Below are 72089 nucleotides of genomic sequence, written 5' to 3' on the forward strand. Positions count from 1 at the left end.
CAAGCGAATTTATGACGATTGTATCGTTTTGGGCTCTGCCATTGCGAAAGGTGCATAAGTTATTATTGTGAACTTCAGCGTTGGACGTAAAGGGGTGGTTGGGATGGCAGTCTGACAATCTTGTAATCGCTGCCCAGTGACTCTTCCAGATTTTGCCACTCTGTCTGCGGGGCGTTTTTGATCAGCGTGAGGTCGGGACTAGTATCCCACGTAACACTGTTCCCGATACGAGTTGAATACGTTGAGTCAGTGTGAACTGTAAGGCAGTGTTGCTGGATGGTATTGTGGAGCTTGTTCCCGAACTCTATGTTCCCGAGCTCTATGGAGCTAGGTTCCCGAGCTCTATACAGTCAAATCTCGATAGAACGAATTTCACGGGACCACTCAAAATAGTTCGTTATTTTGAATAACCGTTATAGTGAAAAAAATGCGCGGTAAAAATTGTGAACGTAACAAAAGCCTGCACCTACCTTTACTGGGAACACGTGCGCAATTGCGTTAGCCTGTAACGCGGGTCTGCATGCACGTTTATTTGAAGAAATCGGTGATCTTTGCCTGACATGTGCCACTCAACTGCTGCAAGACGAACGATTCGAAGCTGTCTACACTCTTGCGCACTGCCTCGGTGGCATTGGTGCACCTGCTAAGAAAAGCGCGCAATTTTGCTACGCACTGCTACGATGTTTTGCTACGCAAAACTTTGGCGTTAGACACGGTTTCTTCGCCTTGGCTTGCGGGCGCTGTCTCAGCGTCGTCGTCGTCGCTCTCGGCGTCCTCGTCGCTGGTTCCATCGTCGCGAGGAACGGTGCTGACGATGTCATCAGTCGTCAGTTCAGAAGACGTGCATGCTTCACCGTCGCACTGCACGTAATCTTCAAAGGTGACTGCAGCGTCCACGGCGAGCTTTTCTGCGACTTCTTTCCATGCATCGCATTCTTCACTGTCTGGCACCATGTGTTCGGTTTCAGGTGGCGTCGTAAGTAGGCCAACCTTCCTCCAGAATTTCCCGATGGTTGTCGCTGTCACGCTCCACCAGAATCCGGTAATCATTTCCGCGTTCTGTCACACATTGATGCGGTCGCGACCTCCATTCGAAAGTTAATCAGGACACGCTTGACGAGATGCCTCCAGTAATGAGCATTCACGCTCTTTATGAACCCTTGGCCCAGCGGCTGCAGCAGGGACGTGCAGTACGGAGGGAAAACTCCAGCCGAACGTTTGTGAGGCGAACGTTAACAAGGTGTGCCGAGCAGTTGTCCACGATAATGAGGACCTTTCTGCCCGCCCTCCTCATCTCATCGTCCACCTTGAGCAGACATTCGGAAAACAGCTCTGGCGTCATCCACGCGCGTAAATTGGATCGGTAATCGCACGGCAACGAGACCAAATTTTTCATGCAGCGAGGCTTTTGTATTAAATGCGAATGCATTTATTAGCCGGGGGTTGTCTTGCTCCATTGGCCGGCGTGCGCCTGCATTCCTCCAGCGCGAGCGCACGTAAGCGCGCGCCTCGTAGTTCTGCCTTCGTCGTCGTCGTCGTCGTAAATGCGAATGCATTTCTTAGTCGGGGGTTGTCGTGCTCCGTCGGCGTGCGCCCGCAGGTGTTATCTCTCCGCGCTCCTCCTCGCCCCTAGCAACAGCTGTGGCGCGCCTAGCAACCGGAGCAGGTGGTAGCTCGGGCGGGAGTAGCGGAGGGCAAGGGGAGAGGACACGCCCGAGGGAACTTGATATCGCACGCCGTTGCCACGTCTCCCGTTCGAGACACGTCTCCGTACAAGGACTTGTACACCCTTGCCTACACCGGAGACGGAGTCTTTGTGGTGACCGTGTACCTCGCGCCCAACCTCGCTCGAGACGCCGTTGCCGCGCAGCTGGACGCGGCTATGGAAAGTGTGCGCGTGCGCTCCAAACCCTCTGACCCCATAGTCTTGGTTGGCGACTTCAACGTTGACGTGCGCAAGAAGAGTGGCGAGTGGTTGGTCGAGTACATGCAGACCAGGCACTCTATGCATTGTCTCTCTGCCGGCTTCGACACGTGCCCCACTACCATTCACGGGAGTTGCATTGATCTGGTCTTTATGTGAAACTGTGACGCGCGTATGCTTCTCAAAGACCCTTTGACCGTGCACTTTAGCGATCACAAGGCAGTGATTGTGGCCGTCAGGTACAACGATAACACAAACAGGTGCTGATGAATAAATGATTACGTTCACACTCCCGTCATTAATTACGCCATTACTCGCAAAACACTCATCGGTGCACCCAATGCATTCGCATTTCTGCACGATTCCCTTCGGGGAGGTGCGGGGGAATTTTTTTCCGATTACCAAGGGCGTGAGCTTTTTAGTGCCTGTGGCATTGCAGCACAGCAATACAGAAACTCGTACTTTCGACTTCTCGCCACCTTTGCAGCTGCTTCCCTTAAAATGTATGGTCTTGCAAGGAAGCGAGACCGCCCAAGCGAAGGCGATGGCGATAAAGCTAACGCGCTTTTAGTATGTTGATGATGATAGTTGTACATGCCGACCATTAGTCGTCGTTCACACCAACACGAGAAATTTCGTACACTCAGAATTCGTTATTTTGAAGTGTTGTTTTATATGAAGATGACAAAATTCGATACGTTATTCTGAAATATTCGGTGTTCTGAAAGTCGTAGTAGTGAAATATTTTTACATAGAAATTCATCGGGATTTGTTAGGGGATTTCCAAAATGTTCGTTAATCAGAAAAAATCGGTAATCTGAGGTTCGTAATAACGGTATTTGACTGTACTACGAGACATTGCGATTGGTGGAGTGAATACACCTCCTCGCGCAATCCTCTCAGCTTGCATCTGTGCTCGCGAGTGGATGTCTTGGTTTTATCTTTCTCTTTATTTTGGGGTGTCGGCGGTGGTCTTTGCGAAAAGAAAAACCGTTCGTAACGGGTAGGAACAGTGGATGCCCCTTTCTGTGCCCATGGTGATTGTGCTGATATTTAAATTGCTTGCCTTTTTACCTTGTGAAACCCTTTCACATCTTTACGTGGCTGCCGAGCACGTGAGACTAACCATGAGATATGAGCGTAAAGCTGTTTTTACGACAAAACGGCCATGAGATCTTGAGATAGGCTGCGCGCTCTGTGAATCCTTGAATCATGCCTCCTTTCCGACTCGCCCAGCTTCGCACACTTGTTCAATACGTCACCGCCCGTCCTTGTCAGTTTCCTCGCTAGACATTTCCTCGTCGTCGTCGGTGGTAAGTCAGCACGGCGGTATGTGGCATTTTCGGCTTCCGTGTGTTGAGGCAATTCTGACAGTGCCGTCCTATTGAAGAACGCCGAAAGATTATTCGCGACTTTTCCCTGTAAAAGTATTCGCTTAGGGCCTTCCCAATTTCTTTGGCGCTAATGAGCGTGTGTTGAACCACTACTACAACAGTTAGCTCAAGTCCTCGTCCATGTACCTCAGAAAGACCTTGGGTCGTGGTTCGAATGAAGACAGTGCGCGAGTTTCTAATGCTTCTATGGTAAAGTTGCGGTTGTCACTGAGATAGATGCGCCCATGGCTGTGCCAGATCGCCCCCCGGAAAAGAAAATAAGTGTTCCGAGGCAGAACGGCAACAGCTTCAGGAGACCTGATGCTTCGATACGGGTTGTATCACACAAACCGTCGTCATGTTGCAGGGCAGTCCGACAAACCTCCACCACCAAGTCCACTTGTCGTCCACCGGGACGTCGCGCACCTGTTAAATAAAATCTGAGGAGTTGCGTATGAAAGTCGAACCCTCTGCAACGAGTGGTGCAAAAACTGGTGCAAAAAAAAAGGGTGAACGTGTGAAGTCTACTATCGGTCGCATCGGGACGTTCGGCTTGCGGATCTTCGGGAGATCGTATAAAGCAGGTTCTGAGCCATTGTATCAGAGGAGCTTGAAGTACAGCTACTTGTGTCTCACTGCCGTGCACCAACGGTGCAGCGGTGACGGAGCTGATGGCAGAGTAACGTAACTGCTCTGTTCGTCTAGGTTCGCGTTACTCGTAATGGTTTCTCGAATGTCTTTTAGTGCGCAACCCTTAAGTGCCCGCTCCTGTGGTTTCACGGCACCGCCGTCTCTCGTTGTAACCGAGCGAACGAAGGGGACACCGAAGACGAGCAAGATAGAAGGTGCAGGAAGCGGAGGAGGGAAGTATGGTGAAAGTGTGAGGGGAGAGAGAGTTGCTTTATTGGAAGAGAAACGAAAGTCGAATAAGCTGATGACTGCCCCTCGAGCTGAGGGTTCCTGAATCAAGACTGAGTCTAGGAGGAGGACAGACAGAAAAGAGGGCGGATAGAAACAAGACAGAAAGGGAGAATCAGATGACGCGTCACAAGCGAACGCACGGACAGCACTGGTGGCATCAATGCCGGTCCGAGAGTCCCGTGTCCTTTAAAAAGTCCAGCAGGGCACAGAACGCTTTTTCGAGATTTGATGTGTGACAGTCCCGGAACAACAGCTTTGATTAGATGCATGAAGGCAGTCCCAGTTTCGCATACGACGCTCTCAGCGCCGATCGATCCTGGGAATGTTGTGGACACTCGCACAGTGCATGCGCGAGTGTCTATTGCAAGACAGTGTGGGCAGGCGGGTGAAGTAACGATGCCAAGCCTGTGTCTTCTTTCCGCGCAGCGTTGACAGCCGATTCGCAAACGAAGAAGGCGAGCACGGTCAGCTCGGGTCAGTCCCCTCGAAGGAAGCGGCTGCGGTGGCTTGCGGGATGCAACTCGGGAGTCAGGGTGCATGGCTTAGAGGTCCTTTCGGTTAAGGTACCGCGCGACGTCCAGGGGGCTGATTGCCTCACTCATCCAAGTGGATGGATGATGCGCTTCTTTTGCCAGGCGATCAGCCTCCTCATTTCCCTTGATTCCTACGTGAGCGGGTAGCCATTGCAAATGTATGCCAAGGCCTTTGGCGCTGAGGCTGTGCAGTTTGCTGGCAAGAAGTCGTACAGCGAGACAGCTGAGGTGGGCCCGGTCGAGCCTCAGGATGGCAGCCTTCGAATCTCACAGGATGGCTACTTTCCGGTTGATGAGGTTCTGCTCGCACTCCTTGATGATGTCCGCAGCCAAATGAAGGCCCGCGATTTCGGCCGTTGTGGAGCTGCTGGACACTGGCAGGCGGCATTGCCTGTCCGAAGCGAAGGCAGGCGCGATGGATGCTGCAGCCGCCGCCCCCTTGTCTGGAAGCACGGACCCATCGGTGAATATCAGCACGTGCCCTCAAGGTTCTTCCAGCAGGCCGCTGCTTCATGCCTTATTTCACACAGTGGAGTTATCCTTTTTGAGGCCACGGGCGGTAGAGTTGCACTTATGGGGATCTCATTCGTCACGTGGGGTGGAGGAGGTATGAAGTGTCGGGGGATGGCCTATCACCGTTTCGAAGTTACGGACAATCATACCCATTCGAGAGTGAGGTCTTTCTCGTAGCCGTGCAAGGAGGGCGCCTCCGTCTGGAGCCATATGGAGCCGCTCGACGTGATTGAGGGCTCGCTGTAGGGCGCGGAGTGCGAGGGGCCAGGCACCGGCTTCAACAAGAGTGCCCGCGCATTGCGACGAGCGTGGCAAGCCTAGAGCGGTCCGAAGTGCATTCCTATGCTCGGCCTCGAGCTTCCTCCACCGTGTTGGCTTGACGGTGACAAGGGGCATAGCGTAGAGGACTGCGGGGCACACCATAGCATCGTAAACTCGAAGTGCCCAAGTGTGTGAGCACCCACGCCTCTTGGCCAAGAGTTGACGGATGGCTTTCAGGACACGACTGGACTGGCCGAGCAGCTGGTTGCCGAGACGGCGTGAGACACTCTCCCCGGCGGCGACGCGCTACGGGATAACCGAGAGAACGAAGAGGCCACTGAAGGTAGAGGGAACAGGAAAGCGGAGGGTGAAATTATGGCGAAAGCCGCGAGATATGGTCTCCTACGGTGATGCGTGACGACGCGAGAGTATATCGCGCGCCTTCGTGCGTTCGCTGATCCAGCAATCAATCCCTTCGTGAGAGGGAACAGCTATGCGCCGTCACTTATAAGACTGCAGTTCTCTCTGCGCACACATTTCACATTAGGGAGTATTTCAATCATCAGCCACATCTTCGTAAAATTCAGCTAAATAGCCCCTTACCCATTCATTGGCCTTTTGCGCTTACTACAATAACGATTATCATCATCATAAGCAGCAACAGCAGCCTGTCTCCGCCCACTGGAGGGCAAAAGCGTCTCCCATAGATCTCCAATTATCCCGGTCCTGTGCTAAGTGCGACCGCTTTATCCCCGAAAACTTCTAGATCTCAGCTACCAACCAACCTTTCTAGCGCCCCCTGCCACGCTTACCTTCTCTGGGGATCCACTCTGTTACCCTTAATGACCAACTGTTACCTTGCCTTCGCATTACATGCTTTGCCCACGTCCATTTCTGCTTCTTAATTTTCACTAATATGTCTTAACACGCGTTTGTTACCTGACCAACTCCGCTCTCTTCTGGTCCCTTTATCATCCTCCGTTCCATCGCTCGCTGAGTCATTCTCAATTTAAGTTGAACTCTCTTAGTCAGCCTCCTAGTTTCTGCGTCGTAGGTGAGTACCGCTAAAATGCAGCTGTATACACTTTCCTCTTCAGGGACAATGGTAGGCTGCCATTCTTAGGCCAGTTACTTAGGCCACGTAGTGACCCCTGATCCCAACCATGAGGCCGCGATAATTAGAAGGATAAGAATGGGGCGAAGTGCATTCGGCAGGCATTCTCAGACGATAGCGATGTCACCGTACAATTAGGAGCCACATCAGGTTTCACCATTCCACCTGGCAGAGGATGCCACTTCCCAAGATGGCAACACCCAAGAATAGACGCATTCCTACGTAGGGGTCTAAACTCACCATATGACAGTGGAACTGTAGGGGCTACAAGAACAAGGCCAGCTCATTGGCTCAGTACATTGCGTCGGCTCAGGAGTCACCAGATGTCGTTACTCTTCAGGAAACAAACTCCCCGGCAAAACATCCCGGCTTTATCTCATATGAATACGGACCCTCAAGTTCTCTCGCCACGCTAGTAAGCAAACGAATCACAGCTATACAGCACCCGCTCCAGCAGTCGGAAAAAATTGGAATACTAACGGAAATTGTCCCGAGGAAAGTTAAAGTGGCGCAGAGCCTTTTACTAAACATATATTGCCGTCTAAGAGGCCAAGATGCCTCTCTTTCGTCATCAAGCAAGCAAAAGGCATTGCACTGTCTAATCCGCTCATCATCGTGGGAGATTTTAACGCGGCACACCCTTTGTGGGGATACAGCTACACCAACAAGAGAGGAACCGCTTTGCATTCCAGTCCTTGAAGAGGAAAACTTCATCCTGCTGTCGGACCCGCATACTCCCTCGCGTATGGAAAACAGCGTCTCCAAAGACACGTCCCCTGATCTCTCCATCACTTCGGGGAACGTCACGGCTATGTGGTCTCACACCGGGGAAAACCTGGGAAGTGACCATTCGATCCTAGCCACGACAATACTTGGAGAAGAATGGGTTATTCCTCTGGGCAGGGCGAGCCTCACGGACTGGCCTAAGTTTCGTGAGCGAAGGGAACAAGCCCGATTCGACAGTGCAACCAACCCACCGCTCACTCTACAGGAATGGGCTACCCAACTCCGCAATGATATGAATTCTTTCACAAAAATAATTAGGACAACCACTACAACCCCCTGTGTAGACCCTCACCTCCTCCACTTCTGGGAAGCGAGAAGAAGCATCATCAAATGCTGGAAACGACAGCGCCTTAATCGTCGTTTGAAAAGGAGAATAGCCCTGCTAACAGAAGAAGCAGCCCGCTATGCGGCTCACCTGTGCAAAGAAAGCTGGCTATCCCTTTGCGACAGTCTCCGGAGCAAACTCAGTACATCAACGACCTACAGACTGCTCAGATATTTTATGGACCCTTCAAAAAGCAAGACCGATTCAAACCAAACCATGCAAAAAATAATTCAGTCGCACCCAGGAGATTCCAGTGCCCTCATGAAGTCCCTCCTGGACAAGTACCTCCCCGTCCATCCGAAAACGCCACTACCGCCGTACTCGGGACAGCCAAATCTCAAACTGGATGAAGACATCAACATCTATGAAGTACAAGCGGCACTGCAGACCATCAGACGCAACACAGCCCCAGGGGTGGACTGCATCACCAACAAGCTTCTAGCGAACTTGGATGATGATTTCATCATTGAACTCACCGCCCACCTGAACACGGTATGGAGGTCGGGCCAACTTCCGGAAGACTGGAAGACGGCAGAGGGGCGCCTTATTCCGAAGCCCGGAAGACCACAGAGCACCGAGAACCTGCGCCCGATATCCCTAACCTCGTGTTTGGGAAAGCTTCTAGAGCACGTCATCCACAAAAGGCTACAGCAGTACCTTGAACAAAATAACATGTTCCCACATACCATGTGTGAATTTCGCAATCACCTCTCCACGCGGGACATCCTTCTTCAACTGAAGGAAGAGGTTATGCTGAAATGCTCGAGGGACAGCCCGAAAGCCATCTTAGTCTTGGATTTAAAAGGTGCGTTTGACAATGTCAGTCATACGGCCATACTTAAACAACTGAATGGCCTTAACTGCTGGGAACGTACCTACAAATACATTCGAGACTTCCTCGACGGCCGAAAAGCCATTCTGATGGTGGCAGGTTTAAAGTCCAATACAATTTCTCTCGGCAACAAGGGCACACCCCACGGTGCGGTCCTTTCCCCCTTGTTGTTTAATGTAGCCCTCGTAGGCCTCCCTCCGCTCCTGGATGCCATACCAGGCATACGCCATGGATTATATGCGGATGACATCACCATATGGGCCACTCATGGGTCACTGAGGGAATGGAGACCCACCTACAACAGGCAGCCGACATTGTCTGTGAATACGCACGACAATGTGGCCTAGCGTGTGCGCCGCAAAAATCTGAGCTGCTTATCGTGTCACCAGGTAAAAAACTCCCTCCCGGGTCGCCAATCACCTTCCTAGAAGTGGATGGCCACCCAATTGTTCCAACTCAGCAGGTGAGAATCTTAGGCATGCTTCTACAAGCGGATCGCTCCAATACCAAACTGCTGGCCCGACTTAAGCACACCACGGAGCAAGTCTCCCACATGATCCGCAGGGTCAGCACAAAAACGAGAGGTATGCGAGAGGCGGGTGTGCCAAGGCTAGTCGAAGCCTTTGTCATCTCTAGGATTACTTACGCATCCCCTACGCTGTGCTCTCGAAGGCTGAAAAGGACAAGGTAGAGACTATCATACGCAAGGCATACAAGCTGGCGTTGGGACTACCTGTCAGCACCTCGACACAGAAACTACTACACTTGGGAGTTTGTAATACCTTGGATGAATTCCTCGAAGCTCATCACATGAACCAATTATTACGTCTGAGTTCCACCTCCACCGGCAGAACAATTCTGAACCAGCTATGCCTGCGCTCACCGATTCAACACCCACAGGCCGATGCGACTCAGCTTCCGCATGTGATTCGCCAATTTATTGATGTGGCCCCACTGCCCCGGAACATGCATCCAACACACCACCAGGATCGCAGCGATGCCAGAGCGAAAGCAATCTTCAAACGGTACGGCCAAAACTCCACCACAGTATACACGGACGCAGCATCCTATCCCGGGGGGAGAGCTACGACCGCTGTTGTGACTAAAGCCAGAGTCCTTCAATAAAAAATTGAAGGACTCTGCTACAGCTCAAGCCCTCCTCACAAGTGCATCAATTCCTACCACCCATGCACTACAGGCAGAAGAAGTGGCCATAGCCCTAGCAATTGTTAAAACCCCTGCACAGCTCATCATTACGGATTGGCAACAAGCATGCAGAACATTCTCGAGCGGCTTCCTCTTACCCTGCGCCACACAAATTCTACTGCAGCATCCTCCACAACCCCGTGTAAGGATTATTTGGGCTCCCGCCCATGCCGACGTCTCCGGCAACGAAGCTGCCCACCAGCATGCCCGAGATTTGACACACCGGGCTAGTCAGGAGTTCGGCGAGCAGTGGCGTGTCTGTCCCCTTTTGTCATAGACAGAAATCACGCAGCACTACCGCCTGCAGCGAACAATGTACCCTCCTCCACACAAAAACCTCACAAAAGAGCAAGAACACCACCTTCGATGCATCCAAACCAACACCTTTCCCCACCCAACTAGAGCCCACATTCTGGCCCCCACCCTCTACTCCTCGGAATGCCGCTTCTGTGAGGATCCGGGCACGCTTTACCGCATTGTGTGTGGCTGCGAGAAGAACCACAACCTACACCCCTGCCCTTCTCCTCCCCGGAGCACTGGTAGAGAGCACTGTCCAGCTCGGACCCTGATGACCAGCTTTGGCTGGTGAAGAGGGCTCAAGAAGCCGGCCGGTCTCAAGGGGTCCTGGAATAAGGACTCTTCCCGAACGCGAACTGCTTTATAGGGACGTTTATTCCTCCTCCTCCTCCTGTCAGATGTGAATATACGGTGAGGTGGTAACTTTTATCAAGCAGTATCGGAGGAACGATTCGAATGGTGGATATAAATAAAATGCATTAACTTAAAATTGCAGAACTAGGCATAGTACCTTAGCACTGCCTTCGCCACGAGGGCGCATAGAAGGTCGCGATATTTCTTTTACACTAATTGCTGTCAATGTCGTGCAGCCGGTGTTTCCCCTTCAACCAAATCTTTAGGCTAACCCAGACTGCTGATTTGATTGATTGATTGATTGATTGATTGATTGATTGATTGATTGATTGATTGATTGATTGATTGATTGATTGATTGATTGATTGTAGGGCTTAACGCGCCGACGCAACTCAGGCGATCAGGCGCGCCGTAGTGGAGGGCTCCGGATTAATTCAGACCATTTAGGGATTATTAACATGCGCCGAAATCTCGTACACACGGGCGTTTTAGACTGCTGATTCGCCTGGTTCGGTTCACATGCCGCAGAGAATTTCAGGAGCGTCATATTTCAGACTGTGTGATTGGCTTTTATTTGAAAGTTGTTAATAGTGCAGCCATCACCATCATGAAGTGTTCGACATTGACTTGAATACCGTTACTGGCAGCGAGATTTATTTCAAAAACGTTTGAGCAGCTTTTCCAACGACACTGTTGCCGTTTTCAAGATCGTTGTACGCAGCAACGCTGAAGCTGCATGAACTCGCTGCTCTGGTGAGATCTGCAAAAAATACCCCGAAAGGCTATAAATATTCAGGGAGCCGAAATAGGGGCATACTGCGCAGTGCGAGCGAAAACTCAAGGGTTCTGGCAAAACGAAATTTTACGCAATACTTACGCACATATATAAAGTCCCCCTCTCCCTGATAGAGGGGAGCGGGCATCGAGATGGACATCACATTTACCAGGACCTGTCAGTAACTATGAGGTCGAAGAGTAATTAAAACCCTGGAATCATGTCTGCTTCACTGCCCCTCAAGCATAATTTTGTGCTCAAAATGCTACGCAGCGCAAGTGTTCTAAACGTTTGGAACCACGTTGCAGTTTGAACACATACAGGAAATTTGATCTTGGCGTTTAAGTGTGTTGGAGCGCCAATATACTTATCCGCAAACCCTGTCAAGGATCATTTGTACTGAAATGCAGATTTTTGAGGAGTAGGAGAAGTCGTCAATATTGGCGCTTTTGCAATTTCATAAAGCCTAAATGCGGCCTACAATCAGAGAAAAGTTTATCATTTTTGCTGCGGAGCAGTATAGCTCTATCATCCAAGTAAATGTCCATGGCGATGTCAGCACAAACCTATCATCATTAAGACGGCAGGAACATGCCTACTCAGGGGGACTGGCCATACCGATAAAGATTACGGTTGCGTATGCTACTCCGAGTGCAAAAGTACCCAATAGAATTGAAACCACGTAGTGACGTCACCGCACTTTGATATATTGCTGTTTTTTCTGACAGCCCTCTAACTATACGAAGCAAAAATACAAAATATGTTATTCTGAAGCCATACATAAAAATACATAACTTGTCAAACGATACACATACTGACAGTGGAATAATTACAAGCACAGTTTTGTAACGAAAGATATATTCAAACCAATTGTACCCTCGCCCACGTATCCTCGTCTATATAATCTTGGGGAGCGCATTTAACCCAACCCTCCAATCTTTACCCACTCCCCTTTGCCTCCATGAGCTGTGGGGGAACCTGACCACCAGTGTTGCCTTAGATGCCCAGCAAATACTGCTCTCCAGGACTGAGACAGCACGGCCTTCCCGTGGTCTCCTCAACTGAGGGACCACTCCCACATCACCAGGCTGGAGAAAGTCATTCAACAACAAAAACAACTCTTCCCAACTTAAACAGAAGTGATTCTCGCGTCTTCTCATCTGGGGAACTTTCGAGCAACGTATATTTCGTACCAGTTATCACGATCGTGGTGCTGGGCACCGCAGTGGTGGTGTTGCCTTGTCCAGGGCATGCCCACGTCACCATGTAGCCAGTGAGCGGACCGGCAGGAAGGCGAGGCTTGTTCCACTCGAGATAAATCTCTCCGTTGCCGGCTCGCTCGGCCCTCAACCCCACGGGCTCACTCGGCTCTGCAAACAGGTCACGGACAGCGCCCGGGCTGCTTCTCGATTTCGCCACCACGCACAGAGGTCAGCCGAGCACCTAACTCTGGAAAATGTTGCTGGGCTGGGCCTTCCATTCAAGGGGTCAGTAATGCCGCACAATATCAAGAGCTAGCTCGCTCGAACACACAATTGGGCCCTAACTAACGAGCACCAAGTATTTAAAAAAAAAAGATAGGCTGCAGGAAACGAAGTTGAAGTGGGTTATGCCAGTTTCCATGAGAAGCAACGCCAGTCTTTATTTCATGGCCAAAATTGTAACACATAAATTAAACTATGGAACTTAATTTTTTGTACTATTCCGAGCACTGAGGTGCGCAACAACCACATGCGCTTCAATTAGAAAGTAGATTCTCACTTCTATAGCAAAGACCACGCTTAACTCACAAAAGCTACTGCTTCAGGCCTGCTTCTGCCGAAAAGGCGTTCCGAACTGCTTCTCGCCCTAGTGAAGAGCTCATCACGGGGTCGGCAGCTCCTTCCACCACTTTTCAAACGTCAATAACCGCCATATCACGGTTGAGAAGTTTTCTCACAACAAATCGCAGGAATGCGACGCCTAGTAACCAGGGTACTTAAAATGCACAATAAACAGGCTACTCTTAGATGTTAATGGGGAGCTCAAAAAGGCAACAACGTGAAAAAAAACACTAAGGATTAATATAATCCTTAATGAGAAATTTTCGCCCAGCGCGAACTGCAGTCTTCACAGCAAATAGCTCCTGCGTCTCAGGAACTGATCTTGTGATCAGCGAACTCACGGCGGCGCGCGCTGCTCTACCGTTATCTCGCAGCGGGCCGCCGCGGCGGAGTATCTTGTTGCTAATCGTGTTGGAACCTCCCGCGCAAATGTCAGGCGTTTAAGTGGGCAAGTATAAGAGGAAACGATGTGGAAGCGTGCCTAAAAAGCCCACCCTGGCGATTTATGCGCAGTAAAAGGCTTCGATCGGCGGCTTCCAGCTGTGTGAAAACAGCTTGAGAAGCACGGTACTCTTTGAGGCCCGCGCGTAAGCATTCTGTACGCTTGCTCGCCCGAAAACTTTCGATGGCAAAGTGTGCGGTTTGGTCTGTAATGCGTAATGCTTGTACTGAGTGGGACGAGAGCTGCAAACATTCGGGTTAAGTGGTTACGCGGGCTTCGTTTTTGTGCATTTTTGTACGCCTGCTACCGAGTCACATAGAATATAAAAAATACCTCGAACAAACGTACTAATAAAAAGAATTAAAATTCATCTGGGAGCATTAAAATTTACCCGGAGCACGTTCAGTGCATAGCATATCTGCCCACAAACTCATCCTCTGCCAACATTTACATACGGACTTCGCTCGAATCTCCTGGTGGCAACTCTACTACTCCAGATAATATTAGGTGAGATGAGTAGGCAACCTAGCCACGAAGCCTAAATGTCCAGTAGGAAACAGAAATGACTTTTAACGCGAATTGTTAGCGTAAATTCCCCAAGTGAACACTAAAAAATCCCGGGCCATCTCCACTAACGTGAAACTTGGTGAGGGGCGAAGCATGCAGTGTGTTAGTGCATTCAAAGATTGCAAGTCTCGCTCTGGCCGCACGGCGCGCACTGATTGGGCGCCGGTGGAAGGAGAATTCGTGCGCTTGCTGAGGCTGTGGTGCCCTCTGTTGCGTTAAACCGGACTTAAGCAGTTTGATGCCCCATCTGCCCTAGTTTGCGGTAGTGGCAGGGGTCAACGCGAGCGCAGTGCATTGCCTGCGCCTCGCCTTGGGGGCTCGTGCTCAACAATTACCGAGGCCCCAACCTAGGTAAGTATGCCTTTTCTTGCTTCGACCAACAACCCGACCCGATCAGGCCTAGCGTCAAGATCCGATGGATACCTGAGCGTAACACAAATTATAATCAGTATACAAATAGCTCCTGCTTGTGCTTGATGATAGTTCAAGCTGTTAGGGAGCGCTCGACAAATATTTAAATTATGTTAGTTTATTTTGAACCGGTTTTATCTATGTTGCACTTTTCTTTTAGCACGCGTTACGTTCAAGCGCGAGGCGTTGGAAAACGAGTGTCCCGGTGTTTTAGTACCGTAACTACATGAGACGACGACGACAGGAGACTCCGACAAGCAGAGTTCCTAATGGGGTTCGCCCCTAAAACGTTCCATGGAAGTTACAGAGGCAGGCACTTTCCCTGCACACATTTTATATGGATTAAAGCAACCCCTGTTCCAACCGACGGCTCGAATCTGACGCCAAAATCTCTTTGGGGAGATCACTCTACAAATGGAAATGTATGCAAAGTGATCTATTCTTTTACTCTAAAAACAGGGGTGCGTTTATCACCAATCATTGTATAGAAATTCACCAAGCTGGAGTCACTTTCACAGTAGAGGGCAGCGCAATAAGCGAAGACGAGACAAACACAAGCGCTTTTTTTGTCTCGCCTTCGCTTTGTCCCGTTCATTGTGCTGCCCTCTGCTATGAAAGTTATATACCAACCGGCTCAAGCTTCGACTCTTCGGTGGAGTCACAATTCAGGCAAAAGGAACACCAATTCCAACCAAAATGCAGCCGAATACCACATACTCCCTCGCTTGCTGCCACCCGTACTGCAGGAATGGAAACCGACTGCAGTTTGAAACCGGCGAAATATACCTGAGACCTCGGTGCGGACGTAAGCCCAGGCCTCCGGGCCGCATCCATGTTTACTGCAGCCACGCACAGCCACGTCGTAGTTTGTGAATGGCTCTAAGTCGTGCAGTCTCAGAAAGACCCGGTTCTCATGCGGCGAGGCGGAGTGGAATGTCACGTCGCAGGCCACGGGGCCCGTCGTACACGTGCCCCATGCTTGGTTGTCCATATTTACCTGCGTGCATTGGAAGACGCCGAACAATGCGCAGAATCGCTTTCGACGCGCCTCGCTCCCAAAGACCATCACTACGTTCAAGAAGTAATTGTTAACCCCAGCAAGACTGCCGTGACCCCCGGGCAGGGACTAGTGCGTCTACGGCCTATCATGAGCAGTCAACTGACGGGGAACCCTCTTATACTACCTTTTCCAATCAAGGCTGTCAGAACAGAGGCCCTCGCTAAAAAGGGGGTCCCCTTCACCCCGTGCGGTCAGATTAATGCTGGCTACCACCCTCAAGCGTCAGATACAGTTGTAGTAAATATAAATACCCCAGAAGGTGAAGGAGAACACAGTCGCCCAATAAGCCTAAGTGATAAGGCATCCGAGATCTAATCGGAAAGCGTGGGCTTGGTCCCCACTCCGGACGCATGTTTTTCTTCACTTTCTTTCCTTTACAAACCATTAACAAAAATGTCGCTTCACTAATCGTAGAAAAAAAAGTCTAATACTTCCCCTGTACCTCCTTTGGCGTTATAGACTGCCGGCCTAATAGAAACCGGATATGTTGCTTTAAAAAAAAACGATGTTTTGGCCATTTTCCCCGAAGTTGAAAGCCGCGTCCCCCCATTAAACTAATCAATCGAAATATTCGAGAATAGCCGATTATTCAACCCATTTCGAATATTCCAAATCTTTGATTGATTGTGGGGTTTAACGCGCCGACGCAGCGCAGGCGATGAGGGGCTGCCGTAGTGGAGAGCTCCGCATTAATTCTGACCACCTGGGGATCTTTAACGTGCGCCGAAATCTCGTACACACGGGCGTTTCTGCTCTTTACCTCCATCAGAAAAGTGGCCGCCGCGGCCGGGAATCGAACCCGCGACCTCGTGCTCAGCAGCGCAACGCCTTAGCCACTGAGCCACCGCGGCGGGTTCCAAATCTTTCGAATACATAGTTTGCGAAGTGAATACGAATATAACATAATTAATATTCGAGTAATATTCGAATTTTTCGAATATTCGCACACCCCTACATTATTTAGTTTTTCGGTTCAGTTCCGGTTCGGGTTCAGCGGGCTAAAAAAACCCTGTTCGGTTCCGGTTTTCGGTGCGGTTCGGTTCCGGTTCGACACCTTGATCAAACTGCAACTATGACATGCATCCTTACGGAATCCCTCGTCCCGTATATACTACCGTATTCATTCGATTCTAAGCCTCCCTTTTTTTCCACGAACGCAATGCCCAAAGTGAGGAGGGGTGCTTAGATTCGAAAAATCCAAAATGACCTCCCCCCACATACACGCACACTTTTCGCGACCGTAGCAAGACGAGACAGGTGCACGGAACGATGTTATATGCAGCAAAAATTTTTAAAAAGTAGGCAGAGACAGCGAACTCACCTCTTCCGTCTGATACTCAGTCAGTCTCACTACCACTCGAGTGTGTAGCACCGCTTGAGTCGCTGCTCTGAGTATCTCACAGCAGGTTGTATTTTGTTTTATGAAACATTTCTTTTAAATCACTCAAGTGCAGTGAAAAGCAAAAGAACAGGGCGAGAAGGCGCGGTTGGCGGCGCGTTCCCTCGCATAAAAGGGGATGCATAGATTCGCGTGTAAACTTTTTTTTTCCAATTTCTTCTTTCTGAAACTAGGAGTGGGGGTGCTTAGAATCGCGAAAATACTGTATATAGTTACGCCCCGATGGACGCAGGCGCAAAGCGTAGAGCGATGACCGGAGAGCGGCACCTATTTATTACTCGAAGAGCCTGATTGAAGAAACCATGCAGAGCGGGCGTTTCTAGGGCGGCTTCCGAAGATGGCGGACCGATCCTGAGTCGCAAGCACAGGGGCGAGAGCTCTTACGGCGTCGTCTCCAAGCTATAAGGCTGTCCACCGCACATGGTGCGTACCCCCAATAGGGAGATTGTCCAGCAATATTTGTTGACGGGCTAGTTGGTCTGATACTCGAAAAGCTATGAGGTTTGCGCGGATGTGTGCGAGAGTGCCTATGCTATTTCGGCAAAATGGACAAGTGTCCTCTTCGGTTTCTGGGTAGAATTTTTTCATCAGGACTGGGTGTGTAAGGGAACCCGCCTGAATGCGCCTGATGATTGTTTGTTGTTCCCTGCTCAGAGTGCGGTGCGGCTCGGGGAAGGTGCGCCGATCCTCCCTATACTCGGAGGTAATCTATCTGTACGTGAGCAATACGAGCTCTACGGCTCGCTCCGGCGCCCTGTTCTTCGTTAATATCGCGGCTGCCTCTGAGGAGATCACCCCTTTCCTGTAGCCGCCGTATGCTCTTTTGGAGTCGGTGACCACCACCCTGGCACCCGGTTGGACGAGCGCCAGGGCTATGGCCACTTCCTCTGCTGTCGCTGACTCTCTGGTGTTGACTGCAGCGCTGTTTATCAACCGTTCCCCGTCGGTTACCACCGCTGCTGCTTTGATGCTGCCCTTGACGAGGGACGCATCCACGTATAGGACTCCCTCAATCCGCTGCATTTTGGAATTAACCGCCTGAGCTCTGGCTTCTCTCCTGCCACTCTCGCACACATCCTGACGGAGTGCAATTCACTCAAGTCCCCTATCCCCCCCACCCCCCCTCCACCCTCCACTATCCCACCCCATGAGCGATGGGAGACCTTACGGTCCAGCCCCGCCCTGCCGATCCAGCTCGCGCTGGCGACCAGGGGCCAGGAGCTGCTGGCCGTATATGGGTCCCGAAACCAGGGAACCACCCCGTCCGACGTCTGAGAAGACACCGTCATTTTATTTGAGCTAAACATTTTTTTTAATATACAGAAGAAAGAAAGAAAAACACGCGCCCAGAGTGGGGACCTTTTTCTTTCTTTCTTCTGTATATTAAAAAAAATGTTTAGTTCATTAACCGTAATAAAAAAGAAAAGAGCCTAACCACACCCCTATGCCTCCTTTGGCGTTGTAGACTGCTGACCTATCTTTCTGCATTTCCTCAACGAGCCCCTCATTTCCTTACTATATTATTCTGCGAAAGCCTAGCGAGGGTCTCGGTTCTGGCACCCTTGATGCCTAGGTAGCATAAGAGGGCTTCCCGCCAGTTACCCGCTCATGACAGGCTGTAGACGTTGGAGTCACGCCCCGGGGGTTGAAAAGAAGGTCCCCTTCTCCCCGTGTAGTCAGAGTGGCGCTGGCTACCACCCTCAAGTGTCAGATACACTTCTAGTAAATATAAATAGCCCAGAAAGCGAAGGACAACACAGTCGCCCAGATAGCCGAATTGGTAAGGCATTCGACATGTAATCGAAAGGCGTGGGTTCGATCCCCACTCTGGGCGCGTGTTTTTCTTTCTTCTGTATATTAAAAAAAATGTTTAGTTCATTAACCGTAATAAAAAGAAAAGAGCCTAACCACACCCCTATGCCTCCTTTGGCGTTGTAGACTGCTGACCTATCTTTCTGCATTTCCTCAACGAGCCCCTCATTTCCTTACTATATATATATATATATATATATATATATATATATATATATATATATATATATATAGAGAGAGAGAGAGAGAGAGAGAGAGAGGCGTGTATTCATCAAGAAATAGCGGGAGTTCAGAAAAAACGGGCTAAAGAGATAGTAGGCAGCCGAAGTGAGAAACCGAAGTGTAGGGCCCCAGATACGGCAGCTCCTACCAGTACTTCCCCACTCCATGAACTCAAGGGGATCTTGAGCCTTTGGAGTGGGCAAAGAGTGGGCTGCCGGTGATATCTCTGTGGAAGTGGAAAATTTGACATTTTATTTGTTCTTCCTTGAGCATAGTTGTTAATATCACGAGGCTGCGTGGAAAACATGTATTTAAAATATGGCAAATAAATTCACTTCTTTTCTTATTGGCCTGGTAAAATATGAATAATAATTTCACTCACCTGGAATTCATCGACGTAGCTAGTGTTAAAATCCCATCCGAGGAAGATGACGTGGGGTCCCTTCGCAGAGTAGGTTTCGTTCAGCTGGGGCATGTGGGGGACTGTTTTTTGTTGTAGCGGGGACACAAGGAGGAGAAAAATAAAAGGTGATAAACAAGCAAGGTAAAATTTTGAACATGGCTTCGAGATGAGGAATATCCCACATAGAGTCACAGCCAGAAATGTGGCACAGTCCACACTGCTGCGGAAACAGTTTTACGAACCAAATTAGTCGTTCTAAAAATTACTAAGCAATTGAAGTGCGGTCTTTTCAAACTTTTACCCCCCCCCCCAACACTTTGTGATGTGCTAGCACGCAGTGGCGGGGGAAATACACTAGTTGCATAAAATAGCTGGCTCGGGCACTTTGGTATCTAGCGTGCTTAAAAGTAGTTGGCGATGGTTTACTGTTCGGGTTCGGACGTTTGACCAGGCGAGAGTGAAGCATACCTTCAGTAACATCATACCAGTACGCGAGAAAAGTCAATCTTCAGTAATGTGGTACCAGGACATTCCTCAGAAAATCTCACAGTGGAATTTGCTATGAGATGGTCGGCGCTTACGTTTGGCCGTGTGGAATGAGAAATAGACACGGGGGAGCAGGATATTTGTTGATAGCACGCACTTGAGATTTAGAACTGCTAGATTAGGAGGTGCATTAGTGGGTTGTAATAACACCGTAACACTCCCCTCCCCCAACAGTTACTTGTAACAATCCGGAGCTACGGCTGACTGAATTCTCTCCATTTTAATCTCCTTCGTTGTCCCTCTGCGTAACCTACCTGTACTTCCGCTTAATCGATTATTCACTTCAAAGTAATCTACATTGATGTACGGGCTTATATATCCCAATTTATGCATTGAAGGGCCATCTCCAAGACATACTGTCAACAAAAATATCAGTCGGCTTTCATCTCGTCACAACTCTCTTCTCCATAAAGTGCGCACCTATTACGGGATACTAACTGTAAAATATACGGGTGAATGCGTCTGGAACAACATTCCCGTTGAAATAAAGTAAAGTAGTGTTCCGCATTACATTTCTTTCGCAAATTTTTAAGCGGTACTTACTTCCCGAGCTTTATGTTTACTAAACTCTTTTATCGCGTTGTGTTTCTTATTTTACCACGTTATATTTCCTGTCTTGTTCTCACTACGCCGTGTGATGCTATGAGTGAATTTTTTGCCTTGTTTTCAGACATTTGTAACCATGTTTTGTTTACTTCGTACTAAGTGCATGTTTTCACTGCCTGTTGTGTTATTGTTGTACTAAAGCTATTTATTCGTGGAGGTTCCCTCGACAGTTGCTAACTTCGGGACCTCCTCTGTGCTCTAACTTCGTTTATCCATGTTGCTGTATTCATTCATGAAAAAAAAGTTGGTTTGCCTAGAATAGCCGTCAAGGATCCTCAAGTGGCCCATATACGTACCCTCGCTACGTGTCCACGCCGTGACACTCGCCGGAGGACCGAAGACGACCGCACTGCCGACCTTGAACACCGTCCTCACTTCGACAAAGTACGAAGTGTCCTGCTTCAGGTTTTTCACCGCCACCTCCCGGTCACTGACGAAAATCTGACGGCAAACGAGGTCCCCGTCGCAGTAGCGAACTTGAAAGCCGTCGAAGTAAGGAAGTCCTTCGGAATGGGGAACATTGACGCGAATCGCAAGGGAGTCGCTCCCTGTTGGAACGGCGCTGAGTATTTCCGGCACAGGTGGGCCTAAATGCAGAGAAAAATAGATACAAACATGAGCACAGTTGCCGCTTGCAGGGACTTGGACGGGAAGTGAAATTTTCGTTCATGACTGATGACAGTTCACCATCATGGTTCGCGTTCTCTTGCTACCGTAAAAGTCCGCCCCCAACTCAGGGCTGACCTACTAATACAAAAGTGTTACTATGCGCGCTTTTTCGTGAGAAATCCATATGCCAGATAGCCCCGTTCTAGCAACACGCTGGAGTGTGCCGTGCAAACGCACTGTATCCATAACACACTCTACGGAAATGTGGTGTGTTTGTGAGCAGACAACTTTCTCAAGTACTGAAACCGGTGGCACAGTCCCAACGTGTAAACATTATTTAGCGCAGTCAAAACCTTCGGCACATTCACGGCTGAACACAATTGTATAATTGAGGGTAGTAGCGTCCGGTTAATTAAAAATACGCAACGAGTTGGTTGTTGTGGGAAAAAAAAGCAGGCAACCTGCTATTATCGCTGAAAATCTCTTAAAAAGAGGTGAGATAGTACGCAAGCATTCCGGTCGCATCTATCCTCATTATCTGACTGGTGGAGAAATCGCACGATTTTCTCCCTGTTTCTACCCTTTTTCATAGAGTGATGGGCTGTGCATCAAAAACACCTTCCTGACATTTTTATACTCTTGCCTCGTTCCCCAGTTATTCCCGGGAGGGCCTTAGTTAAGGAATACCTTTGCGGTTTGTTTACTTAATTTTCAGTTTTTTTTAATAGTCATACTTTTTTATTCTTTTCGCTTCGACGAACCATTGTTGCCGGGTTTGGCTATCGATAGCCGCCCAATCGGTCGCGTTTTCCCTACGTTTCATTGCAGCTGTCCATCTTTGGTTTTCCTCGGTTTCTTTATCCAGCAATAACTGCATTACGCTGTTATGTTCTATCTTATCCAAATTACGCAGTTTTGTGCAGGTGCAAAGCATTTCCCTGTTGGCGTTCGGGTACTGGGCAAAGTATGCTTGCGTATTAGAAGTGATTCCCTACTCTATCTATTGCCGCATATAAAGTACAGCAACGGCTCCCACGTAAGGCTTTCTACGAGGAGCGGAGACGACGCGGTGACGCCGAGAGGAAACTTCGATGAAAGGAGGCGGTCGGCGATCGCCGCGGTAGTTATAATCTAGGGAGAAATGATTGTCACAGTAGTGACGTCTAGTGGCGGTTGCAGAATCATCAACGATATGATGTAAACGCGACCAGCTGGACCGCACAGACGCCTTGCCTAGAAGAACTGCATTTACGCGAAACAAACCGGAAGTGGTAGAGCTGCATGTTTATTATAGAATTTTCGAAGACACAACGGAGACGATACGCCACGTTTTATGCGAGTGCCCACGCTACTCGGCTGAAAGAAAAAAGCTGTCGTCAGCGCTGAAGAACCTGGACTCTCGGCGGCCATTTTCGGAGGAGAAGATTGTGTGCCACTGGCCTTCTCAGTCATCCGCTCAGAAGGCGACTAAGGAACTATTACGTTTTCTACGGGCGACGAACTTGAACACTAGGCTATAGACTGAGAGCCTCCAGTGTCAATCACTGTCAGTGCCTCAGTGCTGGGCATACGTGTCTGGTCCAACTTTTCCTCTTTTTTCCCTCTCTCTTTTTGCCCATTTCCCCTTTCCCACGCGCAGGATAGCAAACTAGGCTCTAGACAGGTTAACTTTCCTGCCTTTCTTCTACATTCTTCCTTCCTTCCTTCCTTCGAAGACATGCATTTTTCTTAACACCACATAATTGCATTCGCAGAAAAATACATCTCAAAATTTCTAGCATTCATACCACCACGTGTGTCACTATTGGTGATGACAAGTTCTCATTCAGCCCAAGTTTCGAATAGCTTCCCAAAATGAGTGAAAACCTCTCGCAGCACGCCCTCACCGTATACGCCTGCATTTGAATCTGCAGAAAGAAGGTGGTGACTATCTTACGCTAGACGAAAGAGGGCGCTTGTGGGGGGGATTGTGTGTTGGCAGCACTTGCACTTGTACCTGGATTTTGTACTCAAACGTAATTATAGTGATCGATGTGTCATTACGGAACACGCAGCAAGGTCTATAAAGCTCCGCAACAAACGTAAGCCGAGCAGCAGTGCTCACTTGATGCCGCCGTGGAGAAGGCCGTTGTAGCGGCGCTGCCGCATCCTGTGTTTGAGCACGCCTGGACGCTGACGTTGTAGTTTTGGAGGGGAGAAAGGTCTTTCAACAGGAAACTGTAGCTTGGGGAATAGCGATGCGACACGCCCACCTTGAACGTGCTATTAGCACCACTGCCGAGCTGGTCGCTGACATTGTAGGCGTCCCAAGCGACTAGGGAAATCTGTAGAACGGGAAAAAAAGGGCCGACCCTTGGAGTGCCTCCTTTCTTGCGCAGTGAAAAAAATTAACTCGCCTTTCCGGCCCTGCGTAAACGTGTGACCAGCAAAGCTTTTTTAGCGAACGCCATAGAAACGGCACAGAATTTAGGCGAAAGGAAATTTAATTCCTCTAGAATGTTGTCGGCGGTCACCTCTTAAAAAAGCCGCCCGCATCTTCCCACGGGGGGAACTCGAGTAAATGCGTCGCATCTACTGGAGTCAAGCAAAGCGTCACGTCAAGCGAAAGCCAAGCAAAGACGCCCTTGACTGTATTCCGAACGCGCTCCGCCGCTTATATACGTTGAGGGGACTGCGTAAGCCGGTCCCAGTCGATGACGACGTTGGCGTACTTGTAAAGCGGCGTGGACTCTAGGTGTTTGAGCCAAGCGCGGATGTTGCTTCGCCGGAGAACGGCACACCGGTTATATGCGCAGCGCGCCCGAAGGAGAGGAAACCGCGGAAGAGAGAGTACTGCACATGCGCCGGCCCCAGCGCGTCTGCCGCGGCTATGACGCAACGTGCCGCGGCTATGACGCAACACAATCCAACACAATCCACTTTAATCCAATCCAAATCCAATCCAATACAAGCCAAGCCAAGCCAAGCCAATCCAATCGAATCCAATCCAATGCCCCTCGCGAGAGAGTGTTCGCTATCGCCTCGACTCGACGCGCATGCGCAGTGAGCGTGTGGATGGCGCCGACGCCGACGCCGGACATCGTGCGACTAACAAATGCTTTGTATTTAATGTATCAGCAGCTTCTTGACGTAGTTTGAATGAGTCAAGGATATAAGGCGCGTTCGTAGCCTCCCATTCTGTGTCGGCTTTGTGGCGCAGTGGGTAGAGCACCATGTACATTGCGTTCCGCCCGCAGGGTCGAGGGATCGAAACCAGGCGCCGGATAGTATTTTTTTATATAGTGTAGGGGGAGGGGTGCGGACTACGACTACGGACGTCAACGCGGGTGACATCGTGAGTTACTGAAATGCTCTGCATTTAAAAACACACGTGCAGGCACTTTTATTTTCACTTGTCGCGGCCCTGCATGGCGAGACCTGCGGCGGCAAGCCAGAGTGTCAGCGGCAGCTGCGTGACGTCGGACAACGAGCGTGCTCGCCCGCCGGAAGGCTCGCGCGCCCCTGGGATCAGCAGAAGAGACCCCACTGCGTGCGGAATAAACCTCCTTGACTCTGCATTCTGGTCCCAAAAGCCTTCGTGGCACGCGCTGTACTGATCTCGAAAAATGGGTGCCTATTAATGGTAGCTAACCCCCTCTGCCTCCAAATACGAGTGATGAGACGTGCAAGCGCCAGGTCGAAATAATGCTTGAAACGGCATGCAATTTTGTCGGCGACCGCGTTGAAATGCCACATACACCGGTGCGTTCGTTTTTTATAGCAGTGCGCTCGGCCCCCTTATTAGGTATTACGCGCAACTCGGGTCGACGCGCAACACAGCGTCGACCCGAGCGGTATGCGCTGGCTTTGGCGACAAGCTTTGTCTTCGTACACACTAAACTTTTTTACACCCTTTTAGCCAAAAAGGGCGTAGCATAGGTGGAAAAAGGGTGTTGGGAGGCCTTTACACCCTTTTTCTTGGGTCTCAACACCCTTTCTCTAGCTCTACGCCCTTTTTGTTTGAAAATAAGGGTGTTGATCAACTTCAACACCCTTGGTTTTTCTTAGGGTGTTGAAAGGGTGTGGAGAAGGTGTTCAGCTGTTGATTGAATAAGGCCATGTTCGGATGCATAATAGCACTGTAAAGAAGAAGACATCCCCTCATAGACTCCTCTACTCGCAAGAAATTTCCAAACGCAAAAAAAATAATTGCTCTTATGCAATGATCGCTCGTTTCCTTATTGGGTGCACCTCATGCCCCAAGTTTAGCTTTGGCACGTGAAACACCAATTTGAACCTTCAAAATTAAGAAGACTGTAGTCGTGTGGCGAAAAGGATGTTTACGAACTGCAACACGCTTCGCTTTCTGTAGGTTGTTGAAACGGTGTGAAATAGGTGTTCAGTTGCAAAAAAAGAACAGCGGAGCTGGGGGTCGACGTAGTTTCTTCCGGTGTTGCTAGGTTTTGTTATGTTTGCTAAGGTTTACAATGTATGACCGCACAGGGATGAGGCCAAATTTAACCGGATTTTACAAGGCTGTTCCAGTGTGCCCGCCTTCCCCCCCCCCTCCCCATTTCCAGGAGATCCAAGAGGAAAACAAGGTAGGTCGGCCCTCAGCGTTGCTGTTTCTCCAGCCTTGCACCACTATTGCAAGCTGCCGGAATTTTTTTTACCTTTTAGAATCCAAAAAGACTAGTACCTTTGAAATGGTACAGTAAGAGGTGCGGATACGCATACGCCCCTTGTGCTCACACTCTAACAAGCTCGAAAGCCGACTTCACTGTCATAATACCCTATCTGCGGTGGTACACCCTTTACAGGCGCCCCAGTTTTTTCTTTGTATTTTTTGCTAATGCTGCCGAAACTACCTCCTGAAGCTTAAAGAGCTTCACTTGTAATAAATTATGCCAATTCATATTGCTGTTAACATCGTGAGGCACAACCCCCCCACCCCCCGCCCGCTTGTAGAGAATGTTCAGTCCACCCGTGTAAACAGGTACAAAATGCCTCCAAAATTGGAGGTCCCTCCACCTTTTTTCTTCGCTGCCGGTCTTTTCTTACACCCTTTTTTTCTTTACGCCCTGTTTCTTAGTTTCGAACACCCTAATTTGTAGCTTTACACCCTTCTGGGAAAAAGGGTGTTGAAATAATGAACACCCTTTTTGAAGGGTGTTGAGGTGGCAGGGAAGATTTGTATGGTATTTAATAAAATTCTTTAAGTTACGGATCAAAAAAACTACTGCGTAATTAAAAAGGTTTTGCAAATCCACGTGTCGATTTGTATATTCTCGTAGTAAAATTCATACTTCCAAAATTAGCGCTAAAATATCAGTTTTTTGCGACAAGCCCACCGACTCCATCTGAGGGCTTTCCTCTGCTGGGTATAAAAGCAAGAACAGCACATGTATTGCTAAGTAAGTATGCACTCCCTGTACCGCTTGCATCCCTTGTTCCAACTGTAACTTGTACGTATTGGCTGTTTGTGTTGAATGCCGCGCGCTCCGCCGTTTGACATTGCCTCTGCGCATGCCATCACCTCAAAACAAGGGTGTGAGACTCAATACCCTTTTTTTAGGGTGTTGAGCATCCTCAACACCCTTTTTTCATCCATACACCCTTTTTTTGCCAAAACACCTTTTAAGGGTGTTGGCCATGGGACAAGATTTTTACACCCTTTTCGGCCCAAAAGGGTGTAAAAAAGTTTAGTGTGTAAGCCGGTTTTCCCACACTACGTTTTTCAATGCGCGCGCAGACGCCATGAAATCCCGTATCCTAGCCATAGCCGCTTCGCTTACAAAATTTGTCTGATGCACAATTAAAGAGGAGCAGCTCAACGCAGAAGCCGAACCTGAGCCGAATTCCGGTTTTTTTTGGGTGCAGTTGTTACAGAGGTGGCAGTGCACACAATGAACTGTTTTACAACCGTTTGGCCGAAAAAGGTCTAAAAATCTTGTCCCATGGTGCACACCTTTAAAAGGTGTTGCCGGTAAAAAAGGGTGTAAGGATGAAAAAAAGGTGTTCTTGTGAACACCCTAAAAAAGGGTGTAAGGTTGCTTAACACCGTAAAACAAGGGTGTAGGCAGCGCAGCCACGCGTGGCAATGTGGATCGGCTACGCGCGCAGGTTGACGCAAAGACATATTCAACACGCACAAGTCATACTTGGTGAGTTTGTGTGGTGAGAGTAAGATTGACCCAGGACCATGCCAGGGGAAAGTGCCCCCGAGATGCCATGGCGAGGCCGTGTCTCGTTGTTTGAGACTACGTGTTGTGGCGATACAACTATAGGGCGCGGCGGCAACATAGGCGCCTGTGTCTTCTGTGGCCACTTTTATTCCGCTTCAGGCAAGACCTTAGGTACGACCTGTCAGCCCAGTTGTTTTGGCTGGGAGAGTTGCGGTTCCCACGGCGCGCTGTTTATGTGAGATGTGAGTTTAAGTCGTAGAGGGGCGGGTCTGTTTGCAATTGATTTCCTAAATTCATTGGTGTGAAAGGTGTAACTGCATAAATGTCCTGCCCTCTCTATGTTTAGCGATTTTTTTGTCACCCTAGAATGTTGAGCTTGTGAATACTGTAACGATCACTGGTGTATACGCCATGTTTTGTGCCATTGTGAACGTCCACGGCTGGTGGTCGTAAAGTTGCCCCAGTGGTGTGCGGGAGCAAGCGAGGCTAGAGTTAGTTTACGCACTTCTTATTTAATTTTTCCTTCTCTTCTCTTCTTCCTCTCTTTTTTGCTGTGTAGTCAAACAGTGTACGTAGTTATACTTTTTTCAGGAAGCGCAGAGTGCTTAGTTGTCGTAAAGCGAACATTGTTCTCCCCATGCGGGTGTCTGGACGGATGGCGCCGCCCCTCGGCACTCCTCTTGTTAGTGGAATGGGCCAGCGCATTGGAGTGCCCAGCATTCCGTTTGTTTTCGCCGTGTTTGCCCCGGAACTTTTAATGCTTATGTGCTGTTGTGAGCGGATATGTCTGGCGAAACGACGTCTGTAAAAATGTGTTATGTTGTTGGCTGCACTAACAACTATGAAAATTTGTTTGGCGAATCTAAGGTTAGGTACACGCGTACCTCGTTGTCGTGGGCAGCGGCATTGTATGGCTGGCTCCACCCGCCCTGAATAGGAATATCGGTATTAGCATTCATGTCCAACGGTGGAATTTGAACCGTTTCCTCACCAGCTTGAATGGCGGGATATAAGGATACGGTTTGTAGGAAGACAGATGCACTTACGTAATGTTCGATTACGTAAGTTCGATTACTGCGTGGTCGGAGAATCGCTGTGGAAGTTTACAAAAAAAAATGACCAAACGAAACAGAAGTCACCCGATTTGGATAATGAGCTTGAACCGGTTCGCGAACCGGTTCGATGATTTGAATTGTCACTGAAATTAGAAAAAAAAAAACATTTAGTAGTTTAAAGCGACAGTAAAGTCAAAACACAAACAAAAATTCAAAATGCTGCTGTTCCCCAAGGGCAGTGGCGCAATTGCAAAGCAAACTTTAAAAAATCACGAGATATTAGAAAAACAGATGGAGTGGTGACGATTTACTACCTACTTTCTCGTCCAGACTTTATGTTGTCCTAGCGACTATTCATAAAGCCACCGCCAAGAGATATGACGGTGGGATATATATTCTGCCCTTTCATTTTTTGGTGAAATCGCAATCGTCGCTATGGAATCGCCTATCACGCTTACCTTGAAGCCTTAAATTTAGGTCTGCGTACTGGCGTGTTGAAATATCAGCGCTTAATACCAATGGCGCACATTTTTTTTATATTTGTAACAAAACAGAAAAACCCTACTACAGGCACATAAATACTACCAATGAATTAGATCATTTGGTCACCCTGAATAATTTCTTAGCTGTCACCCTATCGAATGTGTTAGCCACACTTTTGTTAAAAGTAAGCTTTAGTTAACGCTCAGTCACTGCATTATTGCTCTGACCACTGCAATTCCTTTTGCGAAAGCTATACTGGATGTGTGCATTACAATCAGTATGTCATCGTACCGCCTGACCCCCGGCCATCATTCCGTGTGCTACATTGCGTAATCTTATAACAGATTATGCTGTTACAAAATGAAAGGGAAATTTTACGCGCGGAGCATGAGAAGAACTTTTTTGGGTAGGCGCTCTTTAATTCGTCCACAGCAGTACTCCCCTCTGACCTGCCTCGGTGGCTCAGTGGCTAAGGCACTGCTGCGCGCGAGGTCGCGGGTTCGATTCCCGGCCGAAGCGGCCGCTTTTCTGATGGAGGCGAAAAGCAAAAACGCCCGTGTGTACAAAATTTCGGCGCATGTTAAAGATCCCCAGGTGGTCAAAATTAATTCGAAGCCCTCCACTACGGCGCGCCTCATCGCCTGTGCTGGGTCGGCGCGTTAAACCCCACAATCAAATCAAATCAGTACTCCCATCCGGATCGAGTAGCAGTAGAAGTAATGTAGCGAGTTGGGCAGTCAGTACAAGTGCACCTTCGAAAAAAAAAACAGATCTGAAAGAGAAAAAACTGCAGAACAAGCAGAAAAGATGATCGCTCGGCGAATGGGACAGTGTGAGGTACCGGCCGTCCTTTCTGCACGTGTCATCTGCTTTATTACTGTTGCTGCTTCCAAGACAAGGTCGAGGACTGCAGTTTCTTGCCAAGAGATTAAGTGCGCACCTTAACAGTTTTCCCTGACATATCTGTTGTTATTTGTACTTGTAAAAAACGGAGCTTGTCCACGGTACTGTCCTCAAAAATGGTCGTGGGTAAGGGACATCGAAGCCACTTTTGGTCAGCATCAAGCGGTTTAGCCACTGAGCAGCTCCTGCGGTCAAATTTGTCAAATATTACAATTTGCAGGTGTCGGACCTTTTAAAGAAATTATGAAATGGAAAAGGTTTGCACACATCGGGCTTTCGCTGCTGCACACTGGAGCACTCCTGCAGCCATTAAAGTTGCAGCTAGGGAAGGGCAAAATCGTTTTATATCCCCTGCAAGCTGCGGAGAATGACATTTCCTTTGGTCAGCTTCCACTACGCTCGCGCTTCCAGCAGCAACAGACCATTGCTACATTGGTGCTCATTCATTTCCCTTGTTGTTACATAGAGCGTGATAGTGTTCAATTGTCTGGAGGGGGAAGTGAGCGAGCAGGTACGAAGTTGATGGTACGTGAAAGAAAAAAAAAGCCTGAATTGCATTGACTGTGCAATGTCAACAACAGAGGGTCGAACCGTTTCGGCATGAACCGGTAACCGTTATTTCTTTTTTCGGTTCAGTTCCGGTTCGGGTTCAGCGTGATCAAAAAATAACGGTTCGGGTTCGGGTTCAGTTCCGGCAAAAATACCGGTTCAGTTCCGGTTTTCGGTTCGGTTCGGTTCCGGTTCGACACCCTGATAAATACACAAAAAAACACCTTCAAAATGGAGCACCGGCTTCGAAAAGTAATGCCTAGTAGTGCGCCTTCATGCATTTTCCTGAAAATAAAAAGCACAAAAGGCATGAGAATGAAACAACAGTCATTACTCAACATATAAAAAATTAAGACGTGATGTTTGGGTTGACGAATTTATTGCCACTAAGAAAATGCAAAGTCGGTCAAGCGGGCAAGCGGTGTAAGAATTTTTACGCATGAATAGACAATTTTCGAATTTTCTGCCGCTTTGTTTTAAATTCCGTGCGTTTCGCTGAAACCTACAACTTGTGACAGCGGTTTCAATGTCGCGAACGGTGCGCAGTTTTTGCTTTTTTAAGCCTACGAGGTAGAAACATGTGGTAAGACGCCACTGCATCAGTCAGATGTGAAACTAAAAGAAGCTCTTTGGCGCCCTCCTGTCCATCTGCTCGTTCGGTCATGCGCGAACAGTTTTTTCGAAGGCCATGAACCGACTAGCCAGCAACCAAGTCTTATCATCTCCTCTACAAAAGAACCTCCACCATGGGACACATTTCCTAGAATAATGGTCAAGCCCATCCCGCGTCACATGGACCCGTCTTCAGATCCCGGCAGGCGCCGAAGTAGAGCCCTCCATCTTTCCAGCCCATCACATGACACATATTACACAGACGCCACGTTTACCGACAACATAGCCACAACTGTCACGGTAGGTCCACGTGAAGACATCATCCGTCAACACTGAAATGTACCTTCTTCTACAGCGGCTGAAATTCAAGCCATTGCTGATTAGATGATGCTGCAAACCCGTTCAACTGACCAAATTACCATCCGCACGGATAGTCAATGTGCCTTCAGAGAATTCGCAACTAACTCCTTAGCTGCACACGTTTACCGCGAGCTGACATGCTACATGGCAGCCCACAGTCACCTGCTCGTGTTTCTAGAATGGGTCCCTGGACACCAGGGAATTGTAGGGAATGAAAATGCTCATGCCCTTGCTCGTGCGAATCGAAACCCGAGCGACCCTCAACCCTGGACTGCAGTCCTAAGGAAGAACGCGCCGCCCATCGCAAGGCTCGGAGGCAACAGCTGAAGGATCTTCGCAGTTCTCGCCGCAAGCTTCCTCCTCTCACTTCTGACCCCACACGCCGCGAAGGCACTTACATCCGCCAGGCTCAGACTCTCTCCCCCTTCTTGTGACCTAGTTCTTCACTATATAACGACCAGAGATGGCACGCCCCATTGTCAGGTGTGCGGGGCCTATCCCGGCGTTAAGCACACTTACTGGACTTGTCCTTGTGCCAGGCGATCACCTCACTTTCTTCATCCACACATTTTACCATCCCACATTCCATACTCATGGGAAAGCTGGGCCGGTCCTCCGCCTGATCTTCACCCCATCCTATGGCCTCGCCTCCTTCCGCACATTGCCCACGTGCATGGCCCTGACACTGCGGAATACCCGCCGAAACGCATTCTAGGCCCACCAGAACCCCATTTTCGGCAGCCCGAACATGGGCCGCTTTCAGTAAAGTTTGATCTATCTCTCCTATTACAGGCGTAAAGCATTGCTTTTCCGCAGGAAGCAAGAAGGCTTTGCTTGTTCGACGGTATTTATTATGTGAAGGCATCCCGGTGACCCTTGTAAACGTATTTCTCGCAAACTGTCCTCGCTTCTACCATAAATAATGAGGTTACGTAGCATCGCTCCTTGATCCCAGCATTTTTTCCTTGGGGTTGACCTTAAAAGCGCTCCGTCCCCTTCACCAACTTCGTCTTTTTCTCATGCATGACGCCATTTCTTCAACAGCGAGTGCCAGCGTCGCAGCATGCTTCAATCGGCCGCTCATGCCAGCTTTGCCGGACCATTTAGCTGCAAGATGTTCCCCGATGCGCCAAACTGACCGCAGATTACCATATGGCATGAAAATTTTGGTTTGTGTATTACAACGCTTACACGAAGGAATGAACTTGCACTTCTAGCTCGACATCGTAGCTTGGCGTAGCTTGACGGTTTCCACTTGCTAAATATGCGCGTAAACCGCACACGTAGCGTTCGTCATAAAGGGTTTACCCACTCTCAAGATTCGACGATCTGAAAAAGTCCTTACGGGTATTTAGGTGTTGCAAGCCTCATCGACGAACGACGGCAAGCCATGCATAAGTACGGCGCGCTGACCGCCACCGGCATTCCACTGACGAGTGGTTTGCCACTGGCGGCGCTGTTCGCTGAAGCGACGGTGGTGCTATACAACGGCCGCCCGGTCCCTATGTGATTCGTGAAGATAGTGTTCCTTCATCTGCATTGAAAAACCAATATGTTTTCAAACAGACAGACAGACAGACAGACAGACAGACAGACAGACAGACCAAGAGTTTCGCGTTTGTGTAGCCCAAGAAGGACTATCTTCTTTAAAAGGCCTCGAACTTACCAAAAATTCTTTGGGTAATTCATGCTGCTGCCAGGTGAGCAGAGCCGTGTTCAAGCTCAGCACGGTGATTGCCAGACCCACAGGGGCTGCGGGTCAGAAAGCATGAGGAAGTGTCAGAAAGGGGCGGTACAAAGACTAATTGGTGCCGTAGACGCAGCTAAAACTACACTGGTCAGAGCCCACACAAGTCTCTTGCTTTGTTACGCTGTCCATTGGTAGTGGCACGTAATTTCTATTAAAAGTACGATTCGTCGTGTGGTTGTCAGCGCGTTTTCCATGGACGATCTTTGTGACGGAGCACAGCATATATTAAGACAGATAAATTAGTCCAATAATGTAGTATAATTGTTAATTAGACGTCGGAATCATGAACTTATGTCCATCGTTTTAACGTGGAATTTGCGATGCGTTCTTACATTAATGTAGCAACTTATCTGTCTTAACATTTCTGAGGAGGCAGCGCAGACGGATGGGACAGTCACAATACAGCGAGGGACCATGAGGCGGAATTTTTTTTATTTTCAAACCGTTTATTTACTCCGACGTGCAACGTTCATGCCAAACAAGGCTACTTTTTGCATCTAAATTGTTGCACCTACGAGTTTTCCTTTCAGGGCTGTTCATTTTTCGAAAACCGATGCGTAGTAATTCGACGTTTTGTCTAAATATAAAACCGATCCAGAGAAAAACCGTGCTGGTGACGTCTTTGGAGAATTTCGGATTTATTTTTTTAGAGAAAGAGATTTTTGTAGAAGTGATGCATCTCAAGAAATGCAAAACTTCTTTGGACACTTTCCTGTTGCTGCACGGCGTGTTCGCTACCCTGTGTCGGCTGTCTTTTCTTCGTCCTTTGGCGTGAATTACTTCCTCATGCACACTGGAGAAACTTCAGGCCCCCCAAATCCGGTTTATCACACTTTAAAAAAAACCTGCGACTTATCTACCGAAACCCTACATTAAACCCTACGTCATTATTAAAAGACGTAAAATATCCAACAGCGAGCGAATCGACGAAGGACGTGATCTGAACTGATAACCACCACTTCTGAAGAGCGCTGCCGTTTGGAGCGTGTCTTATACGGAGATGACACTCAAGTTCATGGAAGAGGCCCAGCAACGCGGAGAGGCGCTGATCTCCGCTTACGCGGGGATGGTGCTCAGTGTTGTGAGCTAAAAATGGATGGCGATAATGGCGGATAATGGGGGTGGAGCAGCAGAAAGTTTTTGTCGTTATAGGTTGGTTACATAGGAATGGTCTTGCCGTCCTCATCTACTAGTTTGACGGACAATATTATAAACTACGCATAGAGACATGTTTATTTAAAGAGAACACCTGTTTTTGCAACAGCCTTCCGAGGCCCCCGTGCACGTAGCTTACTCAGCACCCGACGTTCCTTCGAATTCTCGCATATTCTACGGCTCACTTCAAACTCTTTCGAGTTACAGTTCTGTGATCATTGCTGGGGAGTGCATCATTTCTCAAACAGGGTTAATGCTGACACACCTACTGGGACATTACTTCAGTCGTCTATTCTCTTCTCAATTGCAAAGGACAGGGGGCGTTATATTTTCTTTGATAATTTCTTGTTTTTCTTGCGTGAATATCCAATTATGGAGTAGAAATAAGTCGCCACAAGACTGGTTTAAGGACTAGTCTAAAGATTTAGGGGGAAGTTTTGTCAGCCTAGTTTTAAATCACAAATTGCGAGAATAAACTTATGCTATATAAATATTCACAAAATATTGTTCGCAAAAACCCCTGACTGCAGCACCGTCATCCTATACGTTTCACTGATGGTTGACGACTTTTCTGGTCCTATGCTTTACTGCCATTGAGAAGTTGTTTGGCCATAGTTAAGTCTCCTTTTACTTTTAAGTTCTTATACGTATTTTTATACGTGATTTTTAAAAGTAATTGCCATATGTGTGTGGAGTCAATAGTTCTCTTATTGTACCTTTTACGATCGTGCCAGTGATAAAGGAAGCTGAATTATTTAAAAACTAACCCAGTATTTTCGGATAAATTCGAGTGGATAGGCATTAAGGATGATGATTTGCCTCTAACATGGAAAGCGTTGCAGCACATGATTTTGAGTTAATCGCTTGACAATGCGTTACAAGCAACCGGTACAAAAAATGACTGCAAAAACGCCTCCAACTTGTGCATAACACCTTTTCGCTTTCAGAGTGGTCATTTTATTCCCGCAGGTGCCGTGTTTTGGAGACATTTTAAAAATTTTACAGGGTTGTGCCGCTGAGCCCAAGGACGGGGTTCGATTGCCGGCCGCGACGTCCCATTTTCTGATGGAGGCGAAAAGCAAACACGCCCGTCGGTGCGAGACACGTTAAAGACACCCTGCAGGTAGTGCAAATTAATCCGGAGGAACCCTCCACTACGGCGCGCCTCGTAGCCTAAGTGCAGCGCCGGGGCCTTAAACCTCACAATCAATCAATCAATCAATATGTCAATCAATCAATCAATCAATCAATCAATCAATCAATCAATATGTCAATCAATCAATCAATCAAGCAAGCAAGCAATCGATCAATCAATTAATCAATCAATCAATCAATTTTAGGGGCACTTTCATGGGGCACGTTTACTTATTAATACATGAATGGGCAATGGCTCTCCAAATCAAAACAAAACAAATGCCAGATTGCTCACAATGCCTAAACTGTTTCAGTTTTTAGAGCATCCGTGCACTTAGCGCAAGCAGTCACACATTTGAGGTAGTTAAATGCGTTCTTATACTGCCAGTTGAGGCAGCTGACCGATTAAAGGTTCCCTATTATCGCGCATGAATATGCTTCTTAGCGTGATGGCACTGACAGGCCTTTCCACGCTGCCTTATCGTCTGCTGTGCCTGCGGCGTAGTAGCGTGATGCTAAGCCTGATTTAAAAAGATACGCAAAACCGGACGTGACCATCCTATGCTTACGACGTGGCGCCGGGAGGAGAATCCAGCATTTGTTAAAAAAGATTTGCCTGCTCCGAATTCGCAATAATGAACACTGCAGTTCTGCCGGATCTTCGAAGGGTTGTCTTGTCAGCTGGTGGTCGCGATGTAATCACACCCAAGTTCCACCTCTCCTCCCTTTCGCCGTCTTTAGCTACCGCTGATTTCTCATTGCACCTCTTCTGAGCTGGTCTGTAGTTTCGAGTTCATGTTTTGTCTGCCTCAGCGATATATTGGACTACAAAAAGCGGCCAATATCTGGATGTGTTTTTCTAACCTTCACAGATGCACTCCCAGATTCAGTCTTCACCTGACAAACGTTCGCCATAACAGCCCCAAATACTCCCGTAACAAGCGTTTCTCTACCACATTTCTTTTCTTTCGTTTTCTGCAGTCCGAAACAGTCCGAAACTGCCCGGATTGCAGCGCAGCCAAAGACCGCGAGTTTCTGTTACCGGAGAAGGACAAGGGAAACCTCGCCTGAAGCCGATTTTCCCGACTTCATACAGTCGACTGCCGTATCAAAGTCCACGGGGACCGCAGAAACGTGCATTAACCCAGCTTTCAATTAAGCGGAAAGCGCTGTAACAGCCTTTCCATTAGTCCGCCGCACGTCTTCCTTCTTGATCTTGTTCGTAATCTCCACTCCCGTCGGCAGTTCGAGCGTATGCCCTGATCGTACAGACTAGTCGCAAAATTCGACGCCTGAAGTGCCCTCCATGCAAACTGCTCACACGGAGTTGTGTGCAACCAAGAAGGCTGAGGACCTGAAAAGAGAGGCAGAGAGAGAGAGAGGCGCACGCTGGCGCCAGTCGCGGCTGTCCTGCTGCTTTACGACTGTGCGCTGCCTCGGTTGCAGTGGCGCCGACATACTGCAGAGCACGGGGATGTTGTGACGCTGCAAAATTTTAAATTTGATCGAAATATGACGGCCACCATGATGTTTTTTATTCAAAATAACTTCCATTCGACCGATATACTGGGTTTTAGCGTCCAATTATTGATCGCTCTCTTCTATTGAATTGCACCGACAATAGCCGGGACCGGAACATCACCGAGAAATAACCGAAAATTATAATTAAGCGACTTCGAATTATCTAGAGCCGACAGCAAAAGAACGCGTAGCATCTGGGAACGATGGTCACCTGGCTGTAGTGTGGACAGGAACAAAGAGGCCTCAGGGCCTCGAAGCTCGTTGCCCAGTTCATCAATGCATGTGGCACTGGCGTAGAACGTGAAGTCGCTTCTCGCTCCGGCCTGCACGGTGACCACGACGTCGTCCCCTACGGGACTGACGTCGACGCTTCGTTCCTTGGGATCTAGGTCCGTGTGGTAGCGGTAGCCCAGCGGCTGGCCATTCCACGCCCTCGGAGTCGAGATCGCCACTGCGACTGAACCCACCTCAGACGAGGCCATCTTTAGATGGCGGGGAGCAGAAGGTGCTGCGGAAGGGGATATGCCAAGGTTAGTGAGCGCGTGCCCCGGTATGGATTCAGGCACCGAAGCCACCGTACTGTGGTAACAAATGTCCCTGAGAAATTGCATATAAATTATGTTCACGTCGTAGCATTTGTTAGCACTTAATGTTGGCACGCTTTTGTTGGCATTTGTTGGCATTCGCAGCATCGTCTTTTGTGTTGTTTATGCATTTAGGCGCTGTACTTTTGTCATTTGTAGATTAGATTTAACGAATCCCAACACACCTCAGCGGTGTCGGGATGTTCAGTAGCGCAACCCCATATTGTCCGATGCGGGGCAAAATTTAAGCACGGTGTCACAGGCATCGCGACAAAATGAGCACCACGGCAGCGCGAGGGCGCAACGCGACCTTAGAGAGAAAGAGCTTTGCGAACGCGCCTAAGACACGTTCTGTAGTAAGAACCAAATAAAAATGAAAAGCGGGCTTCTCCGCACTCGGCATGGGGTGGCCAGATTAGCAGGCGGCGCAACCGAATGAATAAATCGCAACTACTATACAAGACGCACCTGCCTACTCAAGCCGCTGGGGAAGACTGCGTATACTACCGGCGCTTACCGATACTTGTGGCGGAATGTTGCAAAACGGAAACTGTAGATACTCCTCGCAAGATGGAGAAAATCAGAGCGCCTGTGCGTCGTTGTATTTGAAGGAGCCATGAAGACAAAATACAAGTTGGGTTTATTAGAAAGACTGCTTAGTCCCGATAACAATGATACCAATATCATCGCAATCTTCGAACAAATCACGGAGATATTAAAGAAAACGTGTGAAGCAGCCGCGACCCCCTAGCCAATTTCCCGCAACTTTTCTATGACGTCACAGAACCTTGTTTGTGTGAATGGCGGCCGCCTAACTGACCTGTCGCGACGACACATGACTGGACGTCTGTAATGGGGCCTCTAGTTCCATTTGACCGCATCACTTGAATGCTGACGTGCAGTTAACGCACTGAAAATGATGTTTTATTGTTGGCCGGTATGACGTAATTCTTGCTCAGAACACGTCACTATGGCGAAAAATTTGAAAGTTTTTAAATACATCTTGCTGTTTTTTCGTTAAAAACATCTTTTGTGGCTGTAATGGAGCTGAGTGACATACTGAATCCTAGTTCTTTCAAATTAAACGAAGCTGTATTTTCTCTTCATGGCTCCTTTAAAGAGGTTGCGCTGCACACACCAGTCACTTTGGTTATTGCTCCCGCTTGACCAATTATCGATTCTCGTGGATCTATCTTAATTGCATATACACTAAAGTCTGTAGCCTACATTTTTTTATTTGCAGTTAGAAGCAGGATTCTGAAAGCCTAACTACGTTTGTAAACGTTTGCAGCTGGTATATATTACTCCCCTCTCCGCTTTTCTCCCGTAATCTGGTTTTATTCACCGCCGCGCCTTTCAATTGAACTTCCCTATCAGTAGTCGCGAATCCACGTCGTACTGCAGATCCATGCATCTACGAGTGGCACTACTGAGAAAGACTACCCGGTGTTGGTAGAAAACCAAGCACTCCCGACAGCACATTCTCTCACCACCGGTCATACCTTGTGAAGCTGAATTTCAAACTACGTATAACTCGTCCAAAGCAAGTGTCGCAAAGCTAACCTACTGGCAGTTAGCTTTCTATGCCGAATCTTCGAAGTGCATACACTTAAAGCAATTACCTTAAAGCAAAGCACCAACTCCCAATGTCAATGGCGGTTGTATTTAGCGGTCGCCCCATGTTTTTTTCTGACAACCAGTTTTGTTCGCGCAAGATTCGAACCAATAATCCAGCACAGCAGTATTATTGCTAAGAATTATTATAAAACAACAGCTTCCCCGTTTACAACTGAAATCGAGGCGCATTAAAGCAAAGCACCAACTCCCAATGTCAATGGCGGTTGTATTTAGCGGTCGCCCCATGTTTTTTTCTGACAACCAGTTTTGTTCGCGCAAGATTCGAACCAATAATCCAGCACAGCAGTATTATTGCTAAGAATTATTATAAAACAACAGCTTCCCCGTTTACAACTGAAATCGAGGCGCATGTGAACTGGGTAAGCATATACTCACGAGCCGCTTTTGTAAGTATCATCAATGCTTCCGCCCTTCCAAATCGCTGGTCTTGCTCGGCTAGGGCGTCGCTTGCGTAAAACGGCCTCAGTATGATGTCGTATCGCGTCCACGGCTTTAGCTCTGTGGCGTTAAAACTGGTGAGTTCGGGCTCCAAGGTGGTTTTGAAGGAATGGACTGTTGACTCCGCTGTCAGGATGTAACCAGCGAGCTTTTTCGGGGCGAGGCCACTGTATTCTGGACGGGTCCATGCCAGTATAACGGAGTTGGATGTCAAGGAGCCGCTGCTAAGTCCCAAGGGCTGAGTGCGAATCTTGATGTCGGAGACTGTGGAGAAAACAGACGATCATGAAATCACATGTTCATATTTCTGAATAGTTTACTACAGGACCAAACACGTGTGCGCATCGGCTCTACCGTGCCTCCGCCGAGTGTCTGTCATTTCGAAATTTTCAAGGTTGGGATACTCACAGCAATATTCCTACCACAGTAGAGGTGGCTCCCCTGCAAGGTGGCATTCATTGCGATGCATTGAACTGCATTCTGATTGCGACCTCCGGTTGTTGCGAAAAACAAAATTTCGCAGCATAATCAACCACGAGCAACATCGCCATACCGTATATTCGACTAAACGTGACCTTTATTGGCATCTATATGCTGCCATAGCTTTTTCCCATATGTGACAGAGCATGCAGGAGCAGCCGATGAATACAAGACACCATGTCCAAGCACATGCTTCCGCTTGGGATATACTTCTGCGGTTAAGCTGAGAAATAGATCGAGTCACAGACACACGCAAGCGTTGCATTCTCACCGTGGACTCCATGGACACGTCATCGATCCAGCCATTCTCCATAACAGCTCTCCCCTTGCCAAAAATATAGGTCTAGACTTACACAAGGACAGGCGATAAGCCAAGATCAATTTCCTTTGGGGAAAGTTAATGAAAACACAGTATACGCCGACAACGGGATGTTCTACAGAGCGAGGGCAACACTTGTCGTGGACTAGTGAACTACCGTGGCAATCGTCTTGTCTTCATGACCCTCCGGAATAGAAGGAGTGAAAATAGAGCCATTTTCGTGGCGATTTCCGTAGCAGAACTCCTGGATAGAACGTTAAACATCCTTGTACACTCCTAAAAGGCCGTGGGACCATTGGTTGTGCTCCGAATGCCTATACGCTTGCGACAAATTCTCTTACCCACAACGATGAACGTTCAAATTCCATTTACACCCAGACACTAAGGTCTTGAAGAGAACAACGTAGCTGAACAAGAACCCCGCGATCTCGCATACTGTGATTCTGTGACCACAGCTGCCTCCTCACCTCCCAGAAAAACAGGGAGCACGTCTGCTCATGCTGCGCCTGCGACCGCCATCCTCCCCGCGCCACATGGGGATCTCAAGCTCCCAAGAATCGAAAAATCTAAGCAGGATACAAACCACAAATCTAGATGGCGAAGTTATTCGGTAACAAACGTCTGACATTGACAGAAACCGTGCTGAATACGGGTAAACATCCACCTTCTTCCGTGCATCCTGGTCGTATCCAAGGGTATGCCCAAGGGAGAACAACTCTAACTATGCAATCGAAACATGGGAGGCAGCCCCCAACCAGCTCGCTACCACAAAATCAGCGTGAGCTGATTGAAAGTACAAGAAAAGAAGTTGCTGCGTGTGGGGCCTACTTTCCCTGTAATTTCACACATATTCATCCTATTCTCATCACGCCGCCTCGCCAGCTATATGAAGCAAGAGGCAATACAATACGATTCAATGACAGGCGCCCGACACGTATAAATGACGAATTAGGAATAAAGAACAAAAATACAACATTTGTTAGAAATTCTCCCCGGAAAATCATTTCACTGCAGCCACTGATATTTATTGTAACAAATTTTGACTGGGTATTTTTTTTTAATTTTGTTTAAATACGTAGCACTCATACACAAGGCAACCGTTATTGATATTTTACTGTGCAATGCGTCCGCTGTTTTTTACCCCCTACTGTGCCAGTCACAGTTTCACGAACTCTTTCTAAGCGGAGAAGGCAAGGAAACTGGAGGAAACAACGGGCTTACCGCAAATAGTGGAACTTTCATCCGCACTCTCGGACTCATGCTGGGCATCGATGCTCCACCGTGGTGGTGGGCAAGCCGGCGTTCCGTCGCAGACCATCACATTGGGAATTATTTTTCCTCCTCCTATGCACTGGAATCCGTAATCTTCAAACCCGTCGGAACCTGAAAAGAGACAGATTTCCTACGTGGGAGAATGGCTCGTACTGTTGTGGGTGCTTCGTCGCAACGACCTACTTCCTGCACTTCGAACTGAACCAAGAGATTTCATGGTACCAAAATTTTCACGCTGAGCGTTTAACATAAGTTCTTGTTTATAACTTGTTATAAGAATCAACTATAATATGACAACAATTTCATACGAAGATTAGGTTAGGCCCCAACAAAACCATAAGGCAACGTTATCTCAGAGATGCGAACGCCCTGATGTAACCTGAAACTGCCCACGTGCAGGGCGTACATAAGCATATCGTCAAATAGACTCCTAGCCCTCTTTGAAAATTACTTCGCCCCGACATGACCGTAATTAAGAGCTCCACGCCTATGTTTGGGCTCTGCACAACACACGCAGCACAGGATTGGGGCTAGCGTTCCTCCTGCACAAATGTACAGGTGCCCCAAAAAGTAAACGGAGAGCGGCTTCGTGAAATTAGAATAATTACTATTTAATGCGGCTGCCAGAATAAATAGAATATGTGCGGCCAGAGTGTATTTTAGAATGATTTTCTTGAAAAGTCACTTAGAGGTTGTTGGCTAGGAACATTGCGGAGAAATCCCCTCAAACTCTCCAGCCCATGCTCCGTTTACTTTTGGGGGCGCCTGCACATTCCTCGTGACCCCCTTCATCAATGCTTCTTCCCACTGTTTCTTTCGTAGCTAACGAATTGGTTACGAAAGCCGCAGTGCTTCAGACGTGGATGGCGGAACTTCGACATGCACGCCCACTATCAGCTCTGGCCGTATACGGGCCTTCGCTTTGACGTCAACTATGCTTTTGGTCACCTCATTTTCTGGCCCTGGTGAGACACGGCAACTGTGTCAGTAGAGCGCCTACTCCCCTTACCGAGCGGGGTCTTTCTTCCGCTTGTCTTGTCCTTATATTCCGCATCTAACATTACCTCACGCAAGCTTGAAAACAAACGTTTCCCTCGAGAAAGTACTTCTTGATTATGTCAATTCACCCCTGGCTTCTTAACTGGTGGTGGACCAAATCCCATCTCCATGCTTCCCTTACCTCAAACAACGACTACCGCCGGACCTGCACACCGGCACAACCATCTGTCAATGTGCCGCGATCCAGGTGAACAGTCAAAATAAATTACGTAGCCTAAAAGTCAATGACTCTGTCATGTTCGTCCCACATCATCTGGTCGCGCAGAGTTCCTCGAAGTGGCAGTTTGCCCAGGAAGAACACATTGTTACGCAATGAAGAATAAAACATAGCGCTCGCTGAAATGAACGTTTGTCGGGCCGAACTTATTCTCCGCAAGAAACGAAAGGAAAGCGAAGTGGCGAAGAAACAGGCAACGAAGGGAAGTGCACAGTCGAGCGCCGAATAATCGAATACCAGGGCGTCTGCTCTGCGGGCGTCTACCTCAGAACGCTTTTCCTTTCTCGAATCGCCCAAATCGACCGAGAACAATGTGGATCAAACTAGGACAGTCAAGTTATTGACGACTCCTTTCCCTATCAAACATGATTGGCCGGTGCGGCGTATTACAGAAAGAGCGAAAGGGCGCTCCGTTCGAAACACAGGGATAAGTAAAATTACCGTGCTCACGCTTTCGTAACGCAACAAGGAAAACGAATCACAGGCAGTGTGAGGTTTTATTACACAAATATACATTTCTGATAACTACAGCTTTGTCTTTTTGCAAGCGGAACTAATAAATTTCTACAAAATCTGGAATCTTGGGATATTGCAATTTATAGTAATCTGTGAAATTTTCAGTGTCTTTGTAGCAAATATGACATGAGCCGCAGTTGCTCACCGAGTGAGTGTTGAAATGTTTAATCATCTATTCATTGATTAGCGTCACCGTCGTTTTTTAAGGGTATGCTCTCAAGTAAGGTACTGATACCTAACAAACAAATTCAGACCATATTGGCTTGCATAGGGAATTCAAGTACGTGTAAGTCCTCACCCAAAACCATTCTGGAGCGCTGCGGCTTCACGAACTACTTCTTTTGACAGTTGCTTTTGTTAACGAACAATTGAGAGGCTGAAGTGTCTCGCACATAATGTGCAAAAATCTCACTTGCCGTGCGTATACCCCTGTTCTGAGTTCTTAACTGCAAATACCCGCGCTTTTTTCTGTTTTTCAAACGCAAGTTTACTGTTCAAATGTGCTATTTCCCTGACACCATACTCCTAGCTGATTTCGTCAAGCGGGATGTGGCTACGCACTTACAAGTTGGCAGGGGCCATTCAAAACATTCATGGCCAGTCTCACTTCATTAACTACTTTTGAGCAAATAAAAGGTGTTTATGAAACAACAAAAAACATCGATATAAAAATATAAATTGGTCTATTAGACCACAAACAGATCCGGCACAACCGTGTAACGTCTGCGGTAGGTTATGGAGGTGGGTGCTGTTTTCCTTCCTGGGACTGATAAGAGGCCTCAAGACCTTCTCCATAGGCAAGCACAGTATTATGCTAGTTGACCTGAAACTATCGTACACCCTTTGGCAAATCTTTTTAGGCAAATACTAAGCCTTTTAGGCCGCAAAGAATTCAAAGAATGAGTTGAACCTTTAAGTGGGACAATAATATTTTACGATAGCAAGAAAGAAAAGTGTTTTCTCTAGCTTTCCGGAATTAGGCCTCGCTCGGGACGTAAGCTTGCACATTCAATTTTTCGCGGCCTGTGCACTTTCGTCATGGCGTAGAAAATTTTGGGAAAGGCTGTACACACAGTAAAACCTCGTTAACTCGAAGTCTTAAACCCCACTTAAAACTTCGAGATAAACTGAGTTTTGAGTGAAGCGAAATGGCGAAAATTTGTAGCCAGGGGACTGAAAAAAGAGCTAGTATCGGCAACAAAAGCTCCACTGCACAGGGGCGCTTTCGTATTGAAGTTAGAATAATTCTCACGGAAAAAAAATGAAATTTTATTATCGCCGAGAAAAAGAACTGCGGGATGCGCCCCTGTTTTGCGTTCGCATTTGCCCCCAAAAAAGCTTTCTAGGGCTACGTCGCCTTAATGGCTGTTCACCGCCGCTACATTCTACTGACAAATAGAAACGCGTCATCACCCCCGCACAAGTGGCGCCACCCATGGGCCCACGGTGACGCACGCGTTATCACTTTCTCAACTCCCGCAGTTGCTTGGCACGTTGAATAGGAATTTACCGTTGACGACCCCGTTCATGCTTATTTCTCTCTATCTCGCTTTCTCGGGTCGTAGTTGGAGATAAGCGCTCGCACGGAGACCGTATCAGCTGACTGTAGCGTACATTGCCGTGTGTCATCTCAGTGGATATTTCGAGGTATCCGTGGTCCCCCCAAAAAACATTTCGGAAATAAAGGGGGCCGAATTCATCGGGCCTCTCGAACGTAAATGCACGGCGAGAAAATTTTTTTCGACTTAACCGATATTTTGATATATGCGCAAGTGAGGCGAAGTTATTGATATTAAATTCAGTGCGATTAGTTGAACCAGGTACTAAAAGAAAGAAAATTAATGATAGTGCATCACCTATATCGGGATATCGATGCACTACCGATATCCCATTACCATAAAATCATTGCATAGTGCAAGTGCTAATCGGATATAGCCTAATTGTTGATATGACGCTGCCCATGGTCGGCTACGGTCGAACTATTCTTGGGCTACACTCAGGTTATCAGCAAGAGCAAAAACGCCCGTGTGTACGATACTTCGGCGCACGTTAAACATCCCCAGGTGGTCAAAATTAATTCGGACCCCTTCACTACGGCGCGCATCATCACCTACGTTGCGTCGGAGCGTTAAACCCTACAATCAATCAATCAAATCAGGTTATGAGCAAAACATCCGTTTTTGAAGAAAAATGTGAAGCCCCTACCTAAAAACTGTTGTCTTGTATATTTTTGATGGGCCGAAGCCCCTTAGGGCCTGTGACTGTTGTAGTCTCCTCTCTTCGTCGTCGTAATCGTCGCCTCATGTAATCACGCTACTAAAATACCGGAAAGCTCATTTACGCCTCGCGCTAGAACGTAATGCGTACTCAAACAACACAGACCTACTCGTTTACGCCTAGTGCTGGCAGCGCTTCGTAACGGGTACTGAAAAAAACACCAAGACACTCGTTTCCGCATCGCACTAGAGAGCGTCGTGCTTCTAAGACAGGAGACTATTACAGCAAAGCTGTGTACTTCTACCCCCCAGTGGTTTTATTTTCGTTGGCAGAAACGCTAAGGCACCAGGAATACACTTATACACTGCATGCTTCGCCCCTACCCAGGTTTCACGTCAGTGGAGGTGGCCCGGGATTTTTTTCTTGTCCCAAAAACCCAACACGAAGCGGCAACGTCTGCATAGCTATTGCACATTTCAACGATTCTCCATTGTGAATTCTGGATTACTTTTTGGTGGGTGTCGGAAATGTCTCCGGTCGGCATTCAGTTACTATCAGGACTTCATTGCGTGGTTTGAATAGAAGTAGCCCATCAGGAAAATAATGTGCATGCAAACGATATATGCCTTCCTGAAACCTGACAGTTGACCTCAATATTCCGCTAGCGTGAGCGACGTCGAGAATTTCAGCCCTCAGAGCACGACTTTATCTTGCCAAAATTTAACAGCAGTGCTTATTTCTGTTGACATTGTGTGAAAGAGGAAGAAATGAATGTTTACTTCCCCTCCTGGAAATTTTTGGTTTGTTGAGCGGTACGACGCAGAATGTCTATATTTTACGCCGGAGCTGTTATAAGCTAACTCGCCCGTTTATTGCTTTTCTTTTGCGTGCGTAGACCGAGAAAATCCCCTCCCTTCCTTCTCACTTGGTCACACCATCTCCCTTCGGCCAGCTCTTCGCCTGCGAACTTGATATGTCGATAGAAGATAGCGTATATTACCTTTCCCAGCACTTCATTTGTGTTTGAAAGTGAAGCCGACTTTACGAAGATTTTTGCTAGCTCTGATGATGATGATTGATGATTGCTATTGGTTTCCCCTTTGTAGCGGAGTGATGACATGTCATCTTACCAAAAAGGACTAATATACCCATGATTTACACTCTCGGTTTTTTTTTTTTTTCTGTGTGCAAGCTCGCTTTCGCGCATTGCATGTTTGCTCTGAAGCGTACTTGCAGTAAAGCCTACTCATATTCACTTAGAGGGTTCCCCAAGGTTCAATTGTCGGGCCAGTATCGTTTATTATATATATTAACGGCATTGAACAAATACCACGAACACCAGACATCATATTGTATGCTGGCGATACTGGTGTATTTTTCTCTGGAAGGCAGTTAAGCAGTATTAATACGGCTGTTAATACTTGATTAGATGACTTCCCAACAGGGTTACAAGTGAATCAATAGCAGCTAAACACTGGAAGAACTAAATAACTAAATATGTAGCGTTCAAACCTAGAAATAAACCGGATGATTATAAAATCCAAAATCAGTTTCAAAAATGTGTTATAGAGCGTGTTTTTTTATACAAATTTCTTGGAGTTATTTTCGAAGAAAGCCTGAGCTGGACACTAGTATAAATAGGTTACGTGCAAACGTGTCAAGATTTATAGAAATGTTATATAACAGTAGAGGACTGGTTCCGAAAACTTTATTACGTCAACTATATTATCCACTGGTGCCATCTCACTTGCACTACTGCTTGTTAGTATTGGGTACCAGTATAAGGAACATGAAACAGATAACAGCCCTATAAAAACGAGCAGTTAGCTGCATTGAAAATCGCCATCACTAGGGACAAACATCACCTGCCTCCTCCGAGCATAAATTGCTAAGAATTACGCAGCTGTTTGAATTTAAGCTTTCAGTATGCATTTGTAACGAAATGAAACTTGATGAATCCGCCTTTTATATACACATCAACCTCCCAACACGGGCTGTACATTTAGACATAAACTACACAAACGCCGAATGATTAGGACAAATGATGGGACCCAGGCATTTTGCTGTTTAATGCCCATTTTTCTGAACAAACAGCCTGATATTCTGAAAACGGTACTTGAGTCCCATTCGATGCACGCCTTCAAACGCAATCTTAACAGTACTTATTTGCTCGCCCATGGAATGAACTCCGCTGAATTGGAACTGCTTTGTACACGGAGCGATTGTTGTTTTGCAGTTGTGTGTGTTTGTTGTGCCAAATAGTTTTTTCTGTTAAGTTCCTTGATATTGATATTGTTTTCTTTGTCTATGGTTGCAGCTATCGCTGTTAGCAATGCTTATGTACGGGTGAATGGTCCTTAAATAAATAAATAAATAAATAAATAAATAAATAAATAAATAAATAAGTAAACAAATAAATAAATAAATAAAAGCTGACACCACGCGGGAGACCTGAAGTTGCAGCGAAACTGTATTTAGTCCTCCTCGAGTGTAGTCGAGTACTCTTCATCTCCGTTAAAGACCTCAACCAACTCTTCTTCGTCTTTCATTGTCTGTGGGGCTGGTGGTGGCGATGGCAGTGGTAGAACTACCCGTTCGCAGTCCCTTCCGACGGCGTCGAGCGCTTGCGATGCACTCTCCTACGTACTATGTGTTCTCTTCATCTTCAGTAGTATCACCTTGTACTCGCTGTGGTACACCGACACTCTGAGAGTGGCGGACACAGTTTATCAACTTGAGCGGTGTCCATGTTTGCAAAGACGATGTCCATGGCCATTCCACAAGTTCCCCACTTGCTCAGGCAAACCATACGAAAGGCATTCATCATGTAGTCATCTAGCCACGTCTCTCGTTCGGTGTTCACGTTATAGTCGCCTACCACCAGAATGGGTCCCTGTCCCTGCCTGTACAGGTGTCGCAGTTTGATATCGATGAATTCCTTGGGCTTTTCTTGAGTAGCGTTAGGTGCAACGAACAGTGTAAGCATCCTAAAGCCGTCCGAGGGAGTCAGCCGTTTGACTCTCGGGTACTAAGTCACGCTCGTAGCCGAGTGGGTAAGACGACTGACTCTAACTTCCTCGTTAAAAAAAACAAAAAACAAGCATCGAAACCGCATTATGCAGATTAAGGCACCTGTGAACGATTGGACCCTCCCCATTGTTTGAAGGCTATGTTTGAAGATTATGTTTGAAGGCTAGACAGTACTAGTGTCACTAAACAGAGCAGTTCTCGCCCAAGACGCGGAGTGCACGCGCCAGGCTAAGCAGGACCCAGCATTTGCCGCCAGAGAAGCCGAGCGGTAACGACAAGTCCGCCGAGATGACGAGAAACATTTCATGCCCTGCCCCATCAGAATTTGTAGTAGTTTACAAAAGCTTCGCTGGACATTCACGTTTGCGGGGGAGGATGGCAGCCTTTTTTTGTTTCAAGTCGAAAAGTTTTGTGTACAAATGATTAAATCAATCCCTGAACAAATTTCTCCCGTGAATAACAGTGGCCCGGCACGTTTTATATTTCGTTAGGCAGTGTGCAGCGTAACATCGTCTTTATAACCTAATAAAAGCTGTAAAAATGTGTACAAAGTACGCAGAACCTTCCTATTGCTTCACCCCCAAGCCTATTGTGAGACTAAGTGGGAACTGCCAATGGCTTGCATAACATTTCTCGGTTCATTTCCCATTCTCCAAATTCTTTTTTTAAAGCGTGCCGTATATATTTATTTTTGCAGTTTTCCCGCAAAAAAGGTTTCGCCACTATCGTAATATTCCCCTTTCTATAAGGGTCAGAAACTTTTTTCTTCCTCTGGAAATCTGTTACTAGAAGGAATTGTGTAGTGAAGGATTTGACCATAACTTTTTATAGTGAAAGCAGAGGTGGTCGAGCACAGGGTCTGAGAAGTTTCGCGTTTAATGACACTATATCTCTGTTGAGGCCATCCTTGCATAGAGGGTTTTTCATGTCACACAGAAGTTTCTCACTTTTAATAAAAAATCATGCACCCTTCCGTCTAACCAAGACGATGGTTGAACGCGAAGCTTTCTCGTGACCGATTCTTTGGCTGTCGTGTGAGTCTGGACTTAGCTTCGACCATGTCGAAAGGGAGCAATCGTTTAGACGCCGGCTTCATAACGCCAGGGACCCTTGTTCAATTACGGCCACCGAAGCGTTTTTAGATGCAACGCATCTCTTCAACTCGCCTTGTCCCGCGTCGTTGTCGCGGCGTAGTCCGCATCCCTCCCCCATTATCCTCGCCGCGGCAGCTGCGCCCTCCACCGCTCTCACCGCAGCGCCATCTGTGCGTCAGCGCGGTCAGCGCGCAGCTTGCACCACGGCCTCCGCGATCGGCTGCCGGCGGCGCGCCGTTGCAACGGCGCGCCGCCGGCAGCCGATCGCGGAGGCCGTGCTTGCACTCGGCTGCGCTCGCTCCCGTCGCCGTGCCAGCTGTGCGTTAGCGCGCAGCTTGCGCTCGGTTAAAAATTTACACCATCTTCCCGCGAGGGGAACCATGGGGTAGATGCAACGCATCGGGGGTGAAGATTCTGCGTAAATAGGATACACAACAACAGCAATCCACACGCTGACATCGCTAACATAAAGGAAACGCAACGGCAACCCCCGATGCGTTGCATCTACCCCATGGTTCCCCTCGCGGGAAGATGGTGTAAATTTTTTCTTTCACTTCACCGACCATCATTGATCATCAACGTCAGAGAAAGTTCGCTTTCCTTCAGGGTGTTTTCGCATTACCGACGCCATCAATGGGAACAATAAAGTTTTCCTTTATTAACAGGTGTTCTTGTTTAAACCCGTATTTGCACGAGGGTGACGTCTGGAACCTTTAGATGAAGAAGTGCCCCAGAGTACTGAATTGTAATTTCAAACCTTCGGCCTTGCTGGCTTGCTTGGGCCTTGCAAAATGGTCTTACTCAGAAGCAGCCGTTCTTACAAAAGAAACAATTGATAGTTGATCCTTCCAAAAGTTGGTATGCTTTATGGGATCTCTTCGTGCCCTTTTAAAGGGACCATGAAGACAAAACCGAAGTTGGTCGGGCTAGATAGACGGCATCTCCAGAAAACAAATATACTCGTCTCTGGGGCAGCACATTGAAAATAATCGCGTAAATACCGTATTTACTCGCATAATGATCGCACTCGCGTAATCATCTCACCCCTGAAGTTCGTGAAAAAACGAATTTTTTTATTTCCCGCGCAATGATCGCACCCTGAACTTGCCGCAGCCAAATTTCGTATGTGTGCCAAGTTTGATGACTATGGTTGTGCTTACCTTTGTTTCCTCCTAGAACTCTCCGCAAACTTGCTCGGGAGATCACGCTATCCAAATGGACCACCCAAGAGTTCACGAGCGCTCGTATTCATGCCCTGGACCCCCACCTCCAGCGCCCCCTTCTATTAGGCCTCCCACGATCTGATGCAACCATTCTTTGTCGTCTCTGGAGTCGCATTCACAAATGCTTACTCCTATTTGATTGGAATGGCAGCCAGTGAGGCGTGCGAAGTCTGTGACACACCAGAGACCATACGACGTGTCATCTGCGATTGTCCACGGTTTTCATCCGAACGCAGCCAGCTCTCTGCGACTCTACGAAAATTAGACTCTCGGCGCCCGTTCTCTGAGGAGACAATCCTGGGCCACTGACCTTCTCCGTCGTCTGCGGACAAGGCGACAAAAGCGCTCCTGTGTTTCCTCAAAACGACGCAATTGCACAAAAGACTGTATCGCAAAAGACTACCCGCTATGAACTCTGTGAACTTGTTTGTCTATAGTGTCCTACCGCTAGGCTCACCACACTGCTCTATGTCTGTCCCTTTCCCCTTCTTTTTCTATTTTCCTCTTTTTCCTCATTGTTCCCCTTTCCCCCGTGCAGGATAGCATACTAGGCCGTAGCCTGGTTAACATTCCTGCCTTTCCTTTACTTTTTCTCTCTCTCTCTCACTAAATGCACATAATGTACTCACGAGACATATAAAAAAACGCGCTCGGCTTGCTGCGTCGGCAGCCGTGTCTTCATGTCCCACACTGTGACAGCAGCAGCCACTTATTGGTCGACCGGTTCTCACCTCGCAGCAAACTCGTTCCGGTGCGTTCCGTAATTCCGTAATTCCGGCGCGTTGCGTAATGAAAACACTGCATTTTGCGTAACTCAGTGGTCATTCGGTGGTCGGTGGAGTTGTTATGTTTTTATTTGTTATGTTGATTATGTTCATGAGACTTCTCGGAAACATTCTGACCTGCAACTTGCGTTTTCTGCGCTGAAACTTTTTTCGCAAAAAATTAACCTCGCGTAATGATCGCACCCCTAAATTTGCATCATATTTTGGGGAAAAAAGTGCAGTCATTACGCGAGTAAATACGGTAATCAAAAAGTGAAGCTGTCGGTCGCTCAGCAAAGATGGCGTAGACGGCGACTGAGCGGACGTGCCAAGAGCAACGTGAACAACAACAGAGCAAGTACAGCCCCCAAAAGCTCTCAAAAAAACATAAAATCTTTCTTTGCATGTAAACTTTCAGAATTCATCCACGATTATAAATGCACAGGCATAATTCAGGCTGTTCGGACAATGGCAAGCTGTCAAGTCGTGTCGCCGGTGGCGGTTGTGATGGTCATTGCAGCTTCAGCGTAGTCACATGCCTGTTACCTCCTTGTCCACTTCTTGACGGCAAGTATAGCGCGTCGGCCTTCCACGGTTCCGCTCTTCTGTGGACCCTAATTTGGGTCCGATAGAACAAGTTTATTGGTCCCTCACGTAGCCCTGTCTGGCCAGACAAAGTTGTGCACCCAGGCCGGCGGCCGAAGCTGTGTGTGTGTTGTGGTCGCGTTTGCATCACAATGCGTGGCGGCCGCTCTTCTGATAGAGGCGAAAAGCAAAAACGCCCGTGTGTACGAGATTTCGGCGCACGTTAAAGAACCCCAGGTGGTCAAAATTAATCCGGAGCCCTCCACTACGGCGCGCCTCATCGCCTGCGTTTCGTCGGCGCGTAAACCCTACAATCAATCATCAGTGCATCACGATGAAATGCGACGGCGGGCTCCTGCGGGTGGACGGGCTTGCTTGCTATGCTGGAATTGTCACTGGCGCCCTAGGGACGATTCAACCTCTCAATGGGTATGTAGAGTGTGTGCGATTTTTTTTAAAGCCTCCTCGGATTCGCCGAGGTAAAGTGACTTGTTCGCCTCCGTAAATCGCAAGGTGGGAGTTACCACGAACAGGAGGCAGTCGATAGCCTGATAATTCAGCGCTTCGGCCTCAAGACGCATGCCGTAACGATGTGTTTGTTCGAAACCACTTCTTGATTGTCCTGAAGTTGAATAAAATTTGTGCGTAGAAACAAGTCTTTTGATTCAGGGCGTTGTGTGCTGCTATGCTTCCACTACGGTGCGTACTTAGGTACAATGATGTTTGTACCATATTACACACGCTTTTCATTCCCTACTGGCGCCAATGGGTTTCTTTGTGGTGCTTTGGGCGCTCATAAAAGCTCTAGGAACACTTGCGCTAGATGGGCTAATCGGCAACTCGCCTCGCATAACATTCAACAGATGCCGCAATAATCGTTATCGTATCGCGACGAAAGAATTTAGCGTTTCACGCTGTTGGAAGTCCAAGTAACAGCTGGCGCCACGATGTTAAGCCGAGTTCACCGAAGCGACTACAACCTGACTATCCCTAACGAGAATGCAAATCAAATGAGCGCCGCATTCATCGTTACCGCTGTGGTTGCGCTGCCGCTGGACGTTTTGTAGGTTAAGTGAAAGGCCGCGCGGCACATTCACATTGTTTAACCACCATCTCACATCCTGTACGGCACGAGGATTGGCGCGCAAAGAGAGTGACATATAACGGAAGTGTACGCGGGCAGGTTGTTTTGTCGTATGCACCGAGTTCGCGACCAGTGGCTCGGCCGCGACGGTTCGCTCAGTAGGTTTTAGTTTTCCTGCTAGGCCACACCGCTGTCTCACTCGCTTCCGGCAACCCGTTACGTAACGCGAAACGTCATGAAACGGTGCGAGGGCTGAAATGCGTTTTTCAATTGGTAATTTCTTGGCAATGAAAGCATCTTTTGCCGCCGAACCAACGCTGAGAGGGCTTCTGAGCAGTTCAACTTTCGTCAGAGACCAACTGGCTACTTGCCTTCAGTTTCCATTTAAGCGCGTCGAAGAAACATATTCTGTTCGTTATATTCGAGTGAATTTCTTCGTGGTCATCTGTGGGACATGATGACAGTTTTCTTTCGGCGACGGCGGGAGTTTGCCTGTTTCTGCGCCAGATTCAGCTACATTTTTTGGCTATTCCGGGATGAACGAGTGTGGCTTCTTCAAATTCCATTGCATACTGAATTGTTTAAATTCCATTGCATACTGAAACATACCAGCATCACTGAATTGTTTAAAGGCTTTCCGCAAAACAAAAAAATTCCCCTAAGGTTGTCGCCCCTGATCGTATGGATACGTACGTGGGAAGAAAATTTACGAGCAAATCATTGGTTACGTCTTTGCGGGCTCCTTGTACCACCGTCGTTACAACTCCAGACATGGTCATTACGCAATACGCGAAATTCGACGCATACTGGAGATTTCTGCAAACTACACAGTCGCCGTTTTTGGCGCCCTTTTTTTGGCGCAAGCAGCAAGTCGCTTTTGCGCCATCCGCAAAAGGGCATCTCTGCAATGTTCGGGCAACAGTTCACAAATAGTTATTGCAGCCAAAGGGCTGTAAGAAAGGTATTCAGAGTCGAGCCTTGGGCAATTCCTTTTTCATGTTTTTTGTTAAATTGTAATCCCACTTTTAGAGGATTTACGTGCGCAGCTTGCGCAGTTGTGTTCCGCTGAATTAAACAAGAACTCGTCAGTGGGCCGTGTGCAAGCTTATTTCCGAGAGTAACTCTGGGCCCCAAGAAATGGGCATGCGTGCTTGAAGGAGCGACCCAGTAGGTTTGGGATTTCTGATGCGCGCATTCCAATAAAGTATTCGGGATTTCGAAAGCAGCTTCCTCTTTTATTGTTTGGGGCCATCCCTGATTACTTGCAGCTCTTGATACTTTTTAGGCAATGTAGGTTTAGCAAAACAAGTCTTGGTGCTTCGTCCTGAAAGCACGTTAGGGTGTGAAATACTGCGAATTCAGTTATGTTTTGAGGTTCTCGGGTGTTCAGGGAAACTGTAATGTTCCCAAAAACCTCGCAAGGAAAAATAATCGCTTCTAGTAACGCTAGCATGAAGCGCCACATGCTGAAAATTTGCACGCTGTGGAAAATCTTGTTTTTTCAGACTTTTTTTGTCGCCACAGATGGCAACTTAGGCGATATCTTTCCCAGGCATTGAGATTTCAGCACCTGCCTAGGAGGCTCAGTCCTTATGGCGTTGTGGTGCTGTCCACGCGGTTAACAGATGTGTTCCTATCCACGGTGGCTTTTTTTTTATAAACCCACCCCGGTGGCTCAGTTGCTAGGCGTTGCTCTGCTGACCACGAGGTCGCAGGGGTTCGTTTCCCGGCCATGCCGGCCGCTTTTCTGATGGAAGCGAAATGCAAAAACGCCCGTTTATACGAGATTTCGGCGCACTTTAAAAATCCCCAGGTGGTCAAAATTAATCCAGAGCCCTCCACTACGGCGCGCCTAATCGCCTGCGTTGCGTCGGCGCGTTAAACCCTGTAATCTATCAGTCAATCAATCAATCAATCAATCAATCAATCAATCAATCAATCAATCAATCAATCAATCAATCAATCAATCAATCTAAGTTTTTGAATGAAGGAGAAACACAAAGAAACGTGCTTTTGTACGAGCTTATCCCGGTTGTTGAAGCTTCTCAGGTGGTAAAAATTATAATTCGAAGAGAAGTAGCAGGTGTCGCTTTTACGCGTGGGGCCTTGTGCGATCAACGATTCTTATCTGAGAACAATGGCCCTTTTCTAGAACAAGAATGGTTCATGACGTTCTTTAATGCTGTCTTGTAGCCGTCACAAACATTCCAAGCTTCTCTGTGTCACGAATCGTAACATAAGTGCGTATAAAAAAACCTGCAGTGTCGTTCCACTCTGGGAAGAAGGGTGACAAGGAATGCTGGGTGCGGTGCAAGGATTACACGCAACTAAACACGTTTGTTTCTAATTTGCTATTTAGCTTACTTTTGAATAATTAGCTGAATGAAATTTCGAAGCACTAGAGTAGTATTCTAGCGGACAGGTCTGTCCGTTTCCATCCTATAGAAGCCTATGTATTGACAGCACGCGGGAATTCCACGATATGTACGACTCATCTTGAACTAAGAGTAGATACGAAGAGTAGATAATAACTCGATGTAATGTTACAGTCACCTAAGCGGGGAATTTTTATATAATTTCTAATGGTATACAGCGATTAACCAATAGTTACAGCCATTGTCTGTAACCATACTTCCTCCGTAGCAGGCCTTGTATTGACAGCAGGCCAGAATTCTGTAACGTTAACAATTTAACCGTTAACTAATTATGACAATAAGATGAAACTTGACGTAATAATAGAGTCATCTCCGCGGTCAATGTGAGTTAATCATTCTTTCTAAGATAGATTGAGAGCTACAGAGTATTTTACACTAGCTCTGGTGACGAAAATTCTTTATTTTTACGCGGCTCTGTAGACGGAGGCAGGTTTGGTAGGAACCTGGCGATACACAGCTTCAATATAAGGGTAAACCCATACACAACAACGAGCTCAAAATGGTTGAGGGAACGGTCAGAAAAGACGACAGTAGTTTCTGCCTTCACGAAGTACGTGCATCCTTCTTGTACAGCCCCCTACGCCGTAATAACATTCCCGACTTGCTTGCAATGGAATTCAGTTAGTAGAACTCAATTATACCACAGCAGCTCAATCGCATTGCTGGGTGTGTGTTGCAACGAAAAAGTTCCAAATAAAAGTTCCGGTGAGTGAGGTAAGAGGAGGCAAAGTTTTGGGCTTGTCTTCGTACTCACATTTGACCGCTAGGAGATTCAAGAGAAGAAGGATTGCTTCCTTCCACATCTTGCACTCTGCTATGATGGAATGGAAACGTTTTCAGTGTACTGACTGCGGCATCGCGTATGCACACCGCAGACACAGAAGAGTAAGCACTTGAGAACGTCTCCGACTTATCGATAAGCAGGCACAGTGCAAGAAATGCACGGAAAGCTGCACAAACAGGGAAAAACTGCCTGGCTGATTAGATAAGGGTCGCCTTAAACACAACTGTATTCCATGATCTGTGTAAACGCAGGAATTTTGGGTTAGTTTGCATTTCTGCCACTCCCAGACCCCAGTCACAAAAAAGACAACATATTTACAAAAGCACTTCCAGCACAGTCACTGGTGTGAACGAACTCATGTCTCGGGGGCAGAGAACGGGATTGCTGTTCATGTTTTTTTTTGTTTCATGGCGCCTACTATACGTTTATGGAATGATGCATACAAGAAATATTCACACAGCACAGCACTTATTATACAAAGTAAACAGGAATTAGGTGAACACTCGTATCCTACTCTGCTTTCATGTTCCTATTTCCTCCTTACAAATCTTAATTTCGCTGTTTAATCAGCCACTCGCGGCAGACGAATAATGTTTTACATAGCGGTTAGCTTACGCTACGATAGTGTTAGCCGGTACCGTGCCCCGGCCGTGCATGGGCGCGCGCGCAACTAACGCTGTTTATTTCCTTAGCCGACGAAGGGACTTGAGCTAATTCTTCCACCTCTCCGGACAGGAAACATGTTTCACATAGCGAATGCCGCCCGTGCTTGGCGTACCGGCCGGAGGACAGCCGCGTGGAGTACTTCAAGAGCAAAAGCCCGGAAGTCGTTTCCGTGACCTACGCTGGCTCCCTCCTACCGGAGTTGACTGAACCGATGCATACAGAAAAATTTGGGCTCAAGATGCTCAACCGTTTCATTGGAATTTTGGAGAAAATTTTTAGTTTTTCTTTCAAGCAATCACCGTAATGCAAGAATAGGCAATAGGCAATAGGTTACAGCCGAGCAGATTATAAAACAAAAAAAGCAAATTATATAAGCGTTTAATAGATAATAAGTTTACAAATTTCCAATCTAAAATTTTGAGTAATAAGCCTAAAAAGAACAAAATAAGGCAAAGGACGCCTATTAAGAGATCCATGTGATTCAAAGAAACTCGCCTTCAAAGACACTCGCGAGAACGGGGCTATGTTCTTTGCAGAAAGTTGAGTAGAACTCTGAGACGATTCCATCCGGGTCCGGGGATTTGTTGTTATTCTTTTTGCAGCTTTTAATTGTCTGCACTACCTCAGAGGGTGTTATGGGCGGATCTATTGTTTCCCTAATATCGCTTGACACATTCGAGAAGCGTTGCAGTATTTCCTCAGGGACGCGTTTGAGCTCTTCGTCGGTGCTGAATAGTCGGGAAAAGTAGTCGGAGGAGGCGTAAGCTACTTCCCGACTCCTGTAGGCAAGAACGCCATTGTGTTCAACCTCGGTAAAGTTTTTTTAGCACCCCGTTCCCACTCGAAGGCTCGAAAGTATTTGTATGTATTTGTACCTGTTCCGTTTGCCACTGACTACCCTTTGCTGAGTTATGCGGTATGTCTAATCATTGGTCCCGACACGAGCCAGCCAGGGTATGGGACCAAAAATGTTTTTCAAAGTTTTTTTGTATCAACTGTAGAAAGTGACAAAAAAAGCGTTTTGATGGTTGTACCTGGAGCTCAACCTGCATTTCCCGACTGCAGACCAGGACTCCCCAATAGCGTCGCTCCAGCTCCTTTCTTAATTCTTGTTTTAGGAATTTGATGTCCTTCTGGAATTCTCCTGGCTGTTCCTCCTCGACCTCGATGAGCCCGCGAAGAGTTTTTAAAAAGGTTGCGACATTTTAGAAGGTTGCATCTTTAGAAAGGTTGCACCGTAGCAGGTGACCGCCGAAAAACGGTAAGATCGTTTAACCGGGAACGGAGAGAGCGGCGGTTTTCCTTGTCTCATTTTACGATCCCTTACAGTTAAGCGGCGCAGGAGCACCACTAATTTTATGCGACTATACACGGGCATCCCGGCTCGAGTTCATGATACAACTTCTTTGCGCTGCTTTACTCACGAGTTCCTGTACTCACGGGTGCATGCGTTAGCGATCACAGTAGTCAGTAGTCATGAGTACATAACTCGTGAGTACCCACTAAAGAATACAGTACTCATGAGTACTCATACTAGTGAGTACAGTACTTATGAGTATGAGTACTATACATACTTACGAGTAATTATACTGATGAGTACTGTATTGACGAATCCTGTAGTCACGTTTGTACGCACTCGTCATCACACTCACTTTTTAAATATGGGTGCGTACTCATTCATCATCGTACTCGTGAGTTTGATTACAAATGTGTACAAATGAGTTCACTCACGAGTGAGTACGTCGACCTACGGTTGCTGCTCAAAGGTAAAGTAAAAAGACAAGCTTGCTAGTAAAACCTGTCTTGCTTTCAGCGATAAGCTCTTATGCGCCCTCAGTGCTCCGCCTTACACAAGTTCAACGTCCCCGCACTGACTGGATCAAACAAGCACGCAGACGGGTCACTGCTTAGGCGACTGATCCGCCGCTTTGGCTCAGTGGCTACGGCGTTGTGCGGCTGAGCACGTGGACATTCCGGGTTCGGTTCCGGCCGTGGCTGCCGCTTTTTTTATGCAGGCCAAAGGCAAAAACGTGCGTGTGTACGAGATTTCGGCACACGTTAAAGATCCCCAGGTGGTCATAATTAATCCGGAGCCCTCCACTACGGCGCGCCCCATCGCCTATTTCTTTGGTGTGTTTTCAATAAACAAAGTACTTTTTAGCACGGTGGCATTCAGTATAGAACGCTTACATGGCTTTGGAGCAACAAAAGTGTGGCCGAGTTGGACGTCGCAAGTAACGATCCGGTGGTCGGAAAAGGGGACCGGTGTCACGCGTAGCGGGCCACCTGCGGCAACTAATCCCCAGGCACATAGACGGGGTCCAACCGGACCTGGGACTGGCCGCGCCAACGCATACAGAGCGATGTATTCCATTCCTGCTTTCACCGTTCCACCAAGTCGCAGCTTTGTAGTACAGATCTCTAAATGTGTATAGGACCAGGGGTAAAACTATGGGTGGTATGAGATGAGTTCTAAGAAATGAACTTCTGATAGGAACTTAAACGTCCGCTGAACAGAAAACATGGCATCGTCTCCTAAGAAGTATGACGGCTGTGGTGGAATATGTCGTGTGTGTAGTTGAGGGAAGTGTTTGCGTCGTGTAATGTCGAGTGCCTTACATTGTATGAAGATGTGGATCACGGATAGGGCCTCTCCGCACCTGCTGCACAGAGGTCTTGGAGATCCAGTGAGCAGGTGCGAGTGCGTTGCGTGCGTGTGCCCTATCCGTAATCTAGCCAAGGCGACTTCTATGTATCTATTGCGTGTATCGGAGGTGTACGGTCCTAAGTGTGGTTTTATTACTTGTAACTTGTCTATTTGTTTACTCCAGTGTGTTTGCCATGTTTTCCGAAGTTGTTCTCTGATGTGTGGTTTGACGTCGGTGTAGAGTGATGTGGTTATGTCTACTGTATTCAACAGTGTAGCAGCAGCATCCATTCGATCCACTGCTTCGTTCCCGGCTATACCACAGTGGCCAGGGACCCAGCAAAGGACTAGTTGAAATTTGTGGACGTACAGACATAATACCCTTGACTATTAGATTTACAACATGATTTTTTGAAGACTTTGTTAAAGACAACGCCCGCACAACACTGAAGGAATCTGTATATATTGTTGCGTCTTGGTAGACGGAGGTGTAGATAGCAGGATGGCGATGTACCTATTTATTAGGCGTAGCGCTACACCGAAGAGTAGAGGCAGCACGGCGAGGCTCTGCGAAGATGGCTGATTCAGTCTGGCCCGCGAGCGGTGGCCCCACACATTTATGTCGTCGTCTTCAAAAACCTGGTTGGCCAAGAAGCACGGAACGTAGCACTAACTGGGGATTGAACTTTGCACGGCGATCGCACACATCGCAAGCAGGACATCGCGGCTTGACAAATATCCACGTGACATTTGCCCCCTCGTCGAGACAGCATCGTCCCGATGCGTGCAAAGCTCTTGGAAAAAAATAAATGGATGCGCTTGCATCATTGTCCCTCAACGTGTGAGATAGGGCTTCATACGCACGACATGAACGACGTCAGGGCGGCGGTTACGCCGGCGTTGAGAAACAATTCCGTCGTCCACAACCTCGTAGGTTACGTCTATAAGGACCAAAGTAGCGTTTTAGGAGCTTTTCAGAGAGTCCTCGACGTCGAACAGGAGCCCATATCCAGACTCGTTCGCCGGGTTTGAAAACGGCAGTCCTGTGACGGAGGTTGTAACGGTGCGTGTCATAGCGCTGTTGCTGCCTTGTTCATAAGCGCGCCAGTTGACGTGCCTCTTCCGCTCGTTCCGTAAACTCATTTAGCTGCATGTTGTCGTTGCTGGTGTCGTGAGGCAGCATTGCGTCCAACATAGTGGTCACGGGACGGCCGTAAAGGAGGAAGAACGGCGTCATCCGGGTCGTGTCTTGTTGAGCCGTATTGTAAGCGAATGTGACGTATGGCAATACGGCGTCCCAGGTCTTGTGCTCGGCGTCGGTGTACATACTCAGCATATCCGCTATTGTTTTGTTGAGCCGCTCAGTCAACCCGTTTGTCTGCGGGTGGTACGCTGTTGAGGTCCGATGTGCTGTACCGCTGAGTTGCATCACTGCGTCGACAAGCCCAGCAGTAAACGCTTTGCCTCTGTCCGTAATAACAATGGCCGGGGCACCGTGCCGGAGAACAATGTTGTCACTAAAAAACTTGGCAACCTCGAATGCAGTTCCTCTTTGGAAGGCTATTGTTTCTGCATACCGAGTGAGGTAGTCGGTGGCGACTACAATCCACTTGTTCCTCGCGGACGACGTCGGAAATGGTCCCAACAGGTCCATCCCGACCTGTTCAAACGGCTTCTCGGTGATTTGGACAGGGTGCAGGAGGCCCGCTGGCCGGAGTGGTGGAGCTTTCCGTCGTTGACTATCGCGGCACGTGCGCACGTAATGCCGCACGGCTGCAGAAAGTTTTGGCCAGTAGTATGACTGCTGGATCCTAGTCAGGGTACGGGTGAAGCCGAGGTGACCCGCCGTCGGCTCATCGTGGCAAGCCCGCAGAACCTCGTTACGAAGTATTGCGGGAACAACAAGCAGGTAGCTTGGGCCACGCTTTATACAGGACACCACCGCGGAGACTGAAGGATGACAGCGCTCTTGAAAACACCCGCGGCACAGTGGGCGAACGTCCCTCCAAGAAGTCAATCAGCGGCCGTAACTCGGAGTCCCCCCGTTGCTGTTCCGACACGGAGGATGTGTCCAGCACGCCAAGAAAAGCGTCGTCGTCGGTGCAGTCATTCGCCGACGCAGGGACAGCTGGTGCTCGGGAGAGACAATCGGCGTCGGCATGCTCTTGGCCGGACTTGTAAACGACTTTGACGTCAAATTCTTGAAGCCGAAGGCTCCACCGAGCTAATCGTCCAGACGGGTCTTTTAGGCTCATCAACCAGCAGAGCGAGTGATGGTCACTGACCACTGTAAATGGACGGCCATACAGGTATGGTCGAAATTTAAGTACTGCCCAAACGACGGCGAGGCACTCCTTTTCGGTGGCCGAGTAGTTGGCTTCCGAAGAGGACAACGTTCGACTGGCGTACGCTATCACCCTTTCGGCGCCGTCTTGCCATTGCAGAAGAACCGCTCCGAGTCCAACGTTACTGGCGTAGGTGTGAAGCATGGTGGTGGCGTTCTCGTCGAAATGGGCCAAGACCGGAGGTGTTTGCAACCGTTGAAGCAGCTCGTCGAACGCCCTCTGTTGCTCGTCATTCCAAAGGAACACGACATCATCCCTTGTAAGGATGGTCAGCGGAGCTGCAATGTGGGCGAAGTCCTGTATAAATCGTCTGTAATAGGAGCATAGCCCCAAAAAGCGCCTCACGACTTTCTTGTTGGTTGGCACGGGAAACTGAGATACCGCTTCAGTCTTAGCAGGATCAGGTCGAACTCCGGCACTGCTAACCACATGGCCGAGGAACAGGAGTTCCTCGTACCCAAAATGACACTTTTCAGGCTTTAGTGTAAGTCCGGCGGATCGCATTGCCTCGAGGACGGACGTGAGACGTTCGAGGTGTTTTTCAAACGTGGTGGAAAACACGATCACGTCGTCCAGATACACCAAGCAAGTTTGCCACTTTAGGCCCGACAGCACGGTGTCCATCAGTCGTTGAAAAGTGGCTGGAGCGGAACACAACCCGAACGGCAACACTTTAAATTCGTACAGTCCATCAGGCGTCACAAAAGCGGTTTTCTCGCAGTCTCGTTCATCGACCTCGATCTGCCAATACCCGCTTTTTAGGTCCATAGACGAAAAATAGCGGGCATGTCGTAGTCTGTCGAGGGAGTCGTCAATGCGAGGCAACGGGTAGACATCTTTTTTGGTGACCTCGTTGAGTTTGCGGTAGTCCACACAAAACCGTAATGTCCCGTCTTTCTTTTTCACTAAGACTACGGGCGACGCCCAGGGACTATTCGACGGTGCGATGACGTCGTCTTCCAGCATTTGCTGTACTTGCCGCCGTATTGCATCACGCTCCTTGGGGGCCACACGGTACGGGTTCTGACGGATGGGCCTCGTTGTTTCTTCGGTAATTATTCCGTGCTTTGTCAGATGCGTCTGGCGGACACCTGCCGTGGACGAAAAACAGTCCGCATATTGTTCCAGCAGGTCGAGGAGCGCTCGGCGTTTTTCGGACGACAGGTTGGTGCTGACGTCTATTGTGAGTTTGGCGCTCGCTGTTGTGATGGCACCAGTTTGGAGCACGTAACAGCCCTCTGTGTCGTCGACAGCTTCGAAGAAGGCTACAGTAGTCCCTTTCAGGATGTGCTGGCGTTCATTGGTGAAATTGGTGAGCAGGAGATTTCCGCGGCCACAGGACAGGTGCACCAGGCCTCTCGCGATGGCAAAACCATGGTCGAGGAAGAGCGATGTGTGCAGCTCGGCAACGCCATCGGCAGTGCAAGGATCGTCGCACGCTACTGCGACGAACGCGCACGATCGTGGCGGCACACTTACGTCGTCAGCAGCGATACGCAGCGGCAGACGTCGGTGCTCGGTAGGCTGTACTGGAGGCAGGTTCGTCGAAAGGCTCACCCTGCCCTCACCGATGTCTATAACGGCGTCGTATTCGCGCAAGAAATCCATGCCGAAGATTACGTCTTTGCAGCACCGAGGTAGAATGACGAACGTGCCGACAACGTCGGAGCCTCCTAGACGAATCCTAGCCGTGCATTTCCCGACTGGTGTCATGAGATGGCCTCCAGCGGACCGAAACTGAGGCCCGTCCCACGCAGTCTTTACCTTGCGCAAGCGCTCGGCAAATTGCTGGCTCACGATGGAGCTATCTGCTCCGGTGTCCAGCAAAGCGGTCACCTCATGCCCGTCGATAGAAACCCTGAGTTCAGCACTAGCGCCTTCGTCGGCGTTAAGGGTCGTCGTCGTTGTGTGTTTACACTGCGGTAATACTGTATGGGCGCTTTGTTCCCGTCGAGTGGTAGCGGAACATCCGTTGGTTGACGTCGGCGGCGATGGAAGGTCTTCTGAGCTTTTGCAATCAGCAACCTTGCCTCCCCAGGTCGCTTCGTCTAGTTTCCCCGCCGGGGGCTGGAAAACCGGACGTCGGGGCCGTCTCGAGGGGCGCGACGGGTCGGCGGGAGGTGCGGTGCTGGAGGCGGTGAGCGGGATCGACGAATAGGTGACATGGTGTTGCGTGCAGTGAGGTAGTCGGCGATTTCGGTCGGCCGCTGGCCAAGACGGGGAGAAGGAGCAGCCGGAGAGAAGCCACGTAGTCCAATCTCGCGGTAGGGGCACCGTCTGAAGACGTGGCCAGGCTCACCGCAGTGATAGCACAGGGGTTGCCAGTCAGCTGTGCGCCACAAATCCGTTTTGCGAACCCGGGTCGGTGGGAATTTCGGCTGCGAAGTGGGCCACGACTGCAAAGGCGGAGGTGGCTGACGGAAAGGGACAGTTGGCATGTTTGGAGGCTGCTGACGCATTGCTGCTGCGTAGCTTGCGGGGCTCTCTTGCACGGGCGGGTCGGGAGGTGAGAATGCTTGGCGAAGCTCTTCGTGCACAATCCTGGCCACGGCGGGCGTCGGCTGTGGAGTCGCAATTCCAAGCTTGCCTAGCTCTTCACGCAAGACCGACCTGATCAGTTCCCGCAAAGAGCTGTCATCGCTCGTCAGGCTGGCAGCGGTTCCCGGAGCGTTGGCGGACCTCCGAGAATACTGACGACTGCGCTCCTGCACAGCCCGCTCGATAGCCGTGGCCTCCCTGATGAACTCTTGCACAGTGCGCGGCGGGTTTCGGACAAGGCCGGCAAAAAGCTGCTCCTTGACGCCGTGCATAAGGTAGCGAAGTTTCTTCGCGTCCGACATGGCAGGATCAGCGCGGCGAAAAAGGCGTGCCATGTCCTCGGCAAACATGGTGACACTTTCGTTAGGTTTCTAGATTCTCGATTCCAGCAACCGCAGCGCGTTCTCAGGACGATCCGGGTCGGAAAAGGCTTCCTGAAGCTCTTGGCGGAAGTCGGTCCAAGACGTGAATGTAGCCTCATGGTTCTCGTACCAAATACGAGCGCCGTCTTCCAACGAGTAGTACACCTGCCGCAGTTTGTGCGCATCGTCCCACTGATTAAAAGTGGCAACACGCTCGAAGTGAGCAGCCCAGTCTTCCACGTCCTCGAAGGCATTCCCGTGGAATTTATTGGGTTCGCGAGGCTGGTGAATTACCACCTGTGGTGTGACCATAATGGGAGCTTGCGGGGGCTTACGGGTGCGGACGTTGGAAAGACCCGGTAATTCAGGAGAGAGACCGAGCTTGCGCCGACTGCTCCGATGGACCGGCGTGTTGATGAGACACGGCCTTTCTGGGCTGGCGCCGGACAGGGATCCAGGCATAAGAAAACCCGGCTCCTCCAGCAGTGTTGCGTCTTGGTAGACGGAGGTGTAGATAGCAGGATGGCGATGTACCTATTTATTAGGCGTAGCGCTACACCGAAGAGTAGAGGCAGCACGGCGAGGCTCAGCGAAGATGGCTGAATCAGTCTGGCCCGCGAGCGGTGGCCCCACACATTTATGTCGTCGTCTTCAAAAACCTGGTTAGCCAAGAAGCACGGAACGTAGCACTAACTGGGGATTGAACTTTGCACGGCGATCGCACACATCGCAAGCAGGGCATCGCGGCTTGACAAATATCCACGTGACAATATAATGGATTGCGGGATGTGGCTTTGAAGGATATGATTAACAACAAGAAGTACACCATAAGCCTCTGCCGTAAAGATACTGGTTTTACTATTAGGAGTTCTAGTGACATTAAGGCAGGACCCATGCGCCGTGCAGGACACAGAGGTGGCTGTTTTGGAGGCGTCCGTATAAAATTCAGAACATTGATACCTCTTCTGCAAATACAAGAAGTTCTGCAGAATTGCACATGTGGGAGCTCGGTTTTTGTCTACGTATGTGAGAGATTTGTCGCATGATACAGGGCGGAGAAGCCATGGTGCTATAAAATCTGTTAGAGAACTTTGGATGGTGCCTAAAAAGGAGACAGAAAGCTCCGACACTTCCTCTCTAACTCTGTAAGAGAAGGGCGCAGAGAACGATGGTCGATTTAAAAGGAATTCAGTCACGGATGTATCATAAACTGATTTAAAAAGATCGCGAGGCATGGATGAAATTTTAAAAGCATAAAGGAGATCTGTGTACGCTCGCTGACGTTGTAGGTTCCATTTGTTGCATTCTACATGCAGGCTTTCAACAGGACTAGTCCGGAAGGCGCCACACGCCAGGCGGAGCCCCAGATGGAGCACTGCGTCCAGCATTCTGGGGGATGTTTTAGTGGCTGATCCATAGCCAACAATACCATAGTCTAATCGTAAACCTATTAGGCCGGTAAAAACACGTAAAAGAAGTTGTTTGTCAGCACCAAAATAAATGTGCGAGAGAACCTTCAGGATAGTCAGTGTTTTTAAGCTTTAATGTTTCAGTTGTTTTATCTGTGGGATAAATTTGAGCTTTTCGTCAAAGATTATATTAAAAACTTGTGTTCCTTTTTTACAGGAATAGAGACACCGTGGAATCGATTGTCTGGATCCGGCCGAATGCCACGCCTCTTGGAAAACAGAACACAAGTGCACTTTCCTGAATTAAATTTAAAACCATTGCTATCTACCCAGCCGGCTAGATTGTTCACACCAAGCTGCACTTGGCGCTCGCAGATAGGCAAGTTACGCGATTAGAAGGAGAGTTGAACATCGTCTACATAGATTGAACAGGCGATCGATGGTGGCAGTGCCTTCCGAAGAGAATTCATTTTTACAATAAACAAAGTGCAACTCAAAACTCCACCTTGCGGCAGGCCGTTTTCCTGCACATGAACCCTAGAGAGTGCAGCTCCAACTCGCACACGAAACGTTCTTTCAGGCAGGTAACTAACAAGCGTGTTCATCAGGTTACCCGACATGCCAAAGGACTTCAAATCGCTGAGGATGCCGTACCGCCAAGCAGAGTCGTACGCCTTTTCAAGATCAAAGAATACTGCCATACAGTACTGCTTGTGGAGGAAAGCATCTTTAATATATGACTCTAACGCAACGAGTTGATCGTTCGTAGATCGCCCCGCCCTAAAGCCTGCCTGGCAGCTCTCGAGAAGACCGTTGTACCCTAAGAAGTACACGAGTCTCCTGTTTATCATCTTTTCGAACAGCTTACACAGGCAGCTTGTCAGGGCAATGGGACGATAACTGGCGGGAGAGGAGGGGTCCTTCCCTTCCTTTAGGAAAGCCACTACTATGGCCTCCCTCAAAGAGCGTGGAATGTGCCCCGAAAGCCATATTTTATTGTATAGGTGTAAGAGTGTTTCAAGAGTGTCTGGGTGTAGGTGCTGTATCATGGTGTATGTAATCTTATCTGCGCCTGGAGCTGAAGGTTTGCATGTGCTCAGGGCAGCCCTCAACTCATAGAGAGTGCATTCAGAGTTGTAAGAAATTTTTGATTTGTCTTTGTCGTATAAGGGCTTTTTTTCTGCAGATGTTTTGTGTTTCATGAAAGTGTTTGTGTGGTGTGCTGAACTGGACACGTGTTCGAAGTGTTGTGCAAGTGTGTTAGCCTCGTCTTCCAGTGTGTCCCCTGTTGTGCTAACCAGGGGCAGGCTGTGTGTCTGTTGTCCTTTGAGCTTGCGTATACGTGTCCAGACTTTCTGTGTGTCCGTGTATGAATTAATGGATGTCAAGAAGGTGTGCCAACTCTCTCGTTTCGCCTCACGGCGCACACGTTTTCAAAACGCCTTGGCCCGTTTGAACAAAATAAGGTTACCCGGCGTGGGGCACCGACTAAGGATATCCCTAGCCTTGTTCTAGGCTTCTCGCGCCCGCCTACAGTCCTCATTCCACCACGGCCTCCTCTGGTTGCGCGGGGCACCAGAGGCGTGGGGAATGGACTTTTCGACGGCGTCGAGGATCTGCGCCGTGAGGAGTTGGGTAGCTTCTTCAACCTGTAGGGGTTCTTTGGATGTGTGGTGTAGTTTGTATGTCTCTGTAAATATATTCCAGTTAGCTCTTGCTTCATTAAACCTGTTTTTGGAAGATGGGCCTTGACCTATATATGTTAGTGAGGTTGGCAAGTGGTCACTGCCATATGGGTCCGTGCCCACACACCACTCAAGACATGGAAAGAGAACTGCCGAGCCAAAAGCCAAATCAAGATATGAGTATGTGTTGTGTCCGATGTTATGGTATGTAGGCTGTTTCATGTTGAAAAGGCATGCTCCAGAGGATGTTAAAAACTTCTCTATCAGGCAACCTCGGGCATCCGTGCGAGAAGAGCCCGAAAGAGAATTGTGTGCATTGAAGTCGCCTGTTAGGATGTATGGTTCAGGCAGCTGGTAGACCACTGCCTCAAAGTCAGAGCTCAGAAGTGCAAAATCAGGAGCTATGTAGATGGGGCATACCGTTATCAACCTATTAAATATTATTGTGCGGACGGCTACAGCCTCAAGGACGGTGTTCAAGGTGACAGGGTGGCATGCTAAGGATTTTCAGGCGATTATCGCCACACCGCCAGAAGAGTGTGTAGAGCCAACCCTGCCCTTTCTGTATACCAGGTAACTATTCAAGAAATTTGTGTGTTTGGAATTCCGATGTGTTTCCTGGACACACATTACACATGGCTGATTGGCATGCAGAATCTCATACACGTCGTCAAGACTATTCAGAAGGCCTCTGCAGTTCCATTGAACTATGTTTTCTCTTCCCATTATGATGGGTTAGAGCTACTGGAGTGTGACTGTTTATGTAAGGTCTTTCGGGGCTTCCACTCTTGGAAGGGGTTTTTCAACCTTCTCTGGAGGTTTCGATGGAGGGACCCGCTCCTTCCGCTGAAAAGCGGACAGGAAAGGTCCCACATCCACCTCATCATCAGATTTGGAAGGGGTACCCGGCGGACCGGACCCCGTGGAAATGGCACCCTTCCCGGTGCCCTTGCTCGCAGTCGCGACCGCCTAGGGCGTTAGGAGTGCCCCGGGTGGCACAGGCGGTGCGGCGAGGGGGGGAAATACTGCGGTTTCCTCCGTCTCCATCTCCTCCGGGCCCTCGCGTGTGCTTCGGGCCGGTGGAGAGGAGGAAACAGTGGGTGCAGCAGCATCCCCACCGGACGTGGATGCCACCACAGCCGCTGCTGGCTCAGCGAGCGGTGCGGAGGCGGGTTGGGCTGCAAGAGGCAACCCGGGGGGGGGGCGGGGGCGCGGGGGCAGGTTCAAGTCCGACTCTCGTTACTGGGTCCCCGCCGAAACAAGACGCCGCTCCGCCCCCGGCGAGCTGCCTCGGCGTACCTCCCCAGGGGGAAAGAGGCGAACCTCTTTCGCGCCTCTGGGAAGGTGAGGTTCTTGTTTACTTTCAAGGCAATGCTTTGTTTTTCTTGTTTGAATTTTTCGCAGCTCCTGGAATAGGCAGCGTGCGGTCCCTGGCAGTTCGCACAGGTGAAGCTCTCGGATTCACATTTGTCGCTTAGGTGAGCGTGCGCTGCGCATTTTGCGCACGTCGGTTTATCACAGAAAGAGGTTGTGCCGTGCCCAAACCGCTGACACTTGAAGCAGCGGCGTGGGTTTGGCACATAGGGTCGGACCGGACATCTCATGAAGCCTGCGTTGACCGACTCAGGAAGTGTTGAGCGGTCAAACGTCAAGATTATGTGTTTAGTAGCTATTATTTGGTCGTCTCGGCGTATCGTGATTCGCAGCACTGCTGTCACGCCCTGATCGCGAAGGCCGTCGAGCAGATCTGCTTCAGTCTCATTTATTAGATCTCTATCAGATTTCACGCCCTGGCAGCTATTTAAGCTGCGATGGGGCGTGATCTTGATGTCAACATCGACCATGGGCGTTTGCTTCAAGAGGTTACAGGATTGTTGTTGGTTTTGGACTTCAATTAGGACTTCTCCGGTTGTGAGCTTTTTAGCCTGGTACGATTTGCCTACAAGGCTTTCATGAAACTCGGAAATGAGATAGACGGAGTGGGAAGTGACGGGTTTTGATTTATCCAGGGATTCCATTACCAAAAAGCGCGAGAAATTATCGGGCTTTGGAATAGAGATGGAAGACAAAGGAGGAAAGGATACTTCGGTGCGACCCCTTTTAAGGGACAGATCACGTTTGGAGGGGGGTTGAGAAAATGCCATATATCATAGTATAGAAGCAGGGGACGGGGGTACTTCCTTCTCTCGGGTTACCCTGATACCGAAAGAGGTCCGGGAGCTCCCTGCCTGGTAAACAGACAGCGAGCCCATCCGCCAGAGCTTGACCTGGCCTCCGACAGCCACCGTTTGTGGTTTCTGCCCTTCACCTTAAAACTCGTAGCCATGGTAGATTACAGCAAGAGTATGGGGACTGGAGGTCCGCGGTAGCGCCAGTACCGTCACCAAGATTGCTCAAGGTGCCCCGTGTGAGGTCCTTGCGGGGACGCAAAGCCTCCCGACAAGTCCAAAAGGACGAGAGTCACAGCCCCGAAAGACGACACATCAACATACACGCTCCAGTAGCTCTAACACATCGTACTAACGTATACAATGACTCATTTATTCCTAAAACGAGTGTACAGTGGAACCACCTCCCTGCCGCGATAGCATCAATTACTGATACAACCCTTTTCAAAACTGCTGTACATAACACCTTTTGCTCGTAGAATGTCATAGGAGATTGTGTATTATTTTGCTGTTGTGTAAACAGTGTACATTCATTGTTGTCGTACCCGCATCTCAAACAATCCATTGTCGTAAAAACTGCACATTGTATTCTTTTAAGTTTACCACTCCTTTCTGTTGTGCCCTATGGGCCCTGAAAGTATCTGTAATAAATAATAGGAAGACAAAATATCGCTCAATGGAACTGCCGAGGCCTTCTGAATAATCTTGACGACGTGTATAAGATTCTGCACGCCAATCAGCCAAATGAAATGTGTGTCCAGGAAACACATCTGAATTCCAAGCACACAAATTTCTTGAATAGTTACCTGGTATACAGAAAGGACAGGGATGGCTGCACACACTCTTCTGGCAGTGTGGCCATAATCGCCCGAAAATCCTTTGCATGCCACCATGTCACCTTGAACACCGTCTTTGAGGCTGTAGCCATCCCCACAATTATTTTTAATAGGTTGATAACGGTATGCTCCATTTACATTCGTCCTGATTATGCACTTTCGAGCTCTGACTTCGAGGCGCTGGTCGACCAGCTGCCCGAACCGCACATTCTAACAGGCGACCTTAATGCACACAACTCTCTTTGGGGCTCCTCCAGAACGGATGCCCGAGGTCGCCTGATAGAGAAATACCTTACATCTTCAGTAGCATGCCTTTTCAACAATAAACAGCCTACATAAATATAGGTCACAACACATACTCATACTTGACCTGGCTATTGGTTCTGCAATTCTCTTTCCATGTCTTGAGTGGGGTGTGGGCACAGACCCATACGGTAGTGACCATTTCCCCACTTCATTAACGTATATGGGTACAGACCCGAGCAGTCCATCTTCCAATAAAAGGTTTAATGAAGCAAGAGCTAACTGGAATACATTTACAGAGATATCCAAGCTACACCACACATCCATAGGACACCTACACGTTGAAGAAGCTACCCAACTGCTCACGGCGCATATCCTCGACGCCACCGAAAAGTCCATTCCCCACGCCTCTGGTGCCCCGCGCAACCAGCGGAGGCCGTGGTGCAATGAGGACTGTAGGCGGGCGCGAGAGGCCCAGAACAAGGCGTGCGGTATCCTTCGTCGGTACCCCACGTCGCGTAACCTCATTTTGTTCAAACGGGCCAAGGCGTTACGAAAACGTGCGCGCCGTGAGGCAAAACGAGAGAGTTGTCGTTCCTTCATAACATCAATAAACTCCTACACAGACACACGAAAAGTATGGACAAGAAT

The 72089-nt window shown here is 48.5% G+C and overlaps 1 protein-coding gene and 1 non-coding gene across 2 annotated transcripts; one reads left to right on the forward strand and one right to left on the reverse strand.

Moving 5' to 3' along the window:
- Window positions 1-11046: 11046 nt before the first annotated feature.
- Window positions 11047-56621, reverse strand: LOC144166811 (phosphatidylinositol phosphatase PTPRQ-like). The gene is made up of 11 exons (XM_077696303.1): window positions 56510-56621; window positions 41481-41642; window positions 39398-39724; window positions 37012-37308; window positions 32907-32992; window positions 23219-23438; window positions 20802-21092; window positions 19333-19433; window positions 15244-15454; window positions 12408-12584; window positions 11047-11199 (listed from the first exon to the last, which is right to left on the reverse strand). Exons 1-11 carry the CDS (start codon window positions 56556-56558, stop codon window positions 11093-11095), a joined length of 2028 nt encoding a protein of 675 aa, XP_077552429.1. The 5' UTR covers window positions 56559-56621; the 3' UTR covers window positions 11047-11092.
- Trnat-ugu (transfer RNA threonine (anticodon UGU)) lies at window positions 18679-18750 on the forward strand. Its single transcript has one exon. It is a non-coding gene; the product is annotated as a tRNA-Thr (tRNA).
- Window positions 56622-72089: the final 15468 nt, after the last annotated feature.

Source organism: Haemaphysalis longicornis, unplaced genomic scaffold (assembly GCF_048455015.1).
Source record: "Haemaphysalis longicornis isolate Haplotype H1 unplaced genomic scaffold, Haemaphysalis longicornis Haplotype H1 scaffold_1, whole genome shotgun sequence".
NCBI lineage: Eukaryota > Metazoa > Arthropoda > Arachnida > Ixodida > Ixodidae > Haemaphysalis > Haemaphysalis longicornis.

Excerpts from the sequence above, each read along its gene's own strand:
- LOC144166811 (XM_077696303.1), bottom strand. The coding sequence starts at position 56,558 with ATGTGGAAGGAAGCAATCCTTCTTCTCTTGAATCTCCTAGCGGTCAAA. Across the intron at positions 23,439-32,906 it reads AATTACCCAAAGAATTTTTG|ATTTCCCTAGTCGCTTGGGA; the intron begins GTAAGTTCGAGG and ends CCCGTTCTACAG. Across the intron at positions 12,585-15,243 it reads CGTCCGCACCGAGGTCTCAG|AGCCGAGTGAGCCCGTGGGG; the intron begins GTATATTTCGCC and ends ACCTGTTTGCAG.